The sequence below is a fragment of the Hyperolius riggenbachi genome, chromosome 9 (assembly GCF_040937935.1).
Source record: "Hyperolius riggenbachi isolate aHypRig1 chromosome 9, aHypRig1.pri, whole genome shotgun sequence".
Lineage (NCBI taxonomy): Eukaryota > Metazoa > Chordata > Amphibia > Anura > Hyperoliidae > Hyperolius > Hyperolius riggenbachi.
The window spans coordinates 279044856-279105803 of record NC_090654.1 but is presented as its reverse complement, the minus strand read 5'-3'; the positions used below and the strand labels follow the sequence as shown (position 1 = coordinate 279105803).

General features: G+C 47.9%; 2 protein-coding genes across 2 annotated transcripts in view; both read left to right on the top strand.

Annotated features, from left to right (window-relative positions):
- The first annotated feature begins 295 nt into the window (after positions 1 to 295).
- On the top strand, positions 296 to 34676 carry CCDC197 (coiled-coil domain containing 197). Its single transcript, XM_068254654.1, has 9 exons — positions 296 to 455; positions 6674 to 6719; positions 8155 to 8331; positions 16411 to 16568; positions 18793 to 18875; positions 20304 to 20476; positions 25592 to 25702; positions 28312 to 28428; positions 30065 to 34676. Exons 1-9 carry the CDS (start codon positions 349 to 351, stop codon positions 30221 to 30223), a joined length of 1131 nt encoding a protein of 376 aa, XP_068110755.1. The 5' UTR covers positions 296 to 348; the 3' UTR covers positions 30224 to 34676.
- A 23275-nt stretch (positions 34677 to 57951) lies between these two features.
- The window catches only part of OTUB2 (OTU deubiquitinase, ubiquitin aldehyde binding 2), a 16000-nt gene continuing 13003 nt past the window's right edge, over positions 57952 to 60948 (top strand). The window contains exon 1 of the mRNA XM_068252318.1: positions 57952 to 57992. Within this exon, the coding sequence (XP_068108419.1) occupies positions 57990 to 57992 (3 nt within the window). The 5' untranslated portion in view covers positions 57952 to 57989. The remainder of the gene's footprint in view (positions 57993 to 60948) is intronic.

The following is a 60948-nucleotide window of genomic DNA, read 5'->3' as shown; positions in this document are numbered from 1 at the left end:
TAGCATGGGGAAAAAAGTTTCATCAAACTTTAGTAAAAGTTTTTCAAAGTGAAGTAAACAATTCCATCGCTGAGTCAGAGGCTGCTGCACCCCACACTGACTGATGATCACACCTGGTCATCTGCACACACTACCTACTGACACCGCATACTGAGTATACTGACCTGAGCATTTCTCATGCAGCCGGTGGGCGGGGACTGGTCAGCAGCAGTTGCCTGGCGCCGCGCTCTATGATTGGCGGGGGGTTGCTATGGAAACAGAACGCTGACCCGGAGCGCGCGGCAGTGCGGCACGGCAGCTCAGTGCAGGAGGACAGCTGGAGAGCTTCTGCTCGGTTTCCCCTCCACCATGGCGGACCCGGAGCCACTGCCGCCCCCCGGGGAGACCCCCAAGTACGATCTGAACCTGGACATCAGAAAGCGCAATGTGTTCGTCACCCAGCTGGACGAGGGCAGGTGAGGCGCCCCCCAGAGGTCAGCCCCGTTCACATTCCCTGCAGGGAGCTTGCTGGAGGGATAATCAGCGGAGCAGTGCTTTTCAGCGCTGCTAGATTTGGGCGCAGCCAGCGCCGCTAATGGGAATCAGTCTATAGCGGCGCTCAGTGAGGAAGGTCGGCTCCGTCAGAAGACGGAGCCGAAGTTGCTTAAAAAACACAATAATTCGGCCTCCAGCAATCGCTGGAAGCCGAATTATTTCATTCCCCCACTATCCATGTCGGCCTGGAGGGGGAATAATCAGGGATCTGTCTGATGGGTTGTTTTGGCTGCTGCATTTTTGCAATCAGATTTTTTTGTAAAAACTTGAAATTTGGCATCTGTTATCATGTTGATCCCCTGGCTTCAGTGCAGAGTGAGTGCAGCTCTGCACACAAAATATATAGATCTTTTGGAGAGACAGTCCCTCTTATTTATTTATTTACTTATTTTAGTATTTATATAGCTTGGGAGCCCTGTCCCTCTGCCCCTCTTTCCTCCTCATTTGTCCCTCTTTCAGGAATTTGACCCTCTTTCTATGTGTGTGTGTGTGTGTGTGTGTGTGTGTGTGTGTGTGTGTGTGTGTGTGTGTGTGTGTGTGTGTGTGTGTGTGTGTGTGTGTGTGTGTGTGTGTGTGTGTGTGTGTGTGTGTGTGTGTGTGTATATATATATATATATATATATATATATATATATATATATATATATATATATATATATATATATTTTTTATTTTTTTTTTTTTTTTTTTTTTTTTTTTAAGTTATTTATTTCTCTGCTTAAAAATGTGTTTGACTCTAAACTTTATTCCCATCCTTTACATTGATATATTTCTAATTTTCAAATGTTACAATGAAGCAAAATGAATCAGGATAGAAAGGACCAGCGTGGTGTGAGTTATAAAACAACATATTTTTCTTATGAAATATTTATGGTATGTATGACTAGGGGTGTGGCCGGGGCATGGCTTAAGGCTTCTTGCACACAGGGACGTTACAGGCGCACGTTAGTGCAGCCTGTAACGCTCCCCCAACGCACAGCAATGTAACACAAGTGGGCTGTTCACACTGCCCACGTTGCGTTACATTGTAACGCAGCAAAGTGCTGCATGCTGTGCGTTCTAGGCGGCTAAGCCGCGTTACACTCTTTGCACATGCTCAGTAGTGTTGGGGAGGAGGGGAGAGCGGCCGGGCACATGGCTAATTAATATTCACTGCACTCAGTGACGTGCAGTGTTTACTTCCTGGAGCGGCGATTGGCCAGGCGGGACCACGTGATGCCGCATGCGTCCAAGAGTACGCATCACGGACACCAGAGTGAGCTGCACAACGCGGCTCACTCCGACGTCCACACCAGAAAGCACCAGGCGTTGCGTTAGGGGCACGTTATGTGCCCTATAATGTCCCCTAAACGCAACGTCCTGGTGTGTGACTAGCCTAAGTGTCCCTCTTTCTCATCTCAAAAAGTTGGGAGGTATGAAAGTAGATGAAACTTGGCCGAGGCTCCTCATAACGACTGCCTCTGCCGAGAATCCGGTGTGTGTGCCCCTGACTCCTCCTCTCTTCCAGCGATCCGTCCTGGCAGATCACTTCGGCCGAGCGACAGCAGAGAGCATTGTTTTCCACACTTACCCCACCCACCGCGTAACCTGCGCCCCAGCCCCAGTATTAAACAGATCACGTCGGGCGACATTGATTGAATGTGTGTTCGAGCCTTAAAGGAATCCCGACGTGAAAAAGAGCAATGTTTACCCCTTCTATGCCTCCCAAGGGGACAGCCGAGTGACACGGCTGTCCCCAGTACTGTGCTGACATAGATTGAAGCGCTGTACAATGTGAATAGACTGCAGTCTTGCCGTCTAACAGTCTCCTAGCGGCACTAGGACTTGACGCCGGGTCTATATGAAAAGGGCGCCGGTAAAAAAGGGCGCCTGGTGGAGCCCATATATACCAACTTCGGCTACAAAAAAGGCGCCTGGTGTAGCCCATATAAAAACTTTGGCTACAAAAAAACTCCGGGATGTGTTAATTACTATTCCCCCTCCAGGCCGCCATGGATAGTGGGGGAATGAAATAATTCGGCTTCCAGCACTTGTAGCCCATATAAAAACATAGGCTACAAAGGGGCACCTTACTGTAGCCGAAAAACTATGGGCTACAAAGGGGAGCCCGCTTGTAGCCTATATCAAAACTCGGGCGCCCTTTTCTACACCTTGTAGCCCATATTTCCAGAAATAACACTGATGTCTATGGCGGCGCCCTTTTCATACAGGCAGCTCAGTCGCCCTTTTCAACCGATATCCTTGATGCCAATTGGCGTTACGCGGTCCTGGGGGAGCCGCCGCATTCAGGCTTTAAGGAGGTTGAAGCAAACTTGAAGTGAAAAAAACTATAATGAATTGTATGTGTAGTACGGATAATGTATAGAACATTAGTAGCAAAGAAGAGTCTCCTATTTTTATTTTCAGTTATATAGCTTAGTGATTACATTGCATCATTCTGGCCCATATGCAATTCATTGTTTCACCTGAGTTATCTCCCTGGAGATCATTTTCATCTTCTCTCTTCACTCAATTTTCAGGATTTTACAATTGAAAAAGTACCCAAAAGTGGGTGGAAAAGTCCTATCAAATTTATTTTGAGTATTTTCTTGCATGCTGGTGGCTTAAAAAGTATTTTACGAGAGGTGGTGAATATATCACCAAGGAGAAAATCCTGGAGAAAAAGGGTAATTGCATATGGCCCTCTGTGTCAAAATTGCAGTTTTAAAACCACACTCTGTCTTTTAAGCTATAAAACAAAGCAGAAATAATGACCCTTTGAACTCTCCTGCAGTAAAACCTTATCTCAAGCTGTCTCTCTTACTGTTTCTTGGCTGTTAAAGTGCTTCTGAAAACAGGACTGTATTCAGTTGGGTCGAAGAGCTCAAAGAAGCTCTTTTTTAACAATTGAAGTTTTTTTTTAAAAAGTGAACCTGAGACAAAGCTTGGGTTCAAAATCTCCTACTCACTTCTTAGAGAGCGAAGCATTAAGAAACCTAAACTCATAATTCTATATTGTAATAGTTCCAGTAAAGGAAATATTGAAATCACAACTGCTCAGTGATCAAATCAGTAGTCCGTACCACACATACACAATGAATGAAATGACCAACTCTAACCCGGCGCCCCAGGAAGCAAAATAATACAATGTACACTGCATGGTTAGGCAGACCTGTAAGGCCTCGTTCACACTAGTGCGCTTCTGTCCGCTTTTCAGCAACATTTATCAATCTGTAACATTGTTGTGCTTATAAAAAGCGGACAGAACCGCCCTAAAGTTACAGATTGATACATGTTGCTGAAAAGTGGACAGAAGTGCCTTAATGTTACAGATTGATACATGTTGCTGAAAAGTGGACAGAAGTGCCTTAATGTTACAGATTGATACATGTTGCTGAAAAGTGGACAGAAGTGCCTTAATGTTACAGATTGATACATGTTGCTGAAAAACGAACAGAAGCGCTCTAATGTTACAGATTGATACATGTTGCTGAAAAGCGGACAGAAGCGCCCTAATGTTACAGATTGATACATGTTGCTGAAAAGCGGACAGAAGCGCCCTAATGTTACAGATTGATACATCAATGTTACAGATTGATACATGTTGCTGAAAAACGAACAGAAGCGCTCTAATGTTACAGATTGATACATGTTGCTGAAAAGCGGACAGAAGCGCCCTAATGTTACAGATTGATACATCAATGTTACAGATTGATACATGTTGCTGAAAAACGAACAGAAGCGCTCTAATGTTACAGATTGATACATGTTGCTGAAAAGCGGACAGAAGCGCCCTAATGTTACAGATTGATACATCAATGTTACAGATTGATACATGTTGCTGAAAAGTTGACAGAAGCGCGCTAGTGGAAATAAGGCCTACGAGTGAATGAGGCCTAAGGAAAGAATGGGTTTATCAGGTGGGTCACCGAGCAAAAGTACCCTGAAGTTTGACTGCCACGTGTATCTCCTGCGTTTCGCATTCCTAACTGCTTCCTTGGAGATGGATCAGGGAAGACAGGAAGCCCTGCACTGCCACCAAGAGAATCGCCGGTAAACGGCACGGTTAATTGCCCGGATGGGCATGGCCACGCCCCCTGACATCACAAGTCTCTTGCACCCAATGACGTGCTGTAATGTAATAGTAAGTTATCCGAGGCCGCGTAGGAGGGGATTAATGAATGATTTAAACTGATCAAAAATAAAATTAATATTAATTTTAATAAATATTGATAGTAACCGGGGATGAGTCCCTTTTAATAAATTATGTTATCTTTTTAGCTCACATTTGATTATTTGCAAGATGGATGTCTTTTTGAATCATGTTTGGTCTATAACTTGCATCCTTGGCACAGTTGTTTCTATGGCTCTATGTTTTTGTTTTCAATATGAGACTGTTCTTTGCTACTAATGTTCTATCTCTTAGCAGTACTACGCATGCAATTCATTTCACCATAAGTTTACTTTCCTTCAGGTTTGCTTTAAAGGGGAACTGAAGTGAGAGGTATACGGAGGCTGCCATATTTATTTCCTTTGAAACAATACCAGTTGCCTGGCCGCCCTGCTGATCTATTTCGCTACAGTAGTGACTAAATAACACCAGAAACAAGCATGCAGCTAATCTTATCAGATCTGACAATGTCAGAAACACCTGATCTGCTCCATGCTTGTTCAGAGGCTATGGCTAAAAGTATTAGCGGCAGAGGATCAGCAGGAGAGCCAGGAAACTGGTATTGCTTAGATGGAAATAAATATGGCAGCCTCCATATCCCTCTTGCTTCAGTTGTTCTTTAACCACTCTACGACCGCCTAAAGCCAATCGGCGGCCGCAGAATGCTCCCCCAGGACTGCCTAACAACGAAAGCCGTCAAGTTCTGGGGGAGGAGATTAGTGAGGATAGCGCGCGCATCTGGGCGCTCATCCCCGCTTGAGTGACAGAGAGGAGCTCCGTCAGCAGTCTGCCAGCGGCGATCTCCGCTAGCAGACTGTATAAGAAAAGAAATGGCCGTTTGTTTTCATTGCGATCTACCGCAGTGCTGTACTGGGGACAGTCCTGTCACTTGGCTGTCCCCTGGAGCGGCTCACTAGGCCATCCCCTCTCATAGGCTGATGCCTCGGGGAGGCATTATTTAAAATTAAAAAAAAAATACAAAGCCTGCAGCAGTGATCAAAGCCCACCAACAGAAAGCTCTGTTGGTGGGCAGAAAAGGGGAGGAGAATTGATTTGAGTGCTAAGCTGTATGGCTCTGCAGTGAGCTGTTAGGACTTGGTCACACCTAGGGCATGTTTGCATTTTTTAAGCGCTGACGATTTGCTAATTTTGCCCTGAAAGCGCTTGTGCAATGATTCCCACATGTGAGCGGTTCGATTCCGATCCGCTCACCAAAGCGCTGCCTGTAACATTTTTGGGGGCGATTTGCCTCAATGGAAGGTATAGAGAAATCGCAATCTGCTTGAAAAAATGCTTTGTACATCGATTTCCCCAGCGCTTTCATGAATAAATACATTGTATTTATTCATTTCCAGGTGAAAGAGTTCACTTCCTGGCTGACGTGACAGAGACACACTTTGATTGGCCCAATAGGCTGCCTGTCGCTTGCCAGAAAACTTGACCGGCAGCCTATTGGGCCAATCAAAGTGCGGGGATAATATCCTTTAAAGTGATTGGACCGGCAGGGGCTCAGGGCAGGACGAGTGGAACTCTCGTCATTGACAATTAGCAGGCATAAGTTCGTAGCGCTCACTATGCTAACTCTGATAAGGCGTGTTAACTCTGATAAGGCGTGTTAACTCTGATAAGGCACGCTATTTGTTATAGTGAATCAACCGTAATGTGTTTATTTTAAATAATTTTACTCAGTTCAAGTTCCCTTTAAAGTGGCACTGATCATTCGCTAATCTCGCCACCTTGGCAACCCACGGACTTCTGACTGACATCCACAAACTTGTGAAGCAGCTGCTTGATTGGCAGCACCAGCCAAGCCAGATTATTACCTTGGCACTGGAGTCAAGGCTACGCAGGGCCAGTCTGCCACCTGTCATTTACCCGGGGTGGACACAGCAAGGGGCTGGCAGTGTGCCCGGGCAGTGCGAGCAGCGCCAAGTGATTTCCACAGTGCAGAGTGACCAGAAACTCACTTTATTAAACTTTATCTTCCAGGGATGATGAAGACGAAGACGTCACGCGGATCCCCATAATAAAAGAGGTGAGCGTGCAGACGGCGTTTACCAGGTGCGCCAGAGGCCAGCAATTTAAGCTGTTTGTTTTACCACTTGCTGGATGTGTTTACTGCTAATAAAGTTTCTCAAGCTTTTAACCTCTTGACGACCAGCTAACGCCGATTGGCGTAAACTGGTCGTCTGCAGGTCTCCATGGAAACGGCCGCTCGATCGCGGCTCGCTGGCAAAATGTAAACACGCGGGGAAGAAATCCCCGCTGTTTACATCATACGGCGCTGCTGCGCAGCAGCGCCGTAAGGCAGATCGGCGATCCCCGGCCTCTGATTGGCCGGGGATCGCTAGCCTATGATAGGCTGAAGCCTATCCTTCAATGCGCAGGACGGATATCCGTCCTGCGCAGCTCACAGGGGGAGGGAGAGGGACGGAGCGCAGAGAACGCTGCGGAGGGGGGCTTTGAAGAGTCCCCCCCGCAAAGCGCAGCAAGCCGGCGGCGATCAGACCCCCCAGCAGGACATCCCCCTAGTGGGGAAAAAAGGGGGTAAGTCTGATCGCCCTGGCATAATCCTGATCTGTGCTGCGGGCTGGAGAGTCCACGCAGCACAGATCAGCCATAAATCCCCTGGTCGTCAAGTGGTTAAAGAGAGTCTGAACTCATTTAAAAAAATGGGTGCTATAGAGCCTCCCCTCTCCTCTCCTGGAGCTGAAGGAGGAAGAACTGGACAGTGAAAGGGGCATCTCTACTTGCCATTTCCTTAATAAATCCTTCAATAAGCTTCCAGAAGGGTACTAAAAGTTTGCAGTCCCATAGTACGAGTCAGAGTTCTTTCTTTCTTTCTTTCTTTTTCCAAACCCAGTTCTGTTTTCTCTCCCTACTGCCACAGCTTACTTTCACTCACACAGCTTACTTTAACATCACCTAGATAACAGGTTTGCATCACTGTGTAAACTATTCAAAAGGAGGGAGGAATTGAATTGCCTTCTGGTTATAAGTTTCCTTAACTTATCCAAAATGGGAAGCTTTCTGTTATTTGCATGCTGAGATAAGCTTGTCGCTGTAGCAAAAACAAAAAAAACACTCCCACAAGTAAAAAAAAAAAAAAAAATGAGAGACCTATAAGATATAAAAATAAAATATTTTAGAAAAATAGAGGTTTACAGTACATATATTTTTGGGGAAATTCTTATTTTTAGATGTCCCACCCCCTTCCATACACAATTGAAATTGTTGAAAATGATAGTTAAAATATGTACCAGTAACTTACTACAGGGCTGTTCATAATACCAGCTTGCATACAACTTGTGTGCTATTTGGACTTGGGCGAATCAGAATCGGCTGTATTTGGGTTATTAGCATATCACCGACCATCTGTGCTGGTCACAGGAAAAGCCAAGCTAATCTATTTCCGTGGTCGGAGATCCTCTTTATGCTTCCTGTCATCTCATTCCCCTGGTTGTTTTTAGGCCGCCGGGAAGATTCTGGACAAAAGTAAGAACACTCTGCAAAAAACGCTGGTTCTGAAGAAAGAGGTGGAGTATGACCGTGTCAGCCAAGAGCTGGTGCAGAAGAGGGCGGAGTTCAGCGAGCGCCTGCAGGCCCTGGAGGCGAGAAGGGAGGAGCTGAAACTGAGGGAGAAGGAGGTGAGGAAAGTGCAACCGATCTATTCTACTTATTCCCACTGGAAACCTGTTCTCACCTTCCCCGCTTTACAAGTCTTTGTGACTAAGGCCCCCCACTTAAGAGCCATCCAAGTCTATGGAGACTTGCACATTTCACACGATGCGATGTACTGCACTGGAAGTATTCAAATCGCCGCATTTTCAATGCAATGTCTGAAGCATGTGCCACATGATCTGTGCCTACTGCACTGAGTATGTAGCGATGCAATTCAGTAGACGCTGCAGGCAGTGTGCACAACGGGAATCCCAGTGACGTACTTTCTGCCCAGCAGAGAGTACGTCACTAGCCAGGGGGCGGGGCTATGCATATGACCCTGTCACCCCACTCCGCCCCCTCATATGTAACTGCATAATAGCATATCATAATAAGAGGTGGGAACCACTAGGTGCGCTTTTGGCAGCACATGCCAATCACTGGCGATCAACCAAGCGATTTACCATTATCCCTATGGGGGTGGTCCCAATAGCAGCATTGCAATTGCAGAGAGATCGCAAAACACTGCTTGCAGCAGTTTAGAAGCGATCCTGGTGCGATCGCATCAGTTGCTACATTAGCCACATCACGATCGTTCCAGGAAAAGCACCTGTTCTGGATCCCAGCCTTAAAGGAGTGGTCCGAGGTAATTAAAAATAAAATATCCACTTACCTGGGGCTTCTTCCAGTCCCTGGCACCCGTCCTGTGCCCTCGCCGCAGCTCCGGTGGCTCCCGCTCCCTTCCGGTGGTGAAGCAGACCTCGCCAGGGCGGCTTCCGCTTCAACTCCCTCTGCGCTCCAGCGCCGGTTCACTGGTCGCGCTGACGTCATCTGGACTGTACAGAGCAGGCGCAGTAGTTCTGCGCTGTACAGTCCAGATGACATCAGTGCGACCCTGGGAGCTGCTCGCGCAGGCGCAGTAGGAATCCTGCGCCGGAGGGGACCCAGGACGACCAGCGTGGAGAGAAGCTGCGGCGTGGGCACAGAACGGCAGGCAGGGGCTGAAGAAAGCCCCAGGTAAGTGGATTTTTTTATTTTTAATCTGCTCGGATGTGTCCTTTAACCCCCTTGGCGGTATGAAAAATACCGCCAGGGGGCAGCGCAGCAGTTTTTCTTAAATTTTTTTTTTTTTTTTAAATCATGTAGCGAGCCCAGGGCTCGCTACATGATAGCCGCTGCTCAGCGGCATCCCCCCAGCCCCGCCGTTCGCCTCCGGCGATAGGCGATCAGGAAATCCCGTTCAAAGAACGGGATTTCCTGGAGGGCTTCCCCCGTCGCCATGGCGACGGGGCGGAATGACGTCACCGACGTCAGCGACGTCGGGACGTCATTGGGAGACCCGATCCACCCCTTGGCGCTGCCTGGCACTGATTGGCCAGGCAGCGCTCGGGGTCTGGGGGGGGGGGCGCGCGCCGCACCGGATAGCGGCGATCGGGCGCGCGGCGGCGGCGATCGGGGTGATTGGCGCAGCTAGCAAAGTGCTAGCTGCGTCCAGCAAAAAAAAAATTATGTAAATCGGCCCAGCAGGGCCTGAGCGGCACCCTCCGGCAGCTTACCCCGTGTCACACACGGGGTTACCGCTAAGGAGGTTAAGAGGGACCTACACAATATTAGGCGCTGCCATATGTATTGCCTTTTAAACAATACCAGTTGCTGGCTGGCCTGCTGATCTTTCAGGCATCTGTACTGTCTGAATCACACACCTGAAACACGCATACAGCTTTGTCAGAGACATCTGATCTGCATGCTTGTTTAGGGGCTATGGCTTAAAGGATATCCGATGCGACATGATGAGATAGACATGTGTATGTACAGTGCCTAGCACACAAATAACTATGCTGTATTCCTTTTTTTCTTTCTCTGCCTGAAAGAGTTAAATATCAGGTATGTAAGTGGCTGACTCAGTCCTGACTTAGACAGGAAGTGACTACAGTGTGACCCTCACTGTTAAGAAATTCCAAATATAAAACACTTTCCTAGCAGAAAATGGCTTCTGAGAGCAAGAAAGAGGTAAAAAGGGGAATTTCTTATCAGTGAGGGTCACACAGTAGTCACTTCCTGTCTAAGTCAGGACTGAGTCAGCCACTTACATACCTGATATTTAACTCTTTCAGGCAGAGAAAGAAAAAAAGGAACACAGCCTAGTTCTTTGTGTGATATGCTCTGTACATACACATGTCCATCTCATCATGTCACATGTCACTTCGGGTATCCTTTAAAGGAAACCAGAGACAAAAAAAAAGTTATATACATACCTGGGGCTTCCTCCATCCCCATGCGCATGGATCGCTCCCTCGCCGGCGTCCTCCGCTGCCTGCAGCTCCGGTACCGGGTCCCGTAACTTCCTCCATTCGTGGCCAGTCTGCGCAAGAGGAAGTGCGCTCTCTAAGGGCTGCCGGAGAGATAAATATATGGTGTGCACTTCTCTTGCGCAGACTGCCCGCGACTGGAGAAAGTTATGGTATCTGGTACCGGAGCTGCGGGCAGCGGAGGACGGCGGCGTGGGATCGATCCGTGCGCATGGAGCTGGAGGAAGCCCCAGGTATGTATAAAACTCTCTATATTTTTTTTCCCCGTCGCTGGTACACATTAAAGCATAAGACGCAGAGGATCAGCACGACAGCCAGGCAATGTGCATTATTAAAGAGGAAAAAAACATGTCAGCCTCCATATCCGTCTCACCTCGGGCTCCCTTTAATGTATTGGCAGGTCACTGTAAGCTTGGGAATAATTTGGTGTTTTTTCTTCTTGTAGTTCCCTTGTTGTGAACAGACTTTCCCTTTAGTAAGTTTAGGAAGAAAAACAGGAGGTGCCAGAAGGATAAAATCAGGCTTTAAAATTGTTAAAAATTGCTTGGGAGGCAGTGGTGGACTTACCTCCTATAAGCAGACACTAGAAACTGTCAATGAATGAAACAAATAATTTATTGGCATACTCCACAATAGAGATGGCCCGAACCGTTCGCCGGGCGAACATCTCTGGGCCTTGTACTACTTCCGGGTCGCTATGACCCGGAGTAGTACGCCTGCGCTGCCCGGTTGAGCGTGTCCTAGATCGCGCTCCTGTTGCCGGGCACTCTCTGCGCATGAGCGTGACGTCGTTCGTGTCGTCACGCACATGCGCAGAAAGTGCCCGGCAACAGTAGCGCAATCTAGGACGCGCTCCGCCGGGCAGCGCAAGCGTACTACTCCGGGTCATAGCGACCCGGAAGTAGTACAAGGCCCAGTGAAGCAGAGATGTTCGCCGGCGAACGGTTCGGGAACCGTTCGCAACATCTCTGCTCCACAATAGGTTGCAACACGTTTCGCAGGCAATCTCCTACCTCCTCAGGCAATCAAGAGTGGGGGAGCATACAACAGTTATTGGTCTAAGATATGCTCCCCCACTCATGAATGCCTGAGGAAGCAGGAGATTGCCTGCGAAATGCGTTGCAACCTATTGTGGAGTATGCCAATAAATTATTTGTTTCATTAATTGACAGTTTGTAGTGTCTACTTATAGGAGGTAAGTCCACCACTGCCTCCCAAGCAATTTTTAACAATTTTAAAGCCTGTTTATATCCTTCTGGCACCTCTGTTCTTCTTTTTGGTTTTGTATCCACCCTTGATGGAGGGGGGGACCCCCCCCCCCCCCTTTTTCCTATCTACAGAGAGCGACTTCTTAATCCTGAGAGGGGTCAGGACAATTTCCCCCCTCCCCCCCCCCACCTGCCTGCACAGTGGTTGCCTTGGAGGTAACCCTGCTTTGTGAGTATTATGCAGGCGAACAGAGGTGCCGAAAGGATAAAAGGAAGTTAAATGAGCTTAAAAACCAAATTCTTGGTAAATAGAGGAGGTAGTGGTGGACTTACCTCCTCCAAGTAGACACACAACGACTGTAGTAAAGACAGTCAATATATTTTATTTATGAACTCCAAATATGCAACGCATTTCGCAGGTTTGATCCCGCTTCATCAGGCAATAACAACGGAGCAATAGCATATGTGGTCAGTAGAAGAGCGAGGCACCTCTGTTACTGTCTGTCTATCCCCCCACCTGCCTGCACAGTGGTTGCCTTGGAGGTAACCCTGCTTTGTGAGTATATTGTGTATGTAGAGAAGGCGCTCCACTTCAAAGTAAATAGATGACTGAAGATAACGTGTCCCCTTTGGGACCGCACTCACCCCTTACGGTGGACCACTGTTAGACTGGTCAGTTGAGCTCAAACAGGATGTTCCTCTTTGGCACCCGGTCCGTCCTCAGTGCGCTGTAATGTCCACGAAGGGTGGTGGTCCTGGGCAGACAGATGGTTCCTATAGACCAGATACTCCTCAAAGAGGATGTAGTGCTCCGGTATACCTCACAGAGGGAATGAATAGATCATAGCATAACTCCGTAAAAATTCACAAAGGTTTTATTCTTTAAAATCGTACTCACAAACTTGGGTAGGTACAGGCGTTTAGAGTATATAACGGGCTCTCCCCCGTGCCTCCCGGGTAGGCCTATGAAGGTGCACCGCTCCACTCAGATTCCGCCGTCCGTTCCCGTGTTGATAGCAAGTTCCTGGTGTGTCCTGTGGCTCCACCCGACGCGTTTCGTCACACCGCGTGACTCATCAGGGGCGCCCCTGATGAGTCACGCGGTGTGACGAAACGCGTCGGGTGGAGCCACAGGACACACCAGGAACTTGCTATCAACACGGGAACGGACGGCGGAATCTGAGTGGAGCGGTGCACCTTCATAGGCCTACCCGGGAGGCACGGGGGAGAGCCCGTTATATACTCTAAACGCCTGTACCTACCCAAGTTTGTGAGTACGATTTTAAAGAATAAAACCTTTGTGAATTTTTACGGAGTTATGCTATGATCTATTCATTCCCTCTGTGAGGTATACCGGAGCACTACATCCTCTTTGAGGAGTATCTGGTCTATAGGAACCATCTGTCTGCCCAGGACCACCACCCTTCGTGGACATTACAGCGCACTGAGGACGGACCGGGTGCCAAAGAGGAACATCCTGTTTGAGCTCAACTGACCAGTCTAACAGTGGTCCACCGTAAGGGGTGAGTGCGGTCCCAAAGGGGACACGTTATCTTCAGTCATCTATTTACTTTGAAGTGGAGCGCCTTCTCTACATACACTATTTTCTATAAGGGATTTGCTATATCCTGCAGAAGGGCGCATACACGCAGATACTAATTGGAACTATTTGAACGATTTGAACTTGCTTTTGCTAAAGAGACTTTTTTGAGGTTTCACAGGTTGATACCGGTTCATGAATATTGTAGCGCTATTTGTATACACACCATTTGTGAGTATATTATCTTGTACTCCATTCATATTCCACATTTCCAGTACATACTACACTACAATGGGCTCTCGGTGTCATCTCTTTACATATCCTTTAGCGAGGTTGTCTGTTTGGGAACTACAGTGTCCTCCTGCAGATAGGAGGGGAGACGCTGTTCTATTTTGGATGCTGGAATTCACGCTTATCTGCGTAGACCTCTTATAAATTCCAGTGGCCTTACTCACATTGTTTTCCCTTAAAGGAGCCTGCCCCTCCAGCGCTGTGCGTCTGGCAGAGGGGTGTGCATTCTCTGCGGCGTTTTATATTACGGTTTACGATCGAGCGCACAGACTGATCTCCGCCCTGTACTTCTCCCCGACCTCCTCCATTCTGACTGTCCTCTGCAGTCCAGGCTGCTCTCCTGAGGGTAACAAAGGGCGATAAATAATGCAACATGCAGACACAAGATACCTACAGGACAGATCAGGACTCCATGCCATGGGCAATGCATTTTGACACACTGTTGTAATGCCTGGTACACACTGTGCAATTTCCTGTCAAATAGATGGGTCGAAGCAATTATTTCCGACAGGTCGGATCTGATTTCTGATAGTTTCTATAATCGATTTTGTATAGAAGTGATCGGAAAATAGATCAGAAAAAACGACAAGAAATCAAATCTGACCTGTCGTAAATAATCTATTTGACATGTCTATTGCATGGTCTAAATTGCATGGTGTGTACCAGGATGGTAGAATAGACAGTCTCACACTAATAGGGTCACTTATACTGGGTGCTGATGTCCCCAAAAAAATGTTGTTGAACTTTATCAAATTTTGCAATCGGCTGAAATTTTTTTTTTCTATAGCTATGACTATTATAAATTGCTGCCAAACCTAACCCTGTTCTTACACCGAATCCTCCCTCTACCGATGCCTTACCCTAATTAACCGCTTTGTCAATTCTTAGCCCTAACTAACCCACTGCCAAAGCCATACCAACCTCCCTGCCGATCCCTAACCAACCTCCCTGCCAAAGCCTAACCAACCTCCCTGGCTGGTGCCTAACCCTAACTAACCCACTGCCAAAGCCTAACCAACCTCCCTGCCGATCCCTAACCAACCTCCCTGGCCGATGCCTAACACCAACCAACCTCCTTGCCGATGCCAAACCCTAACCAACCCACTGCTGATGCCTAACCCTAACCAACTCTCTGCCAATGCCTAACCTCAACCAACCTCCCTGGTCAATGCCTAACCCTAACCAACCCACTGCCGATGCCTAACCTCAACCAACCTCCTTGCCAATGCCTAACCCTAACCAACCTTCCTGATCGATGCCTAACCCTAACCAACCACCCTGTTGATGTCGAACAATAACCAACCTCCCTGGCTGATGCCTAACCCTAATTAACCCACTGCCGATGCGTAACCCTAACCAACCTCCTTGCCGATGCCAAACCCTAACCAACCCACTTGCCAATGCCAAACCCTTACCAACCCACTTGCCAATGCCAAACCCTAACCAACCCACTGCTGATGCCTAACCCTAACCAACTCACTGCCAATGCCTAACCCCAACCAACCTCCCTGGTCAATGCCTAACCCTAACTAACCTCCCTGTCAATGCCTAACCCTAACCACCCCCCACTGCCAATGGCTACACCCTAACTACCCCCCTTGCAGATGCTTAACCTCAAAAGATCCCTCCACCGATGCCTAATCTTAAAACACCCCCCACTAACGCCTAACCCTAACCGCCCACATGCGCTGAACCCAAAGTTGCAGAACCTGGCTGGACAAAACTATTTTCACTATACCGGGAATTCCGCTTTAAACTTGTCTACTTCCAGTATTGTAAGCCCTGGGGCAGGGCCGGAGATTACTAAAGGTCATTGAACTCACTGATAGGGAACCCCCAACACCCATCCCCCTACAGTACTCACTCGGGGGCAGTAACTGTCTCTCTGTCAGATTCTGGGGGATCTTCAGGAGCTTACTGGGGTCAGTGATATCCGTTTTGTATTATGAATGTTTTACAACCTGATGATTTTTCGTTTTTTTCGTGCAATGGATTAACTTTGAGGGCTGGCTCACACAACCAGCTTCATCTTATACAGCCACTACACACTGTGTGTAATTCACGAGGATGTTAGAGAGGCCATAGATGATCCTAGGTTCTTAACATGTGGTACGCGTACCCCAGGGGGTACTTCTGATGGTTCCAGGGGGTACTCGGGCTTGATTACACTTAAAGGATACCCGAAGTGACTTAATGAGATAGACATGTGTATGTACAGTGCCTAGCACACAAATACCTATGCTGTGTTCCTTTTTTTTTCTTTCTCTGCCTGAAAGAGTTAAATGTCAGGTATGTAAGTGGCTGACTCAGTCCTGACTCAGACAGGAAATTAAAAAAAGGAACACATCCTAGTTATTTGTGTGCTAGGCACTGTACATACACATGTCTATCTCATCATGTCACATGTCACTTCGGGTATCCTTTAACCAAAAATAACAATGAGTTTTAGAAAATTATAAATCTTATTTAAACAATATCAAATTAGTGTTTTAGCTCATTAAAAGCAATAGTAAATGCTTGGGAATTGTTTAGAACCAATTATCGTACTACGATTAAATATATATTTGGCAAGGGGTACTTTGTAATAATTTTTACTATGCTAGGGGGTACTTGGTGAGTACAGGGTTTTAAAAGGGGTTCATACCAATAACCTGTTGAGAAACCCTGCTAGATGACATTATCTATGCACTGTATAAATGTTTGTCTCCGCTTTTGCAGTATTCCGATAAAGCTGTGAAATTCGAGAAGTTCCTAAAGGACAGTGAGGCGAAGCAGAGGCGGGCGGTGGTGAAGTACCAGGCGGATTCCCGGCAAAATGAACTGCGTAAGACAGAGATTGATGAGACGCTGGGACGCCTTGACGCAAAGAGAGTCCGGTAGAGTCATTATTGTTACTTAGTATTTTTTAGGGATGAACAATTTTAGGAAAAGATTGAATTGCCATTTTTCTGTCAGAAATTGTGATTTTGATTCGATCCATGATTTTCTTCAAATCATCTGTACACACACTAGATTTTCACCAAAGGTAGCCAGGTATAGGTGCTCCCAGGTATACCCAGTATACGCTAGCCAGGTAGGTGCTCCCAGTACAGGCTAGCCAGGTAGGTGCTCCCAGTACAGGCTAGCCAGGTAGGTGCTACCAGTACAGGCTAGCCAGGTAGGTGCTCCCAGTATAGGCTAGCCAGGTAGGTGCTCCCAGTATAGGCTAGCCAGGTAGGTGCTCCCAGTACAGGCTAGCCAGGTAGGTGCTCCCAGTACAGGCTAGCCAGGTAGGTGCTCCCAGTACAGGCTAGCCAGGTAGGTGCTCCCAGTACAGGCTAGCCAGGTAGGTGCTCCCAGTACAGGCTAGCCAGGTAGGTGCTCCCAGTACAGGCTAGCCAGGTAGGTGCTCCCAGTACAGGCTAGCCAGGTAGGTGCTCCCAGTACAGGCTAGCCAGGTAGGTGCTCCCAGTATAGGCTAGCCAGGTAGGTGCTCCCAGTATAGGCTAGCCAGGTAGGTGCTCCCAGTATAGGCTAGCCAGGTAGGTGCTCCCAGTATAGGCTAGCCAGGTAGGTGCTCCCAGTACAGGCTAGCCAGGTAGGTGCTCCCAGTACAGGCTAGCCAGGTAGGTGCTCCCAGTACAGGCTAGCCAGGTAGGTGCTCCCAGTACAGGCTAGCCAGGTAGGTGCTCCCAGTATAGGCTAGCCAGGTAGGTGCTCCCAGTATAGGCTAGCCAGGTAGGTGCTCCCAGTATAGGCTAGCCAGGTAGGTGCTCCCAGTATAGGCTAGCCAGGTAGGTGCTCCCAGTATAGGCTAGCCAGGTAGGTGCTCCCAGTATAGGCTAGCCAGGTAGGTGCTCCCAGTACAGGCTAGCCAGGTAGGTGCTCCCAGTATAGGCTAGCCAGGTAGGTGCTCCCAGTATAGGCTAGCCAGGTAGGTGCTCCCAGTATAGGCTAGCCAGGTAGGTGCTCCCAGTATAGGCTAGCCAGGTAGGTGCTCCCAGTATAGGCTAGCCAGGTAGGTGCTCCCAGCATAGGCTAGCTAGGTAGGTTTATCCAGTATAGCCAGCCTATTTTTGCCCCCTACCCCCCCCCCCCCCCCCCTCCCGCGGCTGCCCATGGCTTGTGTAACTGTGTTGTGTGGAGGGAGGTGGGGTGAGTTGGCAGCTCAGCAGGCAGGGGAGAGAGGCAGGGATACCTATTTCATCTGCATCGTGGTTTACATGATTCCTTTCCTGCCTGGTGGATCTCAGGTTTACACTATGTTTTAACTATTTAATGACCGCTCCACGCCAATTGGTGTGGATGCGGCGGCAGCTCCAGGACCGCCTATTGGCGTGCAGTCCTGGGGGCGTGTTCTGCAGTAGATTGCACGTGCATATCCGCTTAAATGATGGAGCTCTGCTCCGCCATCAGTCTCCCAGCGGCGATCGCTGCTAGGAGACTGTTAGGCCGTCTAGTCTGTACAGCGCTGCAATCTAAGGCAGCGCTGTACTGGGGACAACCGTGTGACACAGCTGTCCCCCTGGGAGGCATGGAGAGTGATCGGCTCTCCTAGGCTGATGTCTTCGAGAGCCGATCACTGGGATTGGTTGCGGAGGGGAGGGAGGGGTAATAAAATAAACAATAATATTTATTATAAAAAAAACCTAATTTATTCAAAAAACACAAACGTCTGAGGAGCGATCAGACCCCACCAACAGAAAGCTCTGTTGGTGGGCAGAAAATGGCGGGGGTGATCACTTGTGTGCTGAGTTGTGCGGCCCTGCAGCAAGGCCTTAAAGCTGCAGTGGCCAATTTTGTCAAAAATGGCCTGGTCACTAGGGGGGGTTAAGCCCAGGGTCCTATAGTGGTTAATTGTTAGTGGCTAGGTCTCTGTTCCGAGTCGCAACAATTCAGAGGGAGATGTAATTACCCAAGCGCGGCGGCGCACTATAGTACTAGTGATATAGCGGCACCCAAGTCAGGCGCTACGCGGCCGGCACCGCGAGCTCCTGCTTCTCAGAAATAATCGTCCGTCTCTCGTCAATCCGCCAGGAAATTGTATTGCTGTACCTAGACTTGCAGAGGAAGGTGGATAAATCTTTAATCCTAGTAACTTTTCTATGGTTTCCTCCCTAGACAGCAAAAACTCCAAGAACGGATGAGGAGGAATAAGATGTTTGAAGAGTTCTTGCTGAAGATGGTGGATAAAGTTCCTGATAGTAAGTGACACGTGATCACTGTGACGGCTTGTGGCAGCTTCCACGTCGTGGTTGGTGTCAAGGATTGGGAATCACGGACGAGGTGAGGCGGAGGCTGGGAAGGACTTGCCCGGCCATTGAAGAGTCGCGAGTGGAGCTGTAAAAGTTATACTCGCCTCTCTGCAGCGGGATCGCTCTGCAGCATGTGGCAGGCTTTCTCTATATTGCCCTCTAGTGGCATCTCTTATGTTCATCACCAGAGGGAGAGTTAGAGAGGTGATGCTACTTACTTATGGTTATGCTACTTGCATGATTAAAGGATACCCAAAGTGGCATGTGACATGATGAGATAGACATGGGTATGTACAGTGCCTAGCACACAAATAACTATGCTCTGTTCCTTTTTTTTTTCTTTCTCTGCCTGAAAGAGTTAAATATCAGGTATGTAAGTGGCTGACTCAGTCCTGACTTGGACAGGAAGTAACTACAGTGTGACCCTCACAGATAAGAAATTCTAACTATAAAACACTTTCCTAGCAGAAAATTGCTTCTGAGAGCAAGAAAGAGGTAAAAAGGGGAATTTCTTATCAGTGAGGGTCACACTGTAGTCACTTCCTGTCTGAGTCAAGACTGAGTCAGCCACTTACATACCTGATATTTAACTGTTTCAGGCAGAGAAAGAAAAAAAGGAACACAGCATAGTTATTTGTGTGCTCGGCACTGTACTAACCATGTCTATCTCATGATGTCACATGTCACCTCGGGTGTCCTTTAAAGAGAACCAGAGATGAAGCAACCTCATGTATTTTACCTTATAAATCAGTGGGAACATGACAGTAAACACCTAATCTGCTCTTTGTTACATTGTTCTCTGTTTAATTTGCCTGTTATCACCTCTAAGATAAGAATCCCGACTAAGCAGTCGGTCTGGCTTTGCTACAGAATAATTATAGCTGAGACTGTGTTCTTTGCTGTCTTCAAGTCCAAGCCTGCCCCCTGCTGGCTTTGCTCAGGAATCATTATAGCTGAGTCATTATAGCAAAGCAAGAATCAATGCTCAGTCCGGGATTCTTATCTCAGCTAGATAACAGACACTTTTAGCAGTGAGGATGGAACAGAGAGCATGGTAAATGTTTTCTCTAATGTTCCCACTGATTTCCATGGTAAAATACACAAGGGTGCTTCGTCTCTGGTTCACTTTAAGGCCTCTTGTACACTACATGCAATTCCATTTTTTTTATTTTTTTTATAAAATTTTTGATTCCGATTAAAAAAAAAAAATGTAGCAGCATGCAGTCCCTTTTTTTTTAATTTTTTTTTTTTATTCGAAATAAAAAATCGGATCGTATAGAAAATCGGAGTCGCATGTAGTGTGCAAGAGGTTGGAGTTTGACAACCCTGTTCTACACTGATCCTGAAAGGTGCTATATCTGTCTCTCCTTCTTGCAGACTATTTGGAATATGGGGTGGATTCTCCGGTAAAGGCCATAATCGGGCGCTATGAGACGCTGGCTCTCACCAACGAGAACTTAGTGAATAACTTGGGCGTTCTTTCGGACGAGCACGAGGAAGCGCAGCACGATCTGGAGACGCTGAAGAGGCAGCACGACACCTGCAAACTGGTAACTTGATTGAGATTTTGCACTAGCCAAACATCTAATGTACTTCAGTGGCATTGCATGCGAAACACAGAAAATTTGCATTCGGTATGCAAAATTTTGTATGCGAAATTGAAGTTATTTACATAAAGTTTCATTTAATTTAACTTCATTGGTAGACACGAAAAATAGCAAAGAAAACGTGCACGAAATAGATAAAATGAGAACTGAGAAATCGCTACACGCAGATTCGGCCAAAAGCCTAAAAACCCACAAGGACAAGTCTTAAAATCCCATGGATGATTGTGAAAGAAGCCTTAAAGGGGCACCATGGCGAGAAATGGTAAAATTTTAAATATGTGTAAACATAAACAAATAAGAAGTAAGTTTTTTCCAGAATAAAATGAGCCATAAGTTACTTTTGTCCTATGTTGCTGTCACTTACAGTAGGTAGTAGAAATCTGACAGAAGCGACAGGTTTTGAACTAGTCCATCTCTTTATAGGGGATTCTCAGGGATTTATTTATTTTCAAAAGCACATAGGCCTGGTGCACACCAGAGCGTTTCGGCTGCAGTTTGCGATCCGCTTGCGGCTGTGGATACGCTTGGGTAATGTATTTCAATGGGCTGGTGCACACCAGAGCGGGAGGCGTTTTGCAGAAACGCATACTCCCGGGCTGCTGCAGATTTTGGATTACGGAGGCGTTTCTGCCTCAATGTTAAGTATAGGAAAACCGCAAACCGCTCTGAAAAACGGCACTTCAGAGCGGTTTGCCAGGCGTTTTTTGTTACAGTAGCTGTTCAGTAACAGCTTTACTGTAACAATACATGAAATCTACTACACCAAAACCGCTACACAAAAACTCAAAACGCTAGCTGAAACACTGCAGAAAAAGAAGAAAAAGCGTTTCAAAATCTTCTAGCGGTTTTTGGTGTGCACCAGGCCTTCGTAAATGTCAGTTGCTCTGTCCTACTGCCAAAAAACTGTGTAGAGAGCAGGGAAGCTGGCCAGCATCATTGTTTAAATCCTTTTTAGGGAATATCCTTATAAAGAATAAAAGCCTTGCTGAGAATCCCCTATGAAGAGATGGACTTGTCCAAAACCTGTCACTTCTGTCAGATTTCTACTACTTACTGTAAGTGACAGCAACATAGGAGAAAAGTAATTTATGGCTCATCTCACTCTGGAAAAAACCTACTTCTTATTTGTCTGTTTGCACATATTTTACACTTTTTCGCCATAGTGCCCCTTTAAGGTGCTCATTATTGGTAAGATATTTTCCTCCTTCCAAATCTTTGATCAGATTTTTACAATTGAATTGTACAGGAAACCACGCAGTATATGGAGAAGATCATGAAACGATTGTATGGTCGGAACACAGAATCCTGACAATCGGAATGTTGAATTTTACAGTTATATCTGAAGAGAGAATGGGCTTGATTCAGCACATGCTATGCTGCGTTAGTGCAGCGTAAAGTGGGCTGTTAACTTACGCGTGCTCCTTGTGACTAACGGTGCTCACTGATTGTGTTACCAGTATCACATGACTAGAGAAGTTGATGGCTGGCCAATGAGAGAAGCTCAGTGAGGCAGGAAGGGGCGGGCCCGAGTCTCCCTTCATATACAGTTGAACGCAGGCTCACGTCAGTGACACGATGAGCCTTGCAGGAGATCCTGGCTGTCTCTGGACCTGTATTGAAGTAAGTTTTGTTGCCATCCAGCCAGCAGGCAGGGAGCAGTCTAATCGCTGCTATTGTTGTGGCCATTCGCTAGCACAGTTGAGCAATCCACGTTTGCTACAAGTTGCAGCACAATTACCGGATTACCCGGCACTCGCTCAGAATCGGACGCCGGCTGTTTCACATTTACAATAGATTATTGTAGGCTCATGTAACGGAAGTTAGAGAATACAGTTGCAGGGCGGTAATGAGAAAAGTATCCCGTTTGCTCTACTGACTGCCGGGCTCAGCCAAGTCTAAGAACACCTTCACCTCTGAAGTAACCACACAAACCTCTACAGAGCCGGGAAAACTTCATGAGGTCCACATTTACTTAAAGTGAACCTGAAATCAGAACTCCTCTCTGCTCTAAAAGATACACAACAGCATAATAAGCTTTAAACAAAAATAATTTATTTGTTACAGCTGATACAATTACTAAAATAAATCTGCACAGTTTCTACTTCCTGATTCATGGAAACAGACATATTGTTTACAGCCTGTGCTTTCAAATGGGCTTATCTGCCATCTCTGCCATAGGCAGTCATGTGACACCGGGGGGGGGGGAGATCAAACTATAACTAGTGATTAGACAGAAATGAGGGGGAATTACACAGGCTAAACTCTTTAAATGCATACAGGGTGCATTTCTGTTACGTTTTTCCTTGTGTCTGTTAGACTTTAAGTATGATATGCTTGAATTCTGAGGCCTAGTAAAAGAACTTACTCTGCAGAGTCTCTCTTTAGAGCAGGGGTCTCAAACTCCATTTACCTGGGGACCGCAGAAGGCAAAGTCAGGATGAGGCTGGGCCGCATAAGGGATTTCACAAAAAGTGAACTATTTTGCCTATTGTACCTTATAGTTCACTTCAGTGCTCCCATTACAAGTAATCCGCCGTGTCCCCGCCGCAAAACGAGGGCTGCAGAGCCCCCAAATCCCCGTAAGGCAATCCGCCGGCATTTCCTGGAAGGGGCAGAGCTTTCAGCTTCAGCTCTGTCCCTCCTGATGTCAATCGCAGCGGATCGCCGCCTTTGCCCGCCCCTCTCACTCTTCCTTCACAGAGAGAGGCGGCGATTGAGGTCAGGAGGGGCAGAGCTACAGCTGGAAGCTCTGCCCCTCATCGCAGTCGTGGATGTTTGCCCGGGGGATTTGGGAGCTCTGCAGCCCTCGTTTAGCAGCGGGGATGAGGCGGATTACTTGGGAGCACTGAAGCGAACTATAAGGTAAAATAGTTCGCTTCCGTGTTTCTTTTGCTTTTGCCGGCGCGGGCCACAAAATATTGTACCGAGGGCCGCAAATGGCCTGCGGGCCGCGAGTTTGAGACCCCTGCTTTAGAGGTATTTCTAGAAGCAGTAGAGCATTGTCCTGTGTCTCACACAAGGCTGGAGGGCTTATCAGGCCGAGATGTACAGACCTCCAGGCTGCAGCAGGATAAACATGAGCCAATGTTATGAAAACCTGCTCACAAGTACATTAAATAATAGGGACATATTACCTCATTTACGGGGTAACAGAAAAGGAAACGCCATATTTGACTTATCCCATCTGAGCAGGCGCGGACCGTGTCCTCTATTACATGCTATTATCCGCATGCGATGGGGACTGGGCCGTCCCTGCTGGATGATGTCACATTTAACTCTTTAGAGGCTAATATAAAAACAGCCAACGGGGCTCCAGGGGGGCACTTCTGACTTTAATCTTTCATTTCAACTTTACTTTTATTACTAACTTTCCGTAACTGCATGCTGTATATAGGCCTAAGTACATAGAGGTATTCTAAGAGAAAGCCTGGTCTATTCACAAGGGATAGACCACGAGCCGCAACGCTAAAGAAGACTTAAGACAGACCGATTGCTTTGCTGAGGGAACATGTAATGAAGATTGCTGCACATCTGTATATTTGTTTTCCGAATAAACATCTTAACCTGTGACGACGTCTAAGCAGTTCTATCTCCTGTGCTGTTGCTGTGATGAGTGTCAAGTTAACACACTTTCTGTGATATGGTGCTGAACAAAGGTGTAGTGTTGTTGCCCATGGCAACCTACAAATATTTATTACAGTGTCCTGTGCAAGAGTTCAGGTCCACTATAAAGTGAATAGGAAAGATAAAAAAAAAAAAAAATAACAACCAGATACTTACGTAAGGAGAGGGAAGGCTTTTGGTCCTATACTTCCCGTTCCTCTCTTGGTCCCTGTTTCAATGCTGGCTCTCTGGTAGCAGTTTTTAAAATTTGATCAAATACTGCTCTCTCTGCTGCCAAAGAAGGCTTAGAAAGTAGACAGGAGCCTAAGTGCTCCCAAAGATGGGCAACTCCCCACTGCGCTTGCGCGAGCGCACTTTCTCGCGTGTGCAGTACAGAGCCGCCTGTCTGTGGGAGCAATCAGGCTCCCGAAGACTTTTGAAGCCTCCCATTGCAGAGGACTTAAAGGGACTCCGAGCTCAACTTAAAAATGAAAATAGTACTCACCCGGGGCTTTCTCCTGCCCAGTGCTGGTCGGGAGGTCCCACGACGGCGTCCTGGCTCCTCTCCTAGGCCCCGCTCCGGAATGGCTGCCCGGCCGGCGTGGCAGTACGGCGCATGCGCGCTTTAATCGCGCATGCGCAGTACTTTCCCCTCCGGCCGCCATGATGACGCGAGGCGGCCGGCGTGGTGACGTCATACGCGGAAGAAGGAGCCCGACACTCAGCCGAGTGTCGCCGGGCTACCGCCGGGCAGCCATTCCGGTGCGGGGCCTAGGAGAGGAGCCAGGACGCCGTCGTGGGACCTCCCGACCAGCACTGGGCTGGAGAAAGCCACGGGTGAGTACTATTTTCATTTTTAAGCTGAGCTCTAAGTCCCTTTAATCAAGGAAGCCAACAACTACCTGGGGCTTCTATCGGCCCCTTGCAGCTGTCGTTTCCTGCGTCGTCCTCATACTATTCTCAGTTCCCGGTCGCCCAACCCGGTCTAATTATTCCTGTAGCCAGACTGCAGCTGCGCGGCCGTGCGCGCTCCCGTGCGCGTCATTGGGAGCTTACTGTGCAGTACAAAGTTTTCTTGTACTCCGCCTGCGCAGTAAGCTCCCGATGACGCGCTCGGAAGCGAGCATTATTCGCCTAGTAAGACAAATAATTAGACCAGACCGGCGGCAGAGAACGGAGGATTGTAGGAGGACGGCGCAGGCACAGGGCAGCTGCAGGGGGCCGACAGAAGCCCCAGGTAAGTGTCAGTTTTTGTTTTTTTACGCATGCCACGGAACCTCTTTAACAGTGGAGACCAGGAGAGAAGAGGGATGGCTCTATAGGACCCAGAGCCTTCCCCCTCCTTATGTAAGTATCTGTTTATTTTATTTTTTTATTAAGATTCCCATTAGCTTTAAAATGCACCTGAAATTATCACGCAGCATTATGACGCTGTGTAATGTTTTGTCTCGCCAGACGATGACCAGTGAGCTGTCACAGCTGCAGCTGGAATATGACAGAATACGGGAGAGGAACAAACAACTGGAACTCAGCTTCAACCGGGAGAAGAGTCAGTTCCGCAACCAGGTGAGTCCAATCTGGGCAGAGGGCAGCGGAGGGGAAACAGAAGAATGCGGAGGCTGCCATCTCTGACTTATCGCCTGACTCCTGTGCTGATCTATTTCCTCACTCATTTCCAGACTCAACTCTTACGCCTCACATGAAGCCCTTGTCCTCCACTTCAGTCACCTCCTCTCACTCTAAAGGGGCCCATATACCTGACGATTTTCCCGCCGATATACAGCAGATTCGATCACTGTGATCGAATCTGCTGTGAAATAGTCGTGCAAAACGCCGACCGAACGATCGATTTCCGACCGAATTCGATTGTTCCCATCGATCCGTCCGTGTGGTAAATTCCGCTCGATTGCCGGCGGGTCGGGAGTGCGTCGATGGCGGCGTTAGAATGCCCGACGACTGGCGCTAGCGGTAATACATTACCTGTTCCGCCGGAGCGTATCCCCGCTGTCACCGCTGCTCCTTCTCCACGCTGGGTTCCGGCAGGCTTCACTTCTTCCTGTCCCGGCAGGAAGTTTAAATAGTAGAGCGCCCTCTACTGTTTAAACTTCCCCAGACAGGAAGTGAAGTGAAGCTGGAGGAGCCGAGTGCGGAGAAGAAGACAGCAGAAAACGGGGGACTCGCACCCGGCCGGATCAGGTGATGTATAGCTGGCGGGGGGCAGCGGCAGCTCCACAGATTGCGAATCGATTTCATGCTAAAATCGATTCACAATTTGTAGTAAAGGCAGCCATATGATCCCTCTCTGATTAGATTCGATCAGAGAGGGATCTATCTGTTGGTCAATCTGATGGCAAATCGACCAGTGTATGGCCACTTTTACATTCAGGACTTCTCAGGAGCTTAACCCCTCCTTCTGAATGGCTTTCCCACTGCCAGACTTACTATACCATGACACCATCTGAGGCAATTATTTCAGAGTAGTACTCCCTAGAGGCGGCAAACTGATAAGGGTCCCATAAAAATTAAGGGTCCATTAAAACAAACTGCTCTCTGTACAGTTGTTCTAATGTCTGCATGTGCCCACCACACAGATATTATACAAAGTTTGGAATTTGTACGCTGTCCCTGCTCCACAGGGTTCGTTTCAAATATCTGTCTAAAGGGGCCCATACACTGAGCCGATTTTCTGGCCTACCGATCGATCCAGATCGATTGATCGATTGAAAATCGGTTGGCCAATCGACCGATCGATGGCCGATTTCGATGGATTTCTGTCGAACTGGCAGGATGGAAAATTTAGGTCGATCTGATGAGATTGCTTATCATTTTGCATTGGCCTTAATGGAAATCTGATGGCAAAAAAATGAAATGCCATCAGATCGAATTTCAATAGATTTCAAACTGAAATCTATTGGAATTCTATCCTGGTAAAAAATGTTCTAAAAACGCATCAGATAGATCATCAGATGCATTTCTTATCTATCTGCTGCCAATCTGACGAGTGTATGGGCACCTTTAGTCTGCAGCAATGTTCTGATGACTTCATGTACAAAGTTACAGGCAAAGCAGTCACAAGTTGAAAAAAAGTTGTAAATTGGCCCTTATTCAGCCAGCCCTTTGAGGACATTCCTAAGGTTCTCATCACACACAGGCTAGTGACCTTATGGTGTCTGATTACGGACACAGTGGAGAGGTTAAGAGCAATCTGTATTTCATGTCTGGAGATCAAAGTGAACGGATCTGCCTGGAATCGACAGGAAGCATTAACAAATGTATGGGCACCTTCATAAATATAAACACCAGGAACTTTTAGAAAATGTTCATTTGATTCATTTGATTTATGGAAGTATCATAAAATCTTAAAAACAAGTACAGGGCAGGGGATATAGATCAGTGCTAATTAGTAGTCTAATCTTCATTTTTTTTCTCAATCTAAGTGAACGTCTTGCTTTCTCTTGCTAATTGATTCTGTTAGAAGCTTTGGTTAGTAAACTGCTGTGAATGTGTAAACATCCTGGGATAGAGTTTGGTTTTAAAACAGGTCAGTGTCTGACTTCCTGTAACTAAAGGCTCATACACACGTCAGATTTTTCCAAACAACCGGTCGTTTGGACGTCAAATTGGGCGTGTGTACAGTTGGTCGTTCAGCTGATAAAGCTGGTTTTGACCGATCCGACACTGACCTGTTTCAAAACCAAACTCAATCCCAGGATCATATTTACACATTCACAGCAGTTTAGTAACCAAAGCTTCTAACATAATCGACTAGCAAATCACTCTCCATCATCTCTCACACACACTGAGCAGGAAGGATGTGGTACAGGTCACTGACACCAGTGATGATACGTGGGCCCAATTGTTGCAGTTTATATGTGGTATGATTGCTGTGTGTCGTGTGGGTTAATCATTGCATTTCAAATGTGTGGGGGCAGGAAGGACGAATGTTTGCTTCAGGTAACAAAGTCTAGAACCGGCCCTTCCATATCAGAGTCATGATACCTTCCTACCTCCGCATGGAGCGGGCAGCACACTCTTACATACAGGACTTCTCACGAGCTTCAGCCTTCCTTCTGGACACCCTTCCATATCAGTCATGATACCTCCCTACCTCCGCATGAAAATGGGCAGCACACTTTCACTTGCATTCCTCATTTTCTACTCTTTGTGTCGTGCAGAGTGTTGAAATCGGCAGCCTGCTATTGGCAGTGATTAATCTGGCGGATCAGTGTCAGATGAAGCACTACGGACCTCTGGCCCAGGTGGAACTTACTGAAAAGCTGGACATGATCAAGGTGAGAGCGGACCGGGTGCTGTTTGTTGTTTTCTGTTACTTCTGTTTTCTGGGGATTGTGTTTAACCCTTTCCCTGCCAGCCAATTTGTCCAAAACGCAAGCATCTACTGCCAAGCAGTTTTTAGATATTTTGCACTCATTAGGTTTACTTAGGATTTTTGACAAGAAAACCTACATGAAATAGGGCATAGTATATATTGTTTTTTTTCCATAATAAATTGGGCTTGAGCACCGAAACTTTAGCTGGAGATCTAACAAGATTTTTTCAGTGAAATATGTTGAAATAAAATTAAAATATATTTTCTGTTGTGTTCTTATTTTTCAAAGAATTACATTTACTGATAAAAATGTTACTATATGTAAAAGCCCTGATTCTGCTGAATGCAATGATACCAGATATGTATTGGTATCCAGCTTTTCTTGTCCTGGAGTAGGTGCGCCAGTACAGATAGCCAAATATAGGTGCAGCCAGTATATTTAGCCTGGAATAGGTGCACCAGTACAGGTAGCCAAATATAGGTGCAGCAAGTAAAGGTAGCCAGGAATAGATGCTCCCAGTACAGGTAGCCAGGTATAGGTACAGCCAGTACAGGTAGCCAGGTATAGGTACAGCCAGTACAGGTAGCCAGGTATAGGTGCAGCCAGTATAGGTAGCCAGGTATAGGTGCAGCCAGTATAGGTAGCCAGGTATAGGTGCTGCCACTACAGGTAGCCAGGTATGGGTTCAGCCAGTAGAAGTAGCCAGATATAGCCAGTATAGGTAGCCAGGAATAGGTACCCCAGTATAGGTAGCAGGTATAGGTGTCCGAACATAGGTAGTAGGTATAGATGCCTCCAGTTTATGTAGCAGGTATAGTTGCCCGAGCATAGGTAGTAGGTATCGAACCCCCAGTATAGATAGCAGGTATGGGGGTCACTGCAAGGCGGGGGCTGACATAATCCTCCCTCTCTCCACATGGACCTCCCTCCTGTGGCCCCCTGCCTGGCTGAAGCAGCGTTCGGAGTGTAATTAGTCACCCAATCGCTGGCTCCATGCCTGTGTCCCACACAGGCAGCTGTCTCCTCTCTACTTCCTGTATGACGCGTGTGTAATCACGCGTCATACAGGAAGAAGAGAGTAGAGGAGACAGCTGCCTGCGTGGGACACAGGCATGGAGCCAGCCATCGGGTGACTAATTACACTCCGACCGCTGCTTCAGCCATGCATGGGGACACAGGAGGGAGGTCCATACACTCACCGGCCCCTTTGGTAAGCGCTCCTGCTCCCGGTCTGGCCACTAAAGATTACATTGGATCAGCGATTCTGACAAAGTCGAGCTGTGACCCGGAACTGGAAGCCTGCGGCTCCTGTCTGCGCATGCGCAGGCTTCCTGGCCTCTACCCCCTCCCTCTGCTGCGTGTCATATTGCAGTTCACGTGCGGAGGGAGCAGGAAGCCTTCGCATGCGCAGAGAGGACCCGCAGGCTTCCTATTCTGGGTCACAGCACAACTTACTTTCAGAGTCGCTGATCCCATGTCATTTATAGTGGCCAGACCGGGAGAAGGAGAGCTTACCAAATAAAGAGACACATAGGAATCTCATCCCCCTGTGTCTTGTAGTTATACATAAATTTTCCCATTGATTTATTTTTTACAGGAATTCATGCTTGAGAAAATACATGTGGAGAGACTGGCCAGAAAGCCTTATGAAGAGCTGCAGCTTCTTTCCAACCCTGAGGAGTATATGAGGAGACAAAAGAAAAGCGGCAAGGACAGGAAGAAGAGTATTCCTAACAAGACTCTAAAGAACATCTGAAAGTCATGTGTACCTAAGCCCCTCCCACAGGGCGGAGCAGTGACCATCCTCTGGCTGTGTCAAAACCGCAGTATTCGAGCAGTAATGGATTTTCTCGAGTAGATACCTTTCTACTGAGATAGAAAAGAACCGGGCCTGGGATCATGCGCGTAACTACAAATAATGGCCCCCCAGCAAAGCTTTGGGGCCCCTAATGGTAGACCTTTTACAGCTCTGAGCACCCCTGCAGTTGCGCCCCTGCCTGGGATTGCCATTGGCCAGGAAACAGGAAAGACTGGCTTGTTGGTTTCCAGTGGACTTGGTCCTCAAAGACATATGGACAAACTACTATCCAAATCAGAATCTGGCATATGACCACCTCCGACCAAAAGAAACACAAACAACCATTAACCCTCTGCACTCAAACACTCACAGCAAGCTGGTACTCTAGTAATGATGTATAGTATTCAATGCACTAATGGAAGATTTGTGCTTCCAAATGGATTGCATGCAAAAGCATTCTGTACTAAACCCTTTCACCAGCGTTGAGGTTCCCTCCATTCAAAAGGGTCCCTACCAGGGTTGATCGGAACAGCCAAATTCCAATTTCATCCAAATCCGGCATTCCTCAAATACCACATTTCGTATTCTGATTTTTGTGTTCCACAAGGCATATTATATTGAGCTCAATGTGGTCAATAGTTCTGATGCGAAAATTGGCTTCGGAAACGATCCTCTTTAGCAAACATAGCCTTAAAACAGTGAAACTTGGATTCGGAAACAGGAGTTTTCAGCCAACACGGTGTTAACCTAATGGCTTGGAAAGTGAAAATTGGCTTCTGAAACAAGACTTTCCGGCAAACAGTGATACCAGATGGCCGGTCCCCGAAGGCCACACTAGAGTGGCAGAATGGTTTTTTACATGGATTAGAGGTCCAGGGGACCATGGCAGGGGGTCCCTTAAACCCCCTATTCATGTGAAAAACCGCTTGTTCTGCCACTTAAGTGTGGCCTCCGCGGACCAAGGAATCCCCGACTGCCATTTTGTTGACAACACTATGGGCCGAAAATTCTTGTTTTAGAAGCCAATTTTTCCTTTCCTAGCCATTGAGTTAAACCTGTGTTTGCTGAAAATTCTTGTTTTTGAAGCTAGTTTTCACAGAACGGAATGAGGTACCCAAAACAGTGTAACGGGTGAATTCCAATGAGGAGATCGGAACTGTTCTGATTCCGAGAGCTCACCTACTCTATCCAAACCTGGCAGCAAGCTAGTAACCATGCATGCACATAAATCAGTCTAAATTCTTCAGGAAGCGAAAAACTGCACAACTCACAGCATTATATAAATGGACTACGCAGGAGAGCCACAGCCCACAGCCAGATCACAATGGCTGCTGAGATATACGCACAAGCAAGGGAAGCTGCGCTCAACCTTTTGTTTAGTGATGTAGTTCAGTAGTACGCATGCCCTGGCCCTGCGGTGTGCATCCTTGATTGCGCGATTGTGGTCGGGTATGCTTTGTGACGTCACACATGCGCAAAGAGTGCCCGACCACAGGTGCGCAATCAAGGACATGCTCCTCCGTGACAGGGCATGCAGACCACTGAAAGCGTTCGCGCCAGGGCATGCGCACTACTGAGAGACAGTGACCAGGAAGTAGTACAGGACCATAGCTGTTCGCAGGCGAGCTGTTCACCTCCATCACTACTTTTGATAAGTTATGGGGAGATTAAAATGGTCTGAGTAGTGCAGTTTGTCGCTGTTTGATTTCTGTGTATGCATGTGTTCCCTTCAAAGGTAGGACCCGACAGTGCCTGAGCATGATTAAAGGAAACATCCGAGCTGTTTAAAAAATAAAAAAAATCCACTTGCCTGGGGCTTTCGCCAGCTCCTGCCAGCCGTTCCGTGCCATCACCACTGGGGGTCCTGGGTCCCCTCCAGCGCAGGATTCCTACTGCGCCTGTAGCTCTGTCACGTTGACGTCATCCGGACTGTACTGCGCAGTAGTTCTGCGCCTGCGCAGAACAGCCCGGATGTTGTCCGTGCAACTCAGTGAGCCGCAGAGTGGAACGCAGCAAGATGGAGGGAGATGCCGACCTGGCGAGGTCGGCCTCTTCACCGAAGGGGACCGAGAGCCAACGGAGCTGTGGCGAGGGCACAGGTCGGTTGCCGGGAGCTGGAGGAAGTGGATTTTTTTTTTTTCTCCTTGGACCACTTCAACAGGTTTATAAGCATATTTACTTGCCTGCTGACTGTTGTGGGTACAGTAAGGACTCTTTTGGATGGAGGAAACCTCAACGCTGGTGAAGGGTTTTAGTACCGCATGCTTTTATGTGCAATCCATTTTGGAAGCGCATATATCCTCTATCTACTGAACATTTGTGTAGCCCTTTTCTCCTGTCTGACTCAAAGCACTCAAGAGCTGTGGCCACACTCAAGAGGCCACCCTGCAGGGTTAGGGAGTCTTGCCTTGAAATGAATAGGTACTGGCCCGAGCCAATATTCGAACCCTGGTCTTCTATGTCAAAGGCAAAGCCCTTAATCAGTACTCTATCCAGCCACTTTATCCACTCCCCCTCAGCACCTCCTTTCCCCTTTAAATCCTGGGCCTTCAACAGGATGAACTCTTGCTTGTGTCCACCCCAAAAAAATGAGCAATTTATTTTGCTTACTGCATACATGTCAATTCATAAAGCATTACCACATGTGCTAAAACAGCTGATTTTACCAAACATTTTCTGAAATGTCACTTCACTAAGGCTGTTACTTCATGGGAACCTGAAACTACCGACTTGTGTGGTAAATACCACATAGATGTAAATACACACAGATTAGAGTGTGCGGTAACACAAGTGAGATGTTCGGAGTCTCCAGCCTGGAGCTGTCGGAAACAAACAGCCATTCGGAAGGCTATAGAAGGGAGGAAACAGAGCTGAGAAAAGTGGAAAACTAATTTAAACTATTCAGAAAAATAATAAAGTTACTGCGTATACTCCACTATAAGTCTAGAAATGTAGGCCTGACTCACTAAATAAAAGTATAGAGGTAGACTTGTATATGAGTCACAGGCAACACTGAGCACACTCAATAATGTGTGTACTATTAGTGACATTGGGCAGCACGGTGGTGCAGTGGTTAGCGCTCTTGCCTAGCAGCGCTGGGTCCCTGATTCCCAGCCAGGTCAGCATCTGTAAGTAGTGTGCATGTTCTCCCCGTGTCTGTGTGGGTTTCCTCCGGGCACTGCTGTTTCCTCCCACATGCCAAAAAAAAAATACAGATAAGTTGATTGGCTTCCCCCTAAATTGGCCCTAGACATGATACAACACTACACAATACATACATAGACATGTGACTATAGTAGGGACTAGATTGTGCGCTCCTCTGAGGGACAGTTAGTGACAATATACTTTGTACAGCACTGCGTAATATGTCAGCGCTATATAAATAAAATAAATACATTCCCATTTGCAGCAATTTAGCCAGTGGTGACACTTTCTTGATAAAGGAAATGCCAAGAAAACACAGGTGTGAAAGTCCTGGCCACAGCAATTAACAAGGAAAGGGGCAGAGGGGAAATACTGGGATGCAGGAAGGGTAGGGAATAATTGCTGCACTTGGCGGCCTGGAGGAGTTATTGGCTGCACTTAAAGAGGAACTCCAGTGAAAATAATGTAGTAAAAAAGTGCTTCATTTTTTACAATAATTATGTATATATGATTTATCCAGTGTTTGCCCATTGTAAAATCTTTCCTCTCCCTGATTTACATTCTGACATTTATCACATTTTTACTGCTGGCAGGTGATGTCAGTGGAAGGAGATGCCACTTGCTTTTTTTGGCAGTTGGAAACAACTATTTCCCACAATGCAATGAGGTTCACAGACAGGAAACTGCCAGGACCATGGTCCTCACAGTTTCCTGTGGGAGGGGTTTCACCACAATATCAGCCATGCAGAGCCCCCTGATGATCAGTTTGTGAAAAGGAATAGATTTCTCATGTAAAAGGAGGTATCAGCTACTGATTGGGATGGAAGTTCAATCCTTGGTCACGGTTTCTCTTTAAGGGACAGGAGGAGTTAATGCAGTTATTAACCCCTCCTGGGCCCCAAGTGCAGCCATTAACTTTGCTGGGTAGACTTATACTTGAGTCAATAACAAATTCCAGCTTAAGAGGATCAAATATTGGAGTCAACTTACACAGAAGGTCGACTTTTGAGTATATAAAGTAATAACAAAAACATATTTCCCTAAATTCACAGTATTATTAGTTAGTTTGGCATAGGTTTGGAAAGGGTTAATAGAGGCTAATAGAAGCAATAGACTGTCGTTGCAATAGATCACATGGTGTTTGATTAAAATGTATGACTTTCACTGACCAACGACAGGCAGAATGTTTGATCTCAGTCCTGAATTTTCAACACTTGTATTTTGTTGTTTGTTTTTTGTTTATTTTTTTAACTACACTTCTATACAATATCTGTCCATTGTGTTTTTTTTATATCCATAAAGGTGCCTGTGACCATTACAATTTTTTCCATCAGGTGCAATCTTTCAGCGCATTTTGTTTTACAATCGAAAGTAATCGTAAGGTAATTATTGATCCCATAATAAGGTAAAATATGGCATTTTCTCCCAAGTGAATCGTGAAATCTGACATTTGGATGGATTGCATATTATGATCCAATCGATCAATAGACTAGTTTTACATGGATTTTCACCCACTCTGTAAAGCTTTCTGTAAAAATCGCATCGAAAGCTCACATCTAATGAAAAAGACCACTTTACTTACGGTAAAGTCTTTTCCAGTAGTCATGAGGACAGCACCCCTGGATGAGAGACTTGTCTCCCTCCCCACTGTGGACAGGAAACTGTTAAAAGAAGAATTTGCATAAGCAATAGGCAGCCACATATAAGATACTACACCTGCCACAGTACCTCAGTTAATAAAAAGATGACACGGACATTTAATGATGCTTACACAAATTTATTTCTCTTTCCTACCCAAATAAGGGCGGGTTGCAGGGGTGCTGTCCTCATGACTACTGGAAAAGACTTTACCGTAAGTAAAGTGGTCTTTCCCAGAACGTCATTTCGGACAGCACCCCTGGATGAGACGATATACAAGAGTTAAAACCTTAGGGTGGGACCACAGCTTGCAAACTTTCCTTCTGAAGTATAAACCTGCAGAGGCAGATACATTAAGGCAATATTGCTTTACAAACGTATTGTGACTTGACCAGGTCGCAGCTCTGCAGATCTGATCTATAGAGGCCCCTGCCCTCTTTGCCCAAGAAGTCGAAATTCCTCTTGTGGAATGAGCCAAGATAGAATTTAATTGCTTCCCCTGTGTCTGATATGCTGATGAAATAGCCCCAAAAAAAATGTTTTAATCTGTGTAGGATTTAATTAAGGAAGATTTCTCCCAATTAATGATCCAACCTGGATTTTGTAGTAAGAATATTGTAACAATCTGATCTCTTACCGAATTGGGAGATGTCCACCAAAACAGAAAATCATCAAGGTAACCCAAAATGTTAACTTTTCTCTGTCTAAGTGTAGCCAGAACCCCAGACATTACCTTCATAAACAACCCTGGAGCTGAGGCTAATCCGAAGGGCAAAGCATTAAACTGATACAATCTTACCTCTTCCTCCATCTGGATGGCAAACCTTAAGTATTATTGAGAAGACAGATGTATCGGTAATTGAAGATACGCATCTTTTCAGTCTAGAAAGGCTAGGAAATCGTCCTTCTGTAAGAGATTAATAATAGATCAAATCCATCCTGAATTTTCTTTATTTTACCTTCTGATTTAGACTCTTTAAATTTAGTATGAACCGATAATTTCCCTGTAGCTCCTTTTCTAGAAAAACACAGGGCAATAGAATCCCTGTCCTCTGACATTTCGGTACTTCTCGAATTACCCTTTTTTTCTAAACAGGGAAAGGACTTCCGATTGTAGGGCTGAAAACTTTATTTGGTCCTGCAAGCGGGGAGTAATGCAAAAGTTCTGAAAAGGAGGCTGGCTGAACTCTATTCTGTATCCCTCCAAAAAAACCACCTTAAGGGCTCTTTCCCACTAAGACGTTGCGTTAGATGCGACGCTAAGGCCACATAACGTGCCCCCAACGCAACGCATGTGAGCTTTGAAGTTGGACGCTATTTAGAGCCACGTTATGCGTTTCTTGATGCGTCTGTGATGCGTACTTTTTGACGCATACTATCAGACGAAAACGGCGCATGTGGCAAAAGACTGTGGAGAGCACGTGATCGGAAAAACTCCGCATCACATGGTCCTGCCAGCCAATAAGCGGCCGCTCCAGGAAGTTAACACTGCAGTGCATATTAATTAGTCATGTGGCTGGTCACAACCGCGGACTCTCCCCTCCTCTCCTGCAAGAAAAAACAAAAACACATTATTGAGCATATGCAAACAGTCTAATGCGGCTAAAACCGTGTATTACGCACAACATGATGCACTTTCTTTAAACGTCCAGCGTTACACTAACACAACGTGGGCACTGTGAACAGCCCATTTTTCATTGCTATGCGGTGGGGCTGCGTTACAAGCTGCTCTAACGTGCGCCTGTAACGTCCCACTGTGAAAGAAGCCTAAATAACCAATATTTTGTGAACTGTAGTTGCCATGTTTTGAAATTTGCAATTCTCCATCTCACTGGAATACTAGCGTCATTGCTTATCTGACTTCTTGGTAAAAGTGAAGTTGGACTTAGGCTTCTGTGACTTGTAGAGAGCCCATCTCCTGCCCTTAGAGGACTAGGGATCTGACTCATTCTTAGAAGAGGGACGAAAGGACCGTTTACTTTGAAAAGGTCCTTTCTTAAAGGAATACTATCAATACCCAAGTGTTCTAAAATGACAGTGTGCAAATAATGTGTAAGTTGCTGTGTAAACATTTTCCTACCTTTCATGTTAAATATCAGAGGCAAAAGCTGTAATTTATTGAGGGTAGGATTAGCTATATTGGGACAAATCAATTGCAGAAGGGGTGTCTGCTTCAATGCACAGCCAGAGTTGCATATTGGACTACAGAAAGCAAATGTCAAACAAACTCTGAAAGCAAAAAAACAATATGAAAAGCTGTGACAATTAGTTACATTTCCTCTGCTCTCTACAGACACTTCAGTCCGAAACACAGGACACAGAAGCTGCAGCTGTTCTCTCTGTCACACACAGAGTTACACAGAGAGTTAACTGATCAAGTGTGAGGGGAATTTCCCATCTCCTCATGGCTCAGAGTCAGTTTTGTCAGTAAAGTGAAAATATTCTGATAACAGTAAACTAAGAGGTTGCTACTAAAATGTATGTGTATGTGAATCGATAGTATTCCTTTAACAGGAATACTTTTTTTTTTTAATGTGTGTATCTGCCGTTCTGTCTAGAGGGTCGTCAAACTGACTCAAACAGCAGACCCCCTTCACAAGGTACACCACATAACTTGATTTTGAAGAATGGTCATCATTCCAAGTTTTTACCCATACACCTCTTCTGGCTGAATTAACTAATGCAGTAGTTCTGGCCGCAAGTTTAACCGTATCATCTGAAGCGTCCACTAGATAATTGGAAGCATTCCAAACTTTAGGGAAATCATTCAAAATTTCCCAGAAATCCTCAAAAAAGTAGGTCAGTTTTGTCTAATACCCTTGAAAAATATGGATCTAATTTAGGCGGGGTTCCCCAAAACCCTGATCTTCAGGAGAAAGATAACATTTAGATAATGATCTGGGCCAAAAAGCCCTTTTCCTAGATTATCCCACTCCTTAATCCTAATCTTAAGAGTAGCCTGGACTGGAATAGGCAGAGAATGTGGATCCGCCAAACTCTCATACATTTGATCCAAAGGTGTCAAAGATTTCTGCTCCGACTTAATACCCATTGTCTCATGCATAGCCATTAGTAAGTCTTTCATTAATTCCGGGAAAAAACATTTCGGTTAGGGCTCTTTTCCACTATGAAATGCGATCGCAACCGCATTTGCGATCCCAATCGCACTTCAATTTCCACTATGCGATTGCGCTACTATACTTATAGTACAGCTCAATCGCATAAAACGCAGGAGGATGACGATTGTGCTTTGTCCAAATCGCATCGCAATCAGATTTCACTAATGGAAATTGCTTCTGCAGTTTCCATTAGTTTAACGTACCTCGCGATCAGAATCAAATCGTAACTCGCAGGGTAGTGAAAAAAAGCCCTTATAATCTTCCTCCTAGTTTGATACATTTTCTCTGTGCAGAGAGAGTTACTATAAAGGAGGCAGCCCCAGCATTCCTTTACATGTGCATTTTTGTTTAAATTGCCTCTCCTTGCCCTGAATCTGTCTAGTTCTTCTAAACAATCTATTTAATTGCTGCAGCTTAGAAGAACTTCAAGAATGTTACACACGCAGGCTTTCTGATGTGAAATTTATCTGAAAACAGGTACCCAAGGGGTTAAAAACACAGCCTGGGTATTCTGAGATGCAGTTTGTTCTGCTCTCACTGCAGCTGCCTGGGAGGTCTGTCTCTCAATTATCTTGCCTGTTATTGCTGGCTTATCGCCTAATCTAAACAGCCAGGGTTTCTCTGCTCACATTCGCCTGCTCTAATTTTTATGAATTAACCTTCAGTGACATGTGTTGTGATAATCTCCGCACAAGGCGGTAATTTCCCGCACCTGCTCAGGAATTATAGATTTTCATGCGGACACAGGTTTTATGAATGCACACTTTGCTAAATGGTGGGTAAAGTCAGCTGTTTTGAGCATTACCGCATGCAGGAATGCTCTATGAATAGAGGCCTATGTCTCTTAGAAGCAGGAGGCATAGTTGGAGGTGCAGACAACATAGGAGATGATGGATTAGCTATAACAGGCAAATAAGCCATAGCAGTACTAGTCCCAGGCCTATCTGAAGCAGCTGAGGCGGTAGAAGCAATAGCAGAATCTTTAATTTCCTATTGCTGTGGACCTTCTCTGTACAATACTGGCACAATTTCCATTCAGAGTTGCCAATCCATGCTGACTGGACTGAGTAGAAGATTTTTCAGACTTTTCAACCTTCTCAGTCTTATGTCTTTTGGGGTATAAAACATAATAAACGATAGCCAGCCATTAGACAAATCCCTCTATACATAACATACATCCAGCCAAGCAGAAGAAACATAACCACATCTACTTGCCAGAGAGGGATTCTGGGCAGATTTAGCAGATTGTGCAGGAGCTGACCCAGAGGCGTCCTCCATGATCCCAGCCACAAACCAGAGTGCATCATGGACTCTACAAACTTATACCTGTGCTGCTGATTTGATGCAGCTGATCTAATTATGCATGCGGCCCCTGCCGGCTAAGCATATGCTTAATCAGCTTCTTACCTTAAGGAATCAGCTGTATGCTGATTCCTAATCACCGCCGCGGCCCCTGCCGCCCGGCTCAGACTTCAGATCACGCGGGACGCCAGCGCGTGACTACCTCCGGTTCAGCTGGAAGTGAACTCTCTCCAATGCACGCACCTGCGTGCATAAAGTCGCTGCCTCCGATGGAGAAGCCTCCTCCACGCTGCAGGGCTCCGACTGTTCACTGAACAGCGCTGCTTGGAGCCCTGGAAACCGCTGCCCCTGCCGCCTGACATGGATGGCACTCCTGGAGACCTCTCCCATGCATCCCGTCCGGGACAGGAAACTAAACTGAGGTACTGTGGCAGGTGTAGTATCTTATATGTGGCTGCCTATTGCTTATGCAAATTCTTCTTTTAACAGTTTCCTGTCCACAGTGGGGAGGGAGACAAGTCTCTCATCCAGGGGTGCTGTCCGAAATGACGTTCTGGGAAAATTGTACCGTTTATGGGCATCTTGGTCGTTTGAGCGGCGTGAATGTCTTTAGATGGATATTTCTAACCTGAAGAATCGCATATGACAGGGATGAAAGAGTCCAAATAATCTCACAAGGCTAAAACAGTAAGGGCCCGTTCTCACTTACAGGATACCCGAGGGCCGAGGTAACGTGACATGATGAGATAGACATGGGTATGTACAGTGCCTAGCACACAAATTACTAAGCTGTGTTCGTTTTTTTCTTTCTCTGCCTGAAAGAGTTAAATATCAGGTATGCAAGTGGCTGACTCAGTCCTGACAGGAAGTGACTACAGTGTGACCCTCACTGATAAGAAATTCCCCTTTTTATCTCTTGCTCTCAGAAGCCATATTCTGCTAGAAAAGTGTTTTATAGTTGGAATTTCTTATCAGTGACATCACTGTCACACTGTAGTCACTTCCTGTCTGAGTTAGCCACTTACATACCTGATATTTAACTCTTTCAGGCAGAGAAAGAAAAAAAGGAACATCGCATAGTTATTTGTGTGCTAGGCACTGTACATACACATGTCTATCTCATCATGTCACATGTCACTTGGGGTACATACACATGTCTATCTCATCATGTCACATGTCACTTGGGGTATCCTTTAAGCGATTAGAGCGGTAAAATCACTGTACACTCTTGCGATTTTTGAGCGATTACCACTTTTTAGCTACTTTAGGAACAAGGTGATTGAAATCTACGCCCTGTTTTGGTGGTTACCTGGCTGGGCATAGATTTCAATCAGCCGCCGCTGCACGCATCCGCTGTTTTTGTCGCTCCCTGTCGATCTCGCCCCTAAAACCTGAGGTCTCTCACCGCAGCTCACTGGCTCTGCCTCTCTCTATGACGGCAGAGCCCTGTGACCTGGTCAGGAGCCGATTTCATTGGCCCCTGGCTGCGTCTATCAATGTAAGAAACTCCCATTGGCTTACATTGATAGACACGGTCAGGAGCCAATGAAAGCAGCTCCTGACCGTCTCACATGAACGCTGCTGTCATAGAAACGGCAGAGTGGATGTCAGGAGGATCCCAACGTGCGGCGATTTGTCGGGATTCCGTTGGTATTGTACCAGCGGTCTCTGGTCCTTAACCTTCCTGGCGGTAACCCTGAACGTAGTTCGGGGTAAGCCGCGCAGGAGGTTTTCTCAGGCCCTGCTGGGCCGATTTGCGTAATTTTTCTTCTTTGCTAGCTGCGTGAGCACACCAATCGTCGCCGCCCCGTGCCAATTCGCCGCTATCTGCTGCGCCGCAGAGCCCCCCTCCCCCTAGACCCCGTGCGCTGCCTGGCCTATCGGCGCCAGGCAGCGCTGAGGGGTGTATCAGGACTCCCTTGGACGTCATGACATCGGTGACGTCATCCCGCCCCGTCGCCATGGCGACGGGGGAAGCCCTCCAGGAAATCCCGTTCTTTGAACGGGATTTCCTGATCGCGATCGAAGAGGGTAGGGGGATGCCGCTGAGCAGCGCCTATCATGTAGCGAGCCCTAGGCTCGCTACATGATTTAAAAAAAAAAAAAAATTTAAACGCCTGCGCTGCCCCCTGGCGGTTTTTAATAGACCACCAGGAGGGTTAAGGGGGCAGAGACCGCTAGTACTTAGGTGGTTAAAGTGAACCTAAGGCCTACCAAAAAAAACGAGATGAACTCACCTGGGGCTTCCCTCAGCCCCCTGCAGACGATCGGTGCCCTCGCAGCTCCGCTCCGATGCCTCTGCACCCGCCGGCGAACACTTCCGGTTTGGCCGTCACCGGCCGACAGGCATGGGAACGCGAGTGATTGTTCGCGTTCCCAGCCTGTATATCGCCCCCCTATGCTGCTATTGCGGCCAGGAGGTCGCAATAGCAGCATAGGGGGGCGATATACAGGCTGGGAACGCGAACAATCACTCGCGTTCCCATGCCTGTCGGCCGGTGACGGCCAAACCGGAAGTGTTCGCCGGCGGGTGCAGAGGCATCGGAGCGGAGCTGCGAGGGCACCGATCGTCTGCAGGGGGCTGAGGGAAGCCCCAGGTGAGTTCATCTCGTTTTTTTTGGTAGGCTTTAGGTTCACTTTAAGCACTGTATCGTGATTGCTCTAGAATCAAGGAAAAATGCTGCATGCACCATGTGCATGCTAATTGCCCCAGTGAGAACAGGCCCTAAGGCTGTAGACACACTGTGAGCGCTTTTCTGACCATCAGTGCTTTGGGCGTTTAAAAAAAATAAACCGCTCCCATTGACTTGCAATAGACTTTCACAGTGGGACGTTACAGGCGCACATTAGAGCAGCCTGTAACGCAGCCCCACCGCACAGTAATGAAAAATCAATGGGCTGTTCACAGTGCCCACGTTGCGTTACATTGTGCGACGGGCAGCACGGTGGCGTAGTGGTTAGCTCTCTCGCCTTGCAGCGCTGGGTCCCAGGTTCGAATCCCAGCCAGGGCACTATCTGCAAAGAGTTTGTATGTTCTCTCCGTGTCTGTGTGGGTTTCCTCCGGGCACTGCGGTTTCCTCCCACATTCCAAAAACATACGGATAAGTTAATTGGCTCCCCCTAAAATTGGCCCTAGACTACAGTACTTACACTACATAATATAGACATATGGCAATGGTAGGGATTAGATTGTGAGCTCCTTTGAGGGACAGTTAGTGACAAGATAAAAAGATTAGCTCTTTATTAGTTTGCCATTAAAATGACAGCATAGTCAAAAAATCAGGCTATGGCGGCGACAGCCCGCTGTTTCAAGCTGTTAAAGCTCTTTATCAAGCCACTCAGCCCATCTGACTTTTTGACTATGCTGTCATTTTAATGGCAAACTAATAAAGAGCTTATCTTTTTATTTCTGTGTGGTGCCAGCCTTTTTGCAAGCAAGATCTGCACTGCAGTGTTTACTTCCTGGAGCTGCCGCTTATTGGCTGGCGGGACCACGTGATGCGGAGTGTTCCGATCACGTGGTCTCCACAGTCTATAGAACAAAAACGGCGCACCAAGAGCCGCATAACGCGGCTCAATCTGGCGTCCAACTTCAACACCACCATGCGTTGCGTTAGGGGCACGTTATGCGACCATAACGTCCCATAAAACGAAACGTCTTGGTGTGAAAGAGGCCTAAAGGAGCTTTTTGAGCACAAGTCATTTGAAAAGCTCTTGCTAATGCAATGCTATGGTTTTTTTTTATAAAATCACACCTCTCCAGTGAGAACACACACTAGGGGCGTTGTCGGCCTTTTTTCAAGCTCAGGTAATTTTTAAAATCGCCCACAAAACCTTATGCAATGACTCTCTGTGAGAAGGTTCATATCAGTGCGGTTTGTGCGCTGTGCGTTCAGCAAAGTGGTGCCTGTACCTTTTTTGAGGCGATGTTGCCTCAATGGAAGTTATAGGAAAAAATGTTCACAAAATTGCTTTGTGCAGCGATTGCGTGAGCGTTTTTAAGAATAAATACATTGGATTTATTTTTTTCCCGGTCAAAGAGTTCACTTCCTGACTTACAAAACGCTTTTACCAGAAATGCAGCTCGCAGTGGAGCGCCGGGAGGGGAAGCGCACAAAAATGCAAAACGTTTGCATTTTCGATTTTAGGTATGAATGAGGTCTTAGGGCTTTTTCACATTTAGGCCCAGTGCACACCGAGCGGTTTTGGATGCGATCCGCCAGCTGCATCCACCTGTTAAAACGCTTGGCTAATGTATTTCAATGGAATGGTGCACACCGGCAGTTTGAGGTTTGTAGCAAACCGCAAATGTGCCTCCTGCTGCGCGTTTGCGGTTTGCAGAAGCGATTCTGCCTTAATGTAAAGTATAGGAAAAATGCAAACCGCTCTGAAAAACGCTACATCAGAGCGGCTTTCCAGGCATTCTTGTTACAGAAGCTGTTCAGTAACAGCTTTTACTGTAACAATATGTGTAATCTGCTACACAAAAACGCACGCAAAACCGCTAGGTATGTTTAGAAAACCTCTCTAAACATACCTAGAATCCCTCTGAAATCTGCTCCCAAAACCGCTAGCGTATTGCGGATCTGCTAGCGGTTTTGGTGTGCACTGGGCCTTAAAGAGAAACTCCCAACCTAGAATTGAACTTTATCCCAATCAGTGGCTGATACCCCCTTTTACATGAGAAATATAATGCTTTTCACAAACAGACCATTAGGGGGCGCTGTATGACTGATTTTGTGCTGAAACCCCTCCCACAAGAAGCTCTGAGTACCGCGGTACTCTGGGCAAACTGCCACAATGTAACAAGGTTCACAGACAGGAATTAGCTGTTTACAGCTGTCTGTAACAGCCAAAACAGCTAGGAGCAGCTACATAACATGCCCACAGTAACAATGTCACCATGTAATACATGTCAGAATGTGAATCTGGGAGAGGAAAGATTTTACAATGAGCAAACACTGACTAAATCATTTATACATAATTATGGTAAAAAATGAAGCACTATTTTTTACTACATTATTTTCACTGGAGTTCCTCTTTAAAAAGTTTTTCTAAGCGCTTTGTGATTTTAAAAGCTCTTGCTAATGTTATCCTATATGTGTGTGTGTTCTCACTGGAGCGATGTGATTTTTCTAAAAAATCCCCCATAGCATTGCATTAGCAGGAGCTTTTCAAAATCTCTAGCGCTGAAAAAGCTCTTGCAGTGTGAACCAGGCCTTATTTAGGTATAAAGAACTCAAAACACACTTCGTGATTAAAATCTTACTGACTAAAAACGTTCTGCCTCAACTGATGGCCAACACAGTAAGGGCCCATTCACACTTGCGTTTGAAAAACGCCGGCGATTACAGCCGGCGTTTTGCAGGAGTGATTTTTCAGCTGAAAAATCACTGAACACTGCAGCGATTTTTCCGCGATCGCGTTTAGCGTTTCTATAGCACTGAAATGTGAACACCGGGAAATCGCCTGAAAATGGTGGAGGCGACGCGTTTGCACTTCACGGTTTTGGGCGATTTGTGGCGTTTAGCGCAAATCGCCCAAGTAAGAATGGGCCCATAGGGTTTTATGACACTAACGCTTTTATAAAGCGCTAGCGTTTGAGCATTGTGCCGAAATCGCGCCAAAAAGCTCTAGTGTGAATGGGCCCTGAGGGCCTTTCTCCACCGCACAGCTGAATCGCAAATCGCTAGCGATTTTTAAATCGCCAGGGTTGTCACTTTATCAAAGAAATCATCAGAAGTATTTTCCACTATAGTAATTCGATTCGCAAATCACAATCGCTTTCTGGAGCCATTTTAAGAGTAATAATGCAATGCAAATGAAAAATCGCAGTCGTTGGGTTTGTGATTGCGATTCCTAGTGGAAAAGGGCCCAAATACTGCTGAAGTTGACAAACCTGTTATAGAGTAATTGTAAACCTCTTGCGCCCTCTGGTGTCCATTGACTGAACCACACCTACAGTTCAGATGGGAAACTGCTTTCTCAACCAAACCTGATGTGTTTAAAACAAAAAAGATAGAGTAGATACTTACCTACAGGGTTGGTTCTTCCAGGAAGCAACGTGAATCACATGCTTCAGGGTGGAAACAGAGGGCGGCAAAAGGCAGCTCCACTCTACAAATGTCCCCCCCCCCCCCTCCACATTCCCTGTCTCCCCCTCCCTAGATATGTGGTGCTGCTTCAGTAATCTGCTCTCAACGTTCCAGTGATGGGTAGTGGCGTAGATAAGGGGCTGTGGGCCCCGATGCAATCGGGGCCCCCCAAGCACTCTATACATAATTAATACGGCGCACCAAAACCTGCCAATGGCAACTACAGTGTCAGAGGTGCAAGAAGGGAATGGGGAACAGCTTGTTAATGATTACCACTATTCAAAGTATCTATAGAAGTGATTATTATGAGCACAGGACCAATAGAGAGCAAGTACTGTAGTTGAGGGAGGGCCCTTGGGGCCCCTCTGGCTCAAGGACCCCGATGCAGTTGCTACCTCTGCACCCCGTATTGCTACGCCCCTGATGATGGAATCTCCACCCGCCTGTCCAGCGTCCTGTATCCATGGCTACAGCGGTGCCTCATGATCTGTTACATGCTGCCGGGTTAGATGAGGTGCCGCTGTAGTCAGAGAGGAAGCAGGACTGCACGTTTGCCTGGGGAGCTCATCACTACTCTGAGATCGTGTGAGCGATGCAGCGCTGGTGCAGCACATACCAGGCATTGGCACCGCATCACTCAGCACCGGTGCAGCACATACCCGGCATTGGCACCGCATCACTCAGCACCGGTGCAGCACATACCAGGCATTGGCACCGCATCACTCAGCACCGGTGCAGCACATACCAGGCATTGGCACCGCATCACTCAGCACCGGTGCAGCACATACCCGGCATTGGCACCGCATCACTCAGCACCGATGCAGCACATACCCGGCATTGGCATCGCATCACTCAGCACCGGTGCAGGACATACCCGGCATTGGCACCGCATCACTCAGCACCGGTGCAGCACATACCCGGCATTGGCACCGCATCACTCAGCACCGGTGCAGCACATACCAGGCATTGGCACCGCATCACTCAGCACCGGTGCAGCACATACCAGGCATTGGCACCGCATCACTCAGCACCGGTGCAGCACATACCCGGCATTGGCATCACATCACTCAGCACCGGTGCAGCACATACCAGGCATTGGCACCACATCACTCAGCACCGGTGCAGCACATACCCGGCATCGGCACCACATCACTCAGCACCGGTGCAGCACATACCCGGCATTGGCACCGCATCACACAGCACCGATGCAGCACATACCCGGCATTGGCACCGCATCACTCAGCACCAGTGCAGCACATACCCGGCATTGGCACCACATCACTCAGCACCGGTGCAGCACATACCCGGAATTGGCACCGCATCACTCAGCACCGGTGCAGCACATACCCAGCATTGGCACCGCATCACTCAGCACCGGTGCAGCACATACCCAGCATTGGCACCGCATCACTCAGCACCAGTGCAGCACATACCCGGCATTGGCATCGCATCACTCAGCACCGGTGCAGCACATACCCGGCATTGGCATCACATCACTCAGCACCTGTGCAGCACATACCCGGCATTGGCATCGCATCACTCAGCACCAGTGCAGCACATACCCGGCATTGGCACCGCATCACTCAGCACCGGTGCAGCACATACCCGGAATTGGCACCGCATCACTCAGCACCGGTGCAGCACATACCCAGCATTGGCACCGCATCACTCAGCACCGGTGCAGCACATACCCGGCATTGGCACCGCATCACTCAGCACCAGTGCAGCACATACCCAGCATTGGCACCACATCACTCAGCACCGGTGCAGCACATACCCGGCATTGGCACCGCATCACTCAGCACCAGTGCAGCACATACCCAGCATTGGCATCGCATCACTCAGCACCGGTGCAGCACATACCCGGCATTGGCATCACATCACTCAGCACCGGTGCAGCACATACCCGGCATTGACACCGCATCACTCAGCACCGGTGCAGCACATACCCGGCATTGGCACCGCATCACTCAGCACCTGTGCAGCACATACCCGGCATTGGCATCGCATCACTCAGCACCGGTGCAGCACATACCCGGCATCGGCACCCCATCACTCAGCACCGGTGCAGCACATACCCGGCATTGGTACCGCATCACTCAGCACCGGTGCAGCACATACCTGGCATTGGCATCGCATCACTCATCACCGGTGCAGCACATACCCGACATTGGCACCGCATCACTCATCACCGGTGCAGCACATACCCGGCATTGGTACCGCATCACTCAGCACCGGTGCAGCACATACCTGGCATTGGCACCGCATCACTCAGCACCGGTGCAGCAAATACTTGGCATTGGCACCGCATCACTCAGCACTGGTGCAGCACATACCCGGCATTGGCACCGCATCACTCAGCACCGGTGCAGCAAATACTTGCCATTGGCACCGCATCACTCAGCACCAGTGCAGCACATACCCGGCATTGGCATCGCATCACTCATCACCGGTGCAGCACATACCCGACATTGGCACCGCATCACTCATCACCGGTGCAGCACATACCCGGCATTGGTACCGCATCACTCAGCACCGGTGCAGCACATACCCAGCATTGGCACCGCATCACTCAGCACCGGTGCAGCAAATACTTGCCATTGGCACCGCATCACTCAGCACCGGTGCAGCACATACCCGGCATTGGCACCGCATCACTCAGCACCGGTGCAGCACATACCTGGCATTGGCACCGCATCACTCAGCACCGGTGCAGCAAATACTTGGCATTGGCACCGCATCACTCAGCACCGGTGCAGCACATACCAGGCATTGGCACCGCATCACTCAGCACCGGTGCAGCACATACCTGGCATTGGCACCGCATCACTCAGCACCGGTGCAGCAAATACTTGCCATTGGCACCGCATCACTCAGCACCGGTGCAGCACATACCCGGCATTGGCACCGCATCACTCAGCACCGGTGCAGCACATACCTGGCATTGGCACCGCATCACTCAGCACTGGTGCAGCAAATACTTGGCATTGGCACCGCATCACTCAGCACCGGTGCAGCACATACCAGGCATTGGCACCGCATCACTCAGCACCGGTGCAGCACATACCTGGCATTGGCACCGCATCACTCAGCACCGGTGCAGCAAATACTTGGCATTGGCACCGCATCACTCAGCACCGGTGCAGCACATACCCGGCATTGGCACCGCATCACTCAGCACCGGTGCAGCACATACCTGGCATTGGCACCGCATCACTCAGCACCGGTGCAGCAAATACTTGCCATTGGCACCGCATCACTCAGCACCGGTGCAGCACATACCTGGCATTGGCACCGCATCACTCAGCACCGGTGCAGCAAATACTTGGCATTGGCACCGCATCACTCAGCACCGGTGCAGCACATACCAGGCATTGGCACCGCATCACTCAGCACCGGTGCAGCACATACCTGGCATTGGCACCGCATCACTCAGCACCGGTGCAGCAAATACTTGGCATTGGCACCGCATCACTCAGCACCGGTGCAGCACATACCCGGCATTGGCACCGCATCACTCATCACTGGTGCAGCACATACCCGGCATTGGCACCGCATCACTCAGCACCGGTGCAGCACATACCCGGCATTGGCACCGCTTCACTCAGCACCGGTGCAGCACATACCCGGGATTGGCACCGCATCACTCAGCACCGGTGCAGCACATACCTGGCATTGGCACCACATCACTCAGCACCGGTGCAGCACATACCCGGCATTGGCACCACATCACTCAGCACCGGTGCAGCACATACCCGGCATTGGCATCGCATCACTCAGCACCGGTGCAGCACATACCCGGCATTGGCACCGCATCACTCAGCACCGGTGCAGCACATACCCGGCATTGGCATCGCATCACTCAGCACCGGTGCAGCACATACCCGGCATTGGCACCGCATCACTCAGCACCGGTGCAGCACATACCCGGCATTGGCACCACATCACTCAGCACCGGTGCAGCACATACCCGGCATTGGCATCGCATCACTCAGCACCGGTGCAGCACATACCCGGCATTGGCACCGCATCACTCAGCACTGGTGCAGCACATACCCGGCATTGGCACCGCATCACTCAGCACCGGTGCAGCACATACCCGGCATTGGCACCGCATCACTCAGCACCGGTGCAGCACATACCCGGCATTGGCACCGCATCACTCAGCACCGGTGCAGCACATACCCGACATTGGCACCGCATCACTCAGCACTGGTGCAGCACATACCCGGCATTGGCACCGCATCACTCAGCACCGGTGCAGCACATACCCGGCATTGGCACCGCATCACTCAGCACCGGTGCAACACATACCCGACATTGGCACCGCATCACTCAGCACTGGTGCAGCACATACCCGGCATTGGCACCGCATCACTCAGCACCGGTGCAGCACATACCCGGCATTGGCACCGCATCACTCAGCACCGGTGCAGCACATACCCGGGATTGGCACCGCATCACTCAGCACCGGTGCAGCACATACCCGGCATTGGCACCGCATCACTCAGCACCGGTGCAGCACATACCCGGGATTGGCACCGCATCACTCAGCACCGGTGCAGCACATACCCGGCATTGGCACCGCATCACTCAGCACCGGTGCAGCACATACCCGACATTGGCACCGCATCACTCAGCACCGGTGCAGCACATACCCGGGATTGGCACCGCATCACTCAGCACCGGTGCAGCACATACCCGACATTGGCACCGAATCACTCAGCACCGGTGCAGCACATACCCGGCATTGGCATCGCATCACTATGTACCGGTGCAGCACATACCCGGCATTGGCACCGCATCACTCAGCACCGATGCAGCACATACCCAGCATCGCATCACTCAGCACCGGTGCAGCACATACCCGGCATTGGCACCGCATCACTCAGCACCGGTGCAGCACATACCCGGCATTGGCACCGCATCACTCAGCACTGGTGCAGCACATACCCGGCATTGGCACCGCATCACTCAGCACCGGTGCAGCACATACCCGGCATTGGCACCGCATCACTCAGCACTGGTGCAGCACATACCCGGCATTGGCACCGCATCACTCAGCACCGGTGCAGCACATACCCGGCATTGGCACCGCATCACTCAGCACCGGTGCAGCACATACCCGGCATTGGCACCGCATCACTCAGCACCGGTGCAGCACATACCCGACATTGGCATCGCATCACTCAGCACTGGTGCAGCACATACCCGGCATTGGCACCGCATCACTCAGCACCGGTGCAGCACATACCCGGCATTGGCACCGCATCACTCAGCACCGGTGCAGCACATACCCGGCATTGGCACCGCATCACTCAGCACCGGTGCAGCACATACCTGGCATTGGCACCGCATCACTCAGCACCAGTGCAGCACATACCCGGCATCGGCACCACATCACTCAGCAGCGGTGCAGCACATACCCAGCATTGGCACCACATCACTCAGCACCGGTGCAGCACATACCCAGCATTGGCACCACATCACTCAGCACCGGTGCAGCACATACCCAGTAGAGATGTCACAAACATATGTACTTCCTTATAAGCAATACCAGTTGCCTGGCCATCCTGCTGATCCTCTGCCTCTAATACTTTTAGCCATAGACCCTGAATAAGCATGCAGCAGATCAGATGTTTTTGACTACATGCTTGTTTCAGGTTTGTGATCCAGACACTGATGCCTGAAACATCAACTGCACACATAAGGCCAAGGCCATATGCAATTCACCTTTTTCACCTGAGTTTTGTCCTAGGGGATATTTTTAAACTTGTCAATAAAATGCCTTTTAAAGGACTTACGATGTCAAAATAGTGAAAAAAGTTAAATACCTTTTCAGATTCTTGATCTATGGAGGATGCCATCCACGCCCTCCCATTCATTCCACTGTAATAGCCTCCCGGTCGGGTCCCGACCCCTCCGAACGGGTCGGCTTATTATTACCCCCTCAATATGGCCGCCAAATATTGCCATGGCTGCGCAGCTCTAGGGCTTCTTCCCGTCGCATCATCACTCCCAACTGTCTCCATGTCATAAATCGTGAGGAGGCTCTAAAGCTGCGCAGCCGCAATTGCGTCTATGCAGACTGCGCAGCTGCGTCAATACTTGGCGGCCATATTGAAGGGGGGGAATGATAACCTGACCCATTCGAGACCCGACCGGAGCCAGTATTACAGCGGGGGGCAAAAAATGTAGGTGAGACTCCGCTCAAAACCTCTCTCAGCCGACTCTCAGTGCAGGAAAACAGGCCGCTCATATCCACAAATCCATATAGTGAAGGTGAAATCCGCACTAAGTCGGTTGAAAAAATTCCTTTGTTTCATTGGATAGAAATTAATCCAAAAACACCACCTGCTGACATGTTTCGGACGTGGCACCGTCCTTAATCATAGCAGCGGGGGGCAAGGCAGAATGAATGGGAGGGCGTGGATGGCATACTCCGTAGATCAAGAATCTGAAAAGGTATTTACTACTATTTAACACTATTTGGCCTCGTAAGTCCTTTAAGCCACCAGCAACAGAAAGCAAGAAAATTCTCTCAATAATATTGATAGTACTATTTCACCTACTTTTTGGTACTTTTTTTTAGCTGAAAAGTATTGAAAAGTTATTTTAAATCGAAGATGAAAAATTATCCCCTGGGAGAAACATCAGGTGAAAAAGTGAATTGCATATGACCCAATAGGCTTCTAGGGGCTGGAGAAAGCCCCAGATAAGTAAATCTGACTTTATTTTATTTGCCTCATGTGTCCTTTAACTGATCAAAGTTTCAGGATGTAGATTCTACGTCCTAATTAGCCCCCCATGTGAGAATTTATGTCCTGCATTAATGCCTGTCACCGTGCATGCTCATGCACAGTAACGTGAATGGTAAAGTGAACGATTGTTGCTGCTAGTTAGCAACAATCATTCCATAAAGTTAGGGGGAAAAAAGTTGTAAAAGTAAAAAAATAAAAAATTTAAAGTGATAGTAGCAATAAAATAAAAAGTATTTTTTTTTAAATTCCCCATTCATTTTTAACCCAAACTTAGCCTATTAACCCATTATTAACCCCTGCAATACCTATGCCGGTTTATAAACGTTTAATGACTGCCGCCAGTAGCGATCGGATGCAATCGCTAGGGCGAAAGTTTCAGGCCCCAATGTTCTACAGATGTAATGCTCTGCCATTGCCTAGCGATGCATCTGTACAGCTCTATGCCCCCTGAACGGTCGCCCTAGCGAACGCATTCGATCGCCACAGACGCGCAGACTGGGGATAACGGTCCGCCACATGCTCAGCTAGAAGTAAAATGGGGCATATGGGGTATCATTTTAATCGGGAAGGGCCTAAATAATTTATTTGTAAATATTTTATAACTGTGGGAGGTGTGATGTGAAAATTAGGAAGGGTGAAAATTGATAAAATGTTTGTTTTCTGCATTTACGCTTAATTTTCCCCCATAAATGGACTATAAGGCTGGTTTAACAGTGGGACGTTAAAGTCCCATGTTACAGCAGCCAGTAACGCACAGCACTGTAAAATCAATCTGCTGTTCACAGTGCCCACGTTGCGTTACATAGTAACGCAGCACGTTTAAACAAAGTGCTGCATGCTGTCAGAGCCGGGACAAGGTCCTCCAGCACCCAAGGCTGAGACACCAAAGTGCGCCCCTCCATCCCTGCCACCCCAGCCGTCACACACTGATTGCTATTAGACTAACAGTGCCCCCTCCATCCCTCCCACCCCAGCCATCACACACTGATTGCTATTAGACTAAGAGGCGCCACAGGGCCCACAACCTCCCCAACACCTTAATATCTAGTTATCTGGCTTGCAGTCACTGCTATGTATCCCCTTTTCTTATTTCTTTCTGCTTCAAACACAATTAGGAATGACAGCTGAATGAATTCTGCGCCCCCTCCTACACTGCACCCTGAGGCTGGAGCCTCTCCAGCCTATGCCTCGGCCCGGCCCTGCATGCTGTACGTTATACGTTAGACTGCTTGCACATGCTCAGTAATGTTGGAGGAGGAGGTCCTCCTCCTCCTCCTCCTCCTCCCCCTCCTCCTCCTCCTCCTCCCCCTCCCCCTCCCCCTCCTCCTCCTCCCCCTCCTCCTCCTCGTCCTCCTCTTCGTCCTCCTCTTCGTCCTCCTCCTCGTCCTCCTCCTCCTCGTCCTCCTTCTCCTCGTCCTCCTCCTCCTCGTCCTCGTCCTCCTCCTCCGTTGCCACCTGTGGTAAGGGCTCTTTCAGATGAATGGTTTTAAAGGGACTCCGAGCACCTCTCATGGGCATGCCTTTAAGCCAGACGACTTCCAACAAAGTCATGCTATGACCCCTCTGGAGGAGCCTCTTGCAATGGCCATGCGTGTCACTTCCTCTTCCTGCTTCATTCAGTGATGCACTTCTCTAACAGAGAAGATAGGGGTGACCCGGAAGTTATAACATAGCCAAGATGGTTAAATTGAAATAGAACTAAAACTATTTGGTGTAGAACGGCGATTCAGGCATCAAATGAAAGAGGAGAGCACAAGCTACAGAAAGGTATGCATAATTAAGTACTTTGCAGTACTGGTCAGAGTCTTAAAGGCATGCCCATGAGAGTTGCTCAGAGTCCCTTTAAGGCCGGATCCACACTATAAGCACTTTTCTGAGCGCTTTGTGATTGATTAGCGCTTTCTGAGTACTTTTTTAAAAAATGCCCCATTCACTTTCATTAAAATCGTGGTAAAAATTGCATAAAAATCGGCGTGATTGCATACGTGAAAAACCGCCGCTTTTTTTTCCACGATTTTAATGAAAGTGAATGGGGGAAATTTTTAAAAAGCACTAATCAATCACAAAGCGCTCAGAAAAGCGCTTATGGTGTGGATCCGTCCTTACGGCGCATTTACTGCAGTTCCTCTTTAAGGCCTTGTTCACATTGTGTTCCGCTCGCATGTCCATCCGCGGTGGGCTTTTTTTCCCCCCAATTCCCGGCGCTTGGGTGGGCGATTTGTTTTTGGGGTTAGCGGTTTCCGACGCGTTTTTCCCAGGGATGGTCGTAGTCAGTCAACTTCGCTACGCTGGAAATATGCGTAGTTTTACACAATTACGCTTTGCCAAACTACGGCTTCGAAATCAATTATTTGTTTTGTATGCATTTCGTAGACTACGCGTTAAAATACGCAATTACGCGTAGTGTGAAGCGTAATGTATGCGGATGCTTATGCCCACATGCAGAAAATGTTACGCATTAATTTCTCTATAAACACTTATACTGGGAACTCTTCTATGCGTACATTCCTCTTTCCAACGCGTAAATATGTAAGCATACAATCGCACGCAGAAAATAGTAATGCATTCGTAGTTCACTACACAATAGACATGTTAACTACGCATAGTAGGCGTAAGCTATGCGTAGCGGTACTTCGCAACGCGTAAATTCGTAAGCGTAGTTTTCAAACCCTATGAACTACGATGCGTAGATGCGAACTACGATGCGTAGATGCGAACTATGATGCGTAAATTCACACTGGCGTAGTCTCTGCTCATCCCTGGTTTTCCCGAGCGTTTTGGTAATTCACTCCCTGACGCAAGTCAGGAAGTGAACTTGTTGACCTGGAAACGAATAAACACAATGTATTTATTCTTAAAAACACAAACGCAATCGCTCCACAAAGCGGTTTTGTGAGCGTTTTGCGTTTTTTCTATACCTTCCATTGAGGTGAAATTGCCTCAAAAATGGCTCAAGCACCGCTTTACAAAGCAGAACGCAAATGAGTGTGAACTATCTCATACAGAATCATTGTGTAAGCGCTTTCAGGGCGATTTTTTAAAAATTGCCCGCGCTTAAAAAAAAAAAAATGCCTGCAGTATGAACAAGCCCTAAACTGTTGAAAAAAAAAGAAAAGAGTTTAATTTACCTGGGGCTTCTACCAGTCCCCTGCAGGATTTCCTGTGCCCGCGCTGGCACAAACCGATCCTCCGGCCCCCAGCAGCAAGCCAGTTTAATTTCTGGCAACTGGCCAGTTGGTGGGCCACTGCAGCTGCACGGCCCTTGCCGAATCCTTCCTCGATCACGCTCCCGTCGCCGTACTGCGCATGCGGATTTAACTGTTCTGATCCTGGCAGTTCATCCTAAGTCATTGTATCCATAGAATATAATCACTGTACATCCTGAAAACTGCCACTGTTATTATTGCTACTATGTTATGATTGACCATTGAAACCTATCTAAATCCAGACTACAAACCTGCAGTGGCGTAACTAAGAAGCTTGGGGCCCCAGTGAAAGCTTAACATGGGGCCCCTAGCACTCCATTGATATAGAGCCCCAAAACCTACCAAGGACAGCTGCAGTGTCAGAGAGGTGTATTTGGAAATAATTTGTTAAAGTGGACCTGAACTCAGAACTTCCTCTCTACTCTAAAAGATAGACAACAGCATAATAACCTTTAACCTCCTTGGCGGTAATCCCGAGCTGAGCTCGGGGGCGAAAGAGGGTCCCCCCAGCCGCCCGAGCCCAGCGCAGCCGGAACAAACAGTTCCGGCCGGCGCTAGGGGATGGATCGGGCGGCTCTGACGTCAGGACGTCGACTGACGTCCATGACGTCACTCCGCTCGTCGCCATGGCACCGAGGAAAGCGAAACAAGATAGGCCGCTCATTGCGGCCTATCTTGTTACTTTCGATTGCCGGAGGCGATCGAAAGTACGCATCAGGAGCGCCCTCTAGTGGGCTTTCATGCAGCCAACTTTCAGTTGGCTGCATGAAATATTTTTTTTTTAATTTAAAAAAAACCACATTGCAGCCTCCCTGGCAAAATAAATAGACCGCCAGGGAGGTTAAAGGAGTTATCAGGGTAATTTTTACAAAATAGGTGCTACTTACCCGGGGCTTCCTCCAGCCCCACGCTCCCAGCATGTCCCTCGCCGCAGCTCTGCCGTCAGCCGTTCGCCGCCGCTGCCTCCCGGTCCCCGGCGATGACGTCAGGTGCAGTAGTTCTGCACCTGCACAGTCCGCTCCAGCCCACGTGGTGGTGATGATTGACAGCGGCGCAGGCGCAGTACAGATCGACCTCCAGGTCGGCCTGACGTAATCGCCGGGGACCGGGAGCGAGCTACGGTGAACGGCTGACGGCAGAGCTGCGGCGAGGGACATGCTGGGAGCTTGGGGCTGGAGGAAGCCCCGGGTAAGTAGTAAAAATTACCCTGATAACTCCTTTAAAGAAAAATCCTACACAGGAAGTGTGTCTACTTCCTGCTTTCATGGAAGCTAACATAAGGTCAATATCCTGTGCTTTAAAAATAAGCTTATCTGCATTATCTGGAGTAAGGCCTCTTTTCCACGGACTGTTGAGCTGTGTGCTCAGCAAGCAGTTGCCAGGCAGCAGTGAGCAGTTACCAGGCAGCGACAAGCAGTAACCAGGCAGCAGTGAGCAGTTACCAGGCAGCGACAAGCAGTAACCAGGCAGCAGTGAGCAGTTACCAGGCAGCGACAAGCAGTAACCAGGCAGCAGTGAGCAGTTGTGAGAGTTTGAGAGAGTTTGAGAGGCATTTCACTGCACAGTTCGTGGAAAAGAGGCCCAACAGTCATTTGACACAGCTGAAAGATCAAATTACGCTTGTGATTAGTCACAGATGAGGGGGAACTAGAGAGGCTAAACTCTCTAAATACATACAGGGTGCATTTCTCTCTGTTTTCCTTTTGTCCTGTGCAAGAGTTCAGGTCCACTTTAAGGATTATCAGTATGCAATGCACATATAGGCACGGTGCACACCAAAACCCACTAGCAGATCCGCAAAATGCTAGCAGATTTTTAAACGCTTTTTATTTTTCTGAGGGGTTTTGCTAGCGTTTTGCGGATTGCTGCAGCGGATTTCAGTATAGTACATTTCATATATTGTTACAGTAAAGCTGTTACTGAACAGCTTCTGTAACAAAAACGCCGGCAAAACCGCTCTGAACTGGCATTTTTCAGAGCGGTTTGCGTTTTTCCTATACTTTACATTGAGGCAGAAACGCACCCGCAATCGAAAAAATGCCTCACCCAGGAGTATGCGTTTCTGCAAAATGCCTCCCGCTCTGGTGTGCACACCCCCATTGAGATACATTGACCAAGCGGATCCGCAGCCGCAAGCGGCTGCAGAAACGCTGAAAAAGCCGCTCGGTGTGCACCAGCCCTGAGAGGTGTTCATTACCAGCAAAGCATTAATGAAATGCTAATGAGATGAATGAAGGAGGGCCCCTCTGGTCCAGGGGCCCCTGTGTGGTCAAAACCTCTGCATTCCCTATTGCTACCATACTGGAAACCTGAACTTTGGCTGCCACGCCCCCAGAGCAAGTAATGAGCTGACTATTATCTGTGCAGACAGCTGTGGACTCTTTAAATGTGGGGAGGGGTTAGCTGGAGTGGGCGTGGCTGTGGTCAGAGCAGGAACAAGCTGCAGTACAGGAGGAGACATGGTGAGTGTTGGAGGAAGATATCTGCCATTCCTGTAACGTAATAACAGCACAGCTGTACCGACAGGTCATGTCTGTTTATTATTATTATTATACAAAGTAGCAGATTTTTATTGTCAGGCTGGAAGTTTGTTTTCTGGGTATTTGTAAAGTTTTGCAGAGTTATGAAAAGTTTTTATGATGATGTAATCTGATCCAATACAGTGCTAGGTGTGTGCCTGTATGTGATAGGGTTGGTATATAATCTCTGAAGGAGTCTATGCAGGGGAGATGTAGGCTGGGACATATCAGGTGATCAGATTAGGCTAGTATGGCTTGTTTGTAAACGTGCTTGTATGTTTATCTCTGATCCTAGAAATTGGATTGTGCTGCTTTACAGAACATGAGGCTGCCATATTTATTTCCTATTAAACAATACCAGTTTCCTGGTAAGTCTTGCTGAACTCTTTGGCTGCAGTAGTGTCTGAATCACACCAGAAACAAGCATGCAGCTAATCTTCTCAGATCTGACAATATTGTCAAAAGAACCTAATATGCTGCATGCTTGGGTCTATGGCTAAAAGTGTTAGGGCCCGTTTCCACTATCGGCGAATCTGCATGCGTTTCCTCAGAATTCGCCTGCGTGTGGAATGCATGCGAATCGCCGCTAATGTATTTAATAGGGAAATCGCCTGCGGCTTTGGTATACGAGTTTTCATGCGAATTCGCATGTAAATCAATGGAAAAGCACACCGGCACTGCCATGGTTAAATTCGCATACAGCGTCATTCATGCGAATTTGCTCAAAAATTTGCATACACCCGCATGCGATGCGAAATTCGCACCGCACAAGTGGAAACGGGCCCTTAGAGGCAGGGTAGCCAGGCAACTGGTATTGCTTAAAAGGAAAAATAAATATGGCAGCCTCCATATTCCTCTCACTTCAGATGTCCATTAAATCCTATACTGGCATTTAACCATTTAAAGGGAACCTGAAGTGAGAAGTAAATGGAGGCTGACATATATAATTTTTTTATTTTTTTATATAGTAGAGCCAAATTAACTTAGAGAAATGAGCAGGATCATCCACCAGGCAACCTAGGCAGGTGGCGGGGGGATACTGGGTATCAAAGGGCCCACCTGCCACCTTTTTTGACCTCTCTGCTCTTCAGCTTACTAAAAGGACCACAAGAGGGCCCCAAATCTACTACCTTGCCTAGGGCCCAGTTACATCTTAATCCATTCCTCCCCCCTTCTCTGTTTTCTGCCCGCTAAATCTTACCTAAAAGCCCCTGGGATCCACCTCCGGGTCGCTGGAGTCGGGCGTCACTGCGCGGGTGCTGGCCGGGTTGCGCACATCCTACAGCATGTGGCCGGGAGAACTCTGCACTGATTGTGCTCACGTGGCCTGCAGTGTTCTGCACAAGCGTAAAACTACTGCACCTGCGTACCCTCCTGGACACGGGATCGCGCAGTTGCAGAAGATTGCACCCTGGCGAGGTTGGCACTCTGCATCTGCAACGGAGGAGACCCCAGAGCTGCGGCAAGGGACAGATTGACTGCCAGGGGCTGGAGGAAGCCCCAGGTAAATAGATGGTGGGTTTTTTTTTTTTTCCCTCAATATTTCCTTTAACCTCCCTGGCGGTACGCAGTTTTAGAGGCTGCGCCCACGGGAGGATTTTTTGTAACCACTTAAAGTGAACCTTAAAGAGACTCTGTAACAAAAATTGCATCCTGTTTTTTATCATCCTACAAGTTCCAAAAGCTATTCTAATGTGTTCTGGCTTACTACTGCAGCACTTTGTACTATCACAGTCTCTGTAATAAATCAACTTATCTCTCTCTTGTCAGACTTGTCAGGCCTGTGTCTGGAAGGCTGCCAAGTTCTTCAGTGTTGTGGTTCTGCTATGAACTCCCCCTTCCAGGCCCCTCTATGCACACGGCCTGTGTGTTATTTAGATTAGAGCAGCTTCTCTCTTATCTTTTACAAGCTGGATAAATCTTCCTCTGAGCTGGCTGGGCTTTCACATACTGAGGAATTACAGACAAGGGCAAAGCTGTTTGCAGGAAGAAACGAGCAGCCTGAAACTTAAGTGCATGAGAGCAGAAGGGGGAAAGAAACACACAATGATCTCTTGAGATTCAAAAGGAAGGGTGTATACAGCCTGATTGTGTATGGATGTATTTTCTATGTGTGGACATACTGTACATCAACCTACTTCCTGTTTTGGTGGCCATTTTGTTTGTTTATAAACAAACTTTTTAAAACTGTTTTTAACCACTTTTAATGCGGCGGGGAGCGGCGAAATTGTGACAGAGGGTAATAGGAGATGTCCCCTAACGCACTGGTATGTTTATTTTTGTGTATTTTAACAATACAGATTCTCTTTAAGCCAGAAAAAAAGTTTTACTCACCTGGGGCTTCTACCAGCCCCCTGCAGCAGTCCTGTGCCCTCGCAGCCACTCACTAATCCTCAGGACTGCTGCAGGGGGCTGGTAGAAGCTTGCTGCGCTTTGCAGGGGGGGGGGGGGCTCTTCAAAGCCCCCCTCCGCAGCGTTTTCGGCGCTCTCTTCCTTCCCGTCCCTCCCTCTCCCTCCATTGGCTGCGCAGGACGGATATCCGTCCTGCGCATTGTAGGATAGGCTTCAGCCTATCATATGCCGGCGATCCCCGCAGCGTTTTCGGCGCTTTCTTCCTTCCCGTCCCTCCCTCTCCCTCCATTGGCTGCGCAGGACGGATATCCGTCCTGCGCATTGTAGGATAGGCTTCAGCCTATCATATGCCGGCGATCCCCGGCCAATCAGAGGCCGGGGATCGCCGATCTGCCTTACGGCGCTGCTGCGCAGCAGCGCCGTATGATGTAAACAGCGGGGATTTCTTCCCCGCGTGTTTACATTTTGCCGGCGAGCCGCGATCGGCGGCTCTCCGGCTGTTCACGGAGACACCCTCCGTGAACGGACATAGAAAGGCCGCTCGACC

Bases quoted from the DNA above. Each gene is read 5' to 3' on its own strand.
- CCDC197 (XM_068254654.1), top strand. From the start codon at position 349: ATGGCGGACCCGGAGCCACTGCCGCCCCCCGGGGAGACCCCCAAGTAC. The intron at 6,720-8,154 runs GTGAGCGTGCAG...GGTTGTTTTTAG, and splicing joins GGATCCCCATAATAAAAGAG to GCCGCCGGGAAGATTCTGGA. The intron at 25,703-28,311 runs GTGAGTCCAATC...TGTGTCGTGCAG, and splicing joins AGAGTCAGTTCCGCAACCAG to AGTGTTGAAATCGGCAGCCT.